The 72089-nt window shown below is 45.3% G+C and overlaps 1 protein-coding gene and 1 pseudogene across 4 annotated transcripts; both read right to left on the bottom strand.

The window, feature by feature from the left end:
• Positions 1–11597: 11597 nt before the first annotated feature.
• LOC125551555 (uncharacterized) lies at positions 11598–26566 on the bottom strand. 3 transcript variants are annotated; one of them, XR_015599379.1, is made up of 14 exons: positions 26249–26566; positions 21022–21196; positions 20660–20743; positions 19861–20102; positions 19533–19776; positions 19305–19384; positions 19097–19181; positions 17937–18068; positions 17085–17198; positions 16973–16997; positions 16800–16844; positions 12929–13013; positions 12262–12312; positions 11598–12163 (listed from the first exon to the last, which is right to left on the bottom strand). XR_015599379.1 is itself a non-coding variant. In XM_048714814.2 (13 exons), exons 2-13 carry the CDS (start codon positions 21066–21068, stop codon positions 12075–12077), a joined length of 1284 nt encoding a protein of 427 aa, XP_048570771.1. In that variant the 5' UTR covers positions 21069–21196; positions 26249–26564; the 3' UTR covers positions 11598–12074. The 3 variants fall into 3 exon arrangements, 2 of the variants coding, with proteins under 2 accessions (XP_048570771.1, XP_048570767.1); XM_048714814.2 differs by lacking the exon at positions 16973–16997 and having other exon boundaries at positions 21036–21196; positions 26249–26564; XM_048714810.2 differs by lacking the exon at positions 16973–16997 and having other exon boundaries at positions 26249–26564.
• Positions 23226–26242, bottom strand: LOC147990395 (uncharacterized; annotated as a pseudogene). The gene is made up of 3 exons (XR_015615566.1): positions 23819–26242; positions 23694–23729; positions 23226–23612 (listed from the first exon to the last, which is right to left on the bottom strand). The product of XR_015615566.1 is annotated as an uncharacterized LOC147990395 (transcript).
• Positions 26567–72089: the final 45523 nt, after the last annotated feature.

The raw sequence follows: 72089 nt of genomic DNA on the forward strand, positions 1-72089 counted from the left end.
GGCCTGATATCTTGAGGGTGGAGTTTGAAAAAATGGAGGACCTCTCTGAAGAACTTTGAGCCGGGCGGTGAGAATCCACGGTTCATATGGTCAGTAAAAACAATCACCTCACCATCTCTCAGATTGGGCTGTTCTTCTTCCGAGTCAGGGGCATGATAAGACATGACGGCTTTTGATGGCAGAAATCCTATGATGAAGAAATCTTTTAAACGTTCCTCAGTTACGTTTGAGGGGACCCAGTTACAGATGGTTGGTGTCTTTGACGACATGATGTGCAAGGAACTAAAAAGAAAAGCAACATGTCGATTCAGTTTTACGGTGAGGTTAACAGTTAAAGGATGAAGATGCAAAGCAAGTAATGACGGCTTAACTAAGGGCTAATGACATATAAGGAAAAGAAATCCGGTGCGGTAAGCCGCCATGACTACAGATTCTTTCAGAAAGAGGATCCAGCTAAGTGTTGGGACAAACAAGTTTCCCAAAATGTTTGATATTATTTCAGATCAAATGGATGTTCAAAATGAAAAAAATTCTAGACCTAAAAATACAGTCCAGATGAGTTCATTAGATCTAAATATAGCTCTTGTACCAGAAAAAGGGGTCTGCTAGTGTCAAAAGGAGGCACCAAACAACTACTACATGAACATACGTCTCTTTTGGATCAGAAAGAGGAGACAGTGGAAGAACTATGAAGAACTATGATGAACTGCGAAGAACATGCAGAAGCTTGGAAACTCTAATGAAGATCTAAGACACGAAGAAAAGAAGGCTTACGTTTGCAGGTCTACTGCGGAGGTCGCCGCGGGTTTCTCTGGATCGGTTCAGGTCGATGCAGCGGCCAGAGTCGGCGACGGAGATGAGGCGCGGCGGTGGTGAAGCTCGAGCAGTGAGCAGAGTTGCGAGAGGAAGAAGACGGAGAGAGAGAGAAGAATGAGGAAGGCCGGGGAGAGCCTATTTATAAGGGAAAAGGTGAACAGACAGGCACGAAAATCAAGGAAGAGCCGAATAAATGGTTATCCAGCTATACAGGCGCCTCGATTCTCGGGAAACATTAAAGATAAAAGATCCGTTGGAGGATGATGTCATGAAAGTTTTTTGCGTTTCCAAGAGATGACGTTGCGGCGGGTTACAAGGAAATTTCGGTAAAGATAAGAAGATGGATTTTTTACTAAGTATAGAAGATTGACAAAGAACAAAGTTCATGGTCAACCTGGGGCCTAATGTTGGGGATATTACTATCAGTTGAGACCCGCCCAGGAGGGGCCGGATCAACCCCAATGGCGGGTTACGCAAGAAGCCCAGTAAACATCCAAGATTGTAGTTTATTAAGTATTATAGAAGGCCCAAGGGCCTGAAGGCGGTTTAAGGCCTGGTATTATGAACCGCCATATGTAAGGAAAGACTTGTAAAGAAAGGCATGTAAAGGAAGTCACCGAGCCGGATACGGTTATGAGCCGACCGGGACTCTGTAGGCCACCAGGCGTCAACCCATGTATATAAGGAGACGACCCGGTGGCGGCTTAGGGCAAGAAACAACAAATCGATAACCAAGCCAGCGAGTTGAGCCTCTTGGAGATCGAAACCCTAGCAATACCAAACCCAACTAGACGTAGGCTTTTACCTTCATCGTAAGGGGCCGAACTAGTATAAAAACTCTCTCGTGTCCCTTGTCCCGATTAACCCCTTTAAGCTTCCTAGTGTGATGGCCCTACGACTAAGTCCTTGCTCTAGGACATCTGCCGTGACAATTCCACAACACGATGCTATATAGGTCCGTCGGATTTTACATCAAGATCCGTGCAAAACTTTCTTTTCAGATTTTCATTTTTCTCTCTTAAATCTCAGTCCAGTGAGACATATAGCCACGCCGTAGAATAGGTGCTCAGGCGCCATTAATGGAGACGTTGGGAGGGAGGCGCGCGGCGGGTAGCGGTCAAAGGGCTCTCCTCCCGATGAGCATGCGTAGGGGTCTGATCGCATGCCTCCCGTACTCAAATAGCTACCCCGCACGGCACCTCCTAGCCAATAAAAAAAGAGGACACGTGGCCGCATGTAATTTATAAGTCGAACGCCCACGGTTTCAATAATACTTGTGTTTCCGATTTGTAACGTGACAGCACTTGTTCCAAAATGACTTTGTTGATTGTTAATGTGTGCGCCTTCACAAATCGGACAGAAAAATTACCACAGCATGTTGGTGCCATGTCATGAGACCATGCCAAGTTTCATGATTTTCAGGCGTGTTTTGGAATTATAGGAATTAAAAAACCAAGTTTCTCAATCTTTTCGGCCGAGCAACGATGCCCAGATGTTTGAATTTCACTCACATCTCTTGCATGGGACCTAGAAATTCACCCAAGGACACACATGTGATTTTTCAAACAACTTTGGTGCACTCGAGCCTGTGCTTGTAGTTCAATTTGAATTATGCACATTAAATGCCCAAAAACTCAATTAATGTATAAAAAAAGCCAAACAAACACGGAATGATTCCAAAATTTAGCACGATACTTCTATTTGATCTAATATGGCTGTGTAAAAAAATTAAGGCGGGAGAAGGCAGTTTACGTATGTCGTTTCGCACACGGAGGTGACATGTTCCTTCTCGGAACCATGAGTCTTCTTGAGGGAAGCTCCGGTTTGCAAGAAGCTTACACCAAAGCTTGTCCCAATTCGGCCAAAAAAATTACTGCAGCATGTTTGTTCCATGTCATGACACCATGCCAAGTTTCATGATTTTCAGGCGTGTTTTGGAATTATAGTAATTAAAAAACCAAGTTTCTCAATCTTTCTGACCGAGCCACGACGCCCAGATGTTTGAATTTCACTCCCATCTCTTGCATGGAACCTAGAAATTCATCCAAGGACACACATGTGATTTTTCAAACAACTTTGGTGCATTGGAGCCTGTGCTTGTAGTTCAAATTTGAATTATGCATATTAAATGCCTAGAAACTCAATTAATGTATAAAAAGGCCAAACGAATCCGGAATAATTCCAAAATTTAGCATGGTACTTCTATTTGGTCTAATCTGACTGTGTAAAAAATTAAGGCAGGAGAAGGCAGTGTACGTATGTCGTTTCACACAAGGAGGTGACACGTTCCCTCTCGGAACCACAAGCGTTCTTGAGGGAATCTCCGGTTTGCAAGAAGCTTACACCAAAACTTGTCCCAATTCGGCCAAAGAAATTACTGCAGCATGTTGGTGCCATGTCATGACACCATACCAAGTTTCATGATTTTCAGGTGTGTTTTGAATTTACAGGAATTAAAAAAACCAAGTTTCTCAATCTTTCCGGTCGAGCCACGACGCCCAGATGTTTGAATTTCACTCCCATCTCTTGCATTGGACCTAGAAATTCACCCAAGGACACACATGTGATTTTTCAAACAATTTTGGTGCACTGGAGTGTGTGCTAGTAGTTCAAATTTAATTTATGCATATTAAATGCGCAGAAACTCAATTAATGTATAAAAAGGCCTAATGAACACAGAATAATTCCAAAATTTAGCATGATACTTCTGTCTAATCTGTTAGTGTACAAAAATTAAGGTCGAAGAAGGCAGTGTACGTATGTCGTTTCGCACATGGAGGTGACACGTTCTCTCTCAGAACCAGGAGCCTTCTTGAGGGAAGCTCCAGTTTGCAAGAAGCTTACACCAAAGCTTGTCCCAATTCGGCCAAAAAAATTACAGCAGCATGTTGGTGCCATGTCATGACACCATGCCAAGTTTCATGATTTTCAGGCGTGTTTTGGAATTACAGGAATTAAGAAATCAAGTTTCTCAATCTTTCCGGCCGACCCACGACGCCCAAATGTTTGAATTTCACTCACATCTCTTGCATGGGACCTAGAAATTCACCCAAGGACACACATGTGATTTTTCAAACAACTTTGGTGCACTGGAGCATGTGCTTGTAGTTCAAATTTGAATTATGCACATTACATGCCTAGAAATTCAATTAATGTATAAAAAAGACCAAACGAATACGGAATAATTCCAAAATTTAGCACGATACTTCTATTTGGTCTAATCTGCCGGTGTACAAATATTAAGGCGGGAGAAGGCAGTGTACGTATGTAGTTTTGCACACGGAGGTGACACGTTCCCTCTCAGAACCACGAGCCTTCTTGAGGGAAGCTCCGGTTTGCAAGAAGCTTACACCAAAACTTGTCCCAATTCGGCCAAAAACTTTACCGCAGCTTGTTGGTGCCATGTCATGACACCATGTGAAGTTTCATGATTTTCAGCCGTGTTTTGGATTTATAAGAATTAAAAAAATAAGTTTCTCAATCATTTCGGCCGAGCCATGATGCCTAGATGTTTGAATTTTATTCCCATTTTTTGCATGGGACCTATAAATTCACCCAAAGACACACATGTGATTTTTCAGCAAACTTTGGTGCGTTGGAGCATGTGCTTGTAGTTCAAATTTGAATTATGCACATTAAATGCCCAAAAACTCAATTAATGCATAAAAATGCCAAACGAACCCGAAATAATTCTAAATTTAAACACGACACTCATGTACTAGTTGCATGTTCATTGTACGTAAATGTTCTAGCAATTCAAACACCATCCTTTCCCTCCGTAACATCACTTTATCTTTCAAAACATAATGAAAAAATCAGGTATACCACAAACAGTTTACTAAAAAGAATCGTGTGGGATGCGATATAAAATATCTTGGGGCACCGTCTTGTCTGGCTTACGCAGGAAGCTTCATCATCTACAGTCCACCGCCCTTGCTTGAACCACACTTGCACGCCAGTTTCTCGCGACACCGAGCGAAATTTTTTTGCCACCGCGGAAATATCTATCTCCCCGCCCCCTCCCTCCTACCAAAAGCCACATTTCCACTGTTCCTCCTTGCTTTCCAAATTCAAACCTTCACTGTTGCTTACTGGCAACTCAGCCTCCTCGCCGGTGACCCTTCTTCTTGCAGCGCCGCCTCCTCGCCAGCTACCCTTCTTCTTGCAGCGCCGCCTCCTCGCCACCGGCCCTTCTTCTTGCAGCGCTGCCTCCTCGCTGGCGACCCTTCTTCTTGCTGCGCGGCCTCCTCACCGCCGACCCTTCTTCTTGCTGCGCAGCCTCCTCGTCGCCGCCCCTTCTTCTTGTTGCACGGCCTCGTCGATATGGTCAGGTAATCCTCACCCCACCCACACCATCCTCCTCCTTTCCCGTCCCACATGCCCCGACTGACGAAGCGACACCTTCCACCGAAATCACTGCCCCCCTCCTCCAATTAAGCGCCGCTCACAGCCATTTTACACGCAGTATAACATGGAGCTGGGTAGCATGCGACCGCACGCGCGAACGAGGTCGCTATGGCTGCCATGCGTGTCGACCGCCAGATCTTGGAGGAGCACCTCGTCTTCGAGGCCACCGTCAACACCGCCACACGGTTGTCTACTTTAAAATACAGTTCGTGATTTTTTCTCGAGGCCTTTGTTAACTGCCTTATCTTTTAGTACATGTTTCTATTCTGCAATGTTGTGCTCAGTTAACTATTTTGGTTTATTTGGTCTGCTGTCCATTTAACTGTTTGGTTCAGTTCTGCAATTTGATTTTCATTTGTTGTGGGTACAATTTTGTATTGTTATGCATGTGACACCAATCGAATTTGGTTGTACTCAATACATATTCTACTGATAGTATGGCAACTCTCAGTTAACCTGATCAAGATCTTCCTTATGTGTGTTGCAGGGAAATAATGGGAGACACTACGATTTACCATCAAGGTTTGTTCAAGCAGGGTCCTTTGGCTAATAGCACATTATTGTGCAGTTGCAGGAATCATTCTAATATTTAGGTTTCTTACAATTTAGTCTTGCACATGTAGGTCCTGCTGTGAGAGGCTTAGACTCATTGTTCGACCCATTTTGCATATGAGGAAATGAGATGTCCATGAATATCGGTCAAGTCAAGAAACTCAGAAAGATTGTTAGGATGAAGAAACTTACGACGAATAACAGCAAGATCTTTGTTTGCACAATGAAGAAGACATCAGTCAACTATAGGATGGTACTAACTCTTTTACCTTGTTTTTACCCCTTGCGCCATTTCAAAATTTACAACAGCGATTTATGCATAGCTTTGTTTTCAGTACTTTTCAAAGAAGTTCACTGATGATTACCTCTCAAACCACCTGCATGGTCAAGAGGCGAGGAAGGTATTCATTCAACATCCACGGTACAATATTGAAGTCTTGCTGAAGAGGATGAAGGTTGGGTGGGCAATTATCCATAGCCACTGGCCTAAAGTTGCAAGGACATTCAACATCACTAAAGGCTCAATATTTGCCTTCTGCTTCTATAGTTTCCCAGATGAGATTCATCGGTCTTACCATGTATGATGCTACTTTCCAAAGGTTTTTGATGTTGCATGTGAAACTTGGTGCTGTTGTGTAATGGCGTAACTGAGTGCCGAAGCTATCTGATGTAATTCGATTATGAAATCCTGGTTGCTTTTATATGGATATGAAATATCTGGCATGTTTTATAAGAAATATCAGTTTGATTAGTACATGGATTATCAATAATAGGCTAATTACCCTGCTTATTGGGGTTTTCTATTGCAAACGGTTACTCAGACAGCACTGTGGGCGACAAACTCAAACAACTCGCACGGTTTCTAGAAAGTAGGCGTGTTCGATCAACTAACAATCACACATGGCTTCCAGCAGCGAACTGTTTGCGTTAGACCACCTTGCACAAACGTTTCCACACAAAGAATTGTGTGTGATATACATACCTACGGAAATGTTTTTCTAGGATTCACCGTGGGGATGTACATACCTATGGAAATGATTTTCTGGGATTCACAGTGTGGGATGTGCGTACCTACGGAAATGATTTTCTGGGATTCACTGTGTGGGGTGTACATACCTACGAAAATGATTTTCTCGGATTACCGTGTGGGATGTACATACCTATGGAAATGATTGGGTTTCGATGCCTCGCCCGATCGCACACGGCCCCAGCATGGGTCCTAGGAGGCCTATCCCCGATGATTTCTGGGTTGTGTGGGAAGGACACCCTATCGCACACACTCACTTGGCAACGGTTCCAAATGTCGTCGCGGAAAGGGGTTAAAAACCATTTGTTTAGGACGTCGTTGTACCAGTGCATGTCAAGATACTCATCCGGGGTAGGATGCTAATGATCAATGGGAGGCACATAAGGGCTAAGAATATACTTGCTCAAATTGTATTCATTAAAGATCTCAAGCATTTCATTTCTCCAAGAATCATAAAACTCCCCATCAAGAATAGGCACTCTATGTCTAATACTCCCGAACGTAGACTCATCTATCTTCCTCCAATGGTGATTAAACCAAAGCAATGGAGACCAAAGCTCTTATACCAATTGGAAGATCGAGAAGAGGGGTCCAGGGGGGTGATTAGACGCTTAACAAGTAAAAGTGGCAGTTTTTAGATTCTTCAAGTTAAGGTTGAGTTTAGCGCATATTAATTGGCACACAATACATTTTACACAAGCATAGCAAGAGTATGGGCAGCGGAAAGAGTAAAGCATGCTAAATGCAAGAATGTAAAGGGATGGGAATTGGAGAGTGCAAACGCAATGGAGACGTTGGAATGTAGGTTTTGAACATATTTGGATAGAGAAAGTGGTTGAGGGTTTTGGAGCAATATCACTAAGCACTTAAGCAAATAGATCATAATCAAAACCTCATCCCGTTTTAATAGTATTGGCTTTCCTATGGACTCAATGTGATCTTGGATCACCAAATCTAAAATGCAGAGTCTTGAGCTTTTGCCAATCCATGTCCTTAGCATTTTGAAGGGGGTTCACATCCTCTTGTCCTTGCCATGCCACTGTTGAACTTGTCTGAAATATACTAGATAAAAATATTGGTCCAGCAAGAGATATGTTGATATTAATTACCAAAACCACCAAGGGAGCACTTGTGCTTTCACTACCCCTTCTGTCACTGGGTGAGGACACCGCAAGATTGGACCCGTTACCAAGCACCTCTCCCACTGAAAATAAATCAATCTAGTTGGCCAAACCAAAGGGATAGATCAGAGAGAAATACAAAGCTATAACAATCATGCATAATAAAGTTCAGAAAAGACTCAATTACTTTCAATGAATAATCTGGTCATAAATCCACAGTTCATCGGATCCCAACAAACAGACCGCAAAATAAGATTACATCGGATAGAACTCAAGAAGACCGAGGAGGACATTGTATTGAAGATCAAAGAGAGAGAAGAAGCCATCTAGCTACTAGCTATGGACCCGTATGTCTGTGGTAAATTACCCACGCATCATCGGAAGGCAGAAAGGATGATGTAGAAGCCCTCCGTGATTGATTCCCCCTCCGCAAAAGTACCGGAAAAGGCCTCCATATGGGATCGCGAAAGAATAGAAGCTTGTGGTGGCGTAAAAAGTGTTTTGGGTGGCTCTCTCTTGGTTCGGAAATATATGTGAATTCATAGAGGTGGAATTAGGTCAAACAAAGTTGCATGGGGCCCACGAGCTTAGGGCGTGACCTGTGAGCTCGTGGCTCTCTCGTAGCTCTTCTGGCCTCATCCTGAACCTTCTAGGGTCCCTTCTGGTCCAGAAAAAATCACCGTAAAGTTTCGTCATGTTTGGACTTTGTTTGGTATTGATTTTCTGAAAAGCTAAAAACAAGCAAAAAAACAGGAACTGACACTAGGCACTAGGTTAATAGGTTAGTCCAAAAAAATGATATGAAATAGCATATAAAGCATCCAAGATTAATAGGTTAGTCCCAAAAATTGTAGATACATTGGAGACGTACCAAGCATCCTCAAAGCCTCGAGGTCTTTATGAGCAAGCAAGTCGGATGCACCCCCACTTAGTGCATAGGAGAGCTTTCACATATTCATAGCTCTATGTGCATCCTAGTTGCATGGAGATCCCTACTCCTTGCATTGACATCGATCATAAGGTCATCTCCATTGCCTAATGGTCAGCTGCATTGACTCAAGACTTTCTTCATTTTTGACTTCTCGAAAACCCAACCATTATTATATTTTTCCCTTAAGTGTGAGGCATAGGTTTGCCCTCGGTGTTGTATAAGTAGTTGATCAGTTAAATAATACAGTCAGACGATCTTGCTATTGTACCTTGTATGCCTCTAGTTGGTGTTTTTGAAGTGATCGTTGATGCATGGTTTCTTTTGTCTTTGATCATCATTGATGTGTTCCTAACATAATTTTGACCTTCTCTCTAGACCTTTGGCAATGGGAATTTGGGCTCCACAAAAATATTTTCCTCTTTCTCGACCTCCATGCCAATGGAACTAAATGGATAGCTTGTATCACTCCCTTGCTGGTTAATTTTTGCATGCTTGCACAATGAACATGGATATCACTTTTGGGGTTTGGTTCAATGTAAGCTTTAGAATTGGTAGCGTTGTGTGTGTCAGTGTGGTAAATCTTGGCGATTCCTTTGGTTTTTTTTTTCCATAAGATTCAACCATGATACGACCAGTTCCAGTCGTACCGATGACAAGGACGACATACAAGCTGTCTTCAATGTCCGAATTCCCGCAAACTGGCACCAACCCCGTAGGAGGTTTGCTGGCGTCCGAACCTCCGCCACGTACGCGTCAAGAAACGCGGTCCCACACAAAAAACTCTCCAGTATGACCGCTCCAACCGTCCCTCCGCAAAGAGGCGCCACATTCATGTCGGTTCAGAGTGGACATGACTGGTCTACAGTATGTTGGGCATTGAGGCGCGACAGCCAAGAGCACCACCACGCCACATCTGCTCGCATGCTCTCCATTCGCGTTCAATGTCAGCTCAGAGTGACGCGACCGGACTGGGTGACGGGACGGCTTCCTACGACATTACAGTCGGTTGCTTGCATGTTCACCTACTCGGCATTGAACATGCGCGATGGCCGAGAAACCCACTCTGGGCGCCCACATTCAAACCGGCACTTCACCTAGATGGCACCCAATATATAAGCATGGTCGCGCATTGCAGAAACCGCCTTCGCTTCCATTCGTCCTCTGCTCACAACCTTCCTCCCTTCGATGCAATGACGGCGAGCGGCAACGAGATGTGCAAGTGTATCGCGTCGGCGCAGAAGCACGAAACGGCGGGCCCTTGCAAAAGGCTAGAAGGCCCGATGTGCGCGTCGCATACATGCTAGGCTGTCATTGAGTTCGCTAGAGGAGAGTTCGAAGGATGACAACCGAAAATTGGAGGAAGCGTCCAACAACGAGTTTGAGTCCACGCCGGTTGCCGGCTTCGCCATGGCGCATGTGCGGGTACACATCGGGGCCGTCGTAGCAAAGGACAGGAGCGGGAGCAGCCTACGCCGCCGGTCTCCACGTTTAGAGCTACAGGATGAGAAGCAATAGAATCTGCAACTCGTCGAGCAGCACTGACTTGTGGAGGGCCAGGTCAAGGGCGAGCGGGTACACATGTAGTAGAGAATCCAACCTTCATGGATGAGCAGTCCATGTGTAGCGCCTGCGCCATCCGCTGTGAGTGGTGGCGGCTGCACGTCATGGAGGCTGTGAGTGGTGGCGGCTGCACGTCATGGAGGCAGAGCGTGACCCCCTGTTCGAGGAGCTTGCAGCGGAGGCGATCGCAGACGGGAACGCTGCTCATGTCGACAACTCTGCATCGTTTCGCCAGGCCGCAACTACCACTAAGCCGGGCCGTCACGTCTATCGTGGACCTCACCTCGACGGGCGACGTCCATGACCACAACACTGATGAAAAGTAGGATGTGGAAGACGAAACCATCCATGGTCAGGTAATAGTAGGACGTGGGACATCAAAAAAATTGTCATACTCGCTTTTATTTAATGTAATATGTCAAATTTCTTATTAATTTGATCCAATTTAAATAAAAATTATCCAGTTTGTATGAAATTCATCCTTTTTGTTCAATTTACATTCAAAATACACGCAAATGTTTGAAGGCACGACGTTGGATGCCCAACAACCATATCCATGTCCGTGAACACGCAGACGTTTGAAATACACACGGAGTGGCCAACATCGGTCGAGACGCAACCATTATACTCTAGTTGGGCACTACTTCCTCTATCCTATAATATAAGATGTTTTTGCAAGCTAACATAGCTTGTAAAAACGTCTTATATTGTGGGAGGGAGGAAGTAGTTCCCAACTAGTCTCGTAGTATCGCAGTATCACCTACGGACCGGTAGCACCTGATATTTTTCCCGTTGGGCAAAGTCCTAAGTTGTTGTCGTTGCATGTGTAGTGTTGTAAAGCCGAAAAGTGATGTGCTGGCCGCTCGGCTCTTCCTCTCTTACAGGAAAAAAGGTACACATCTCCATGGTGTATTCTACTCCCTCCTTACGCACTTTTAAATATAAGCCCTTTTAGAGATTTCAATATATACTGTATATGGAGCAAAATGAGTTTATCTACACTTTAAAATACGTCCATATACATCAATATGTAGTTTGTATTGAAATCTCTAAAAAAAAGTCTTACATTTAGAAACGGAGGAAGTACAAGAGAAAAGAACATCGATAATTTGTTGTTGTGTTGATCCTAACGTTGGATATATATAAATCCTATAGAATGAAGAAACATCACTCTAGAAAAGAATGAAGAAACGTCACCTGGGCATTTAAAATATGGAAACTCACTTTAATCCACAGATGAAGCATTCATGTGCAAGTTCCAACAGATAATTATCCGATGCATATCAAAGTATCAGGCAGTTAGAACTGAAAAGAAAAAACAACCAGCAGCAAGCAACAATGGCTAGCCTACCACAAATACTGTCTCTTTAATTCTTCTCCTACCCAATGATGAACATACGTTGGCGGGCTACGAACTGCCGCAAGGAAGGCAATAACCTGCCAACCTGGGCAACCAAGCAGCTCAGCACCATATCTGACCAAGCCCAGCACATGCGCTGTTGCATACTGACTAATTTGTACACCTACAACAAAATGCTCACCAACGATAAGTAAAGTGCAAGACTGACTAAAATCAAGCAGATCGCTTTGGATGAAGCCACATCACTGAAGGCGAATCATGCTGGTGCGGGGACGGGGATTTCAGTGGCAGCAGGGCTGCTTATTGCATCATATGATCGGCAGACGAAACAGTGCGCATGTGTGTGTCACTTCCATTCGGTTCTGCTGATGAATCCATATCGGCTGTATCTGGGATCGTGAGGGTTCAAACAAGATAAAATGGCATAAGCAAGGGGCATTCTAGCCAGATGTTTACAAACAAGCCAACAAAAGGAAATAATACTCACCAGATGCAGATTCACTAGGCTGGCTTGTAAACGAGGAGCTTCTTCCCAGACCTGCATATGTTTATGTTTGCGTCAGCTGTTGCAAGTAAGGAATGAAACTAACAAAGTGAAGGCAGTATAACAATCTGACATAATGTGCACATGCACTGATGTAGTGCATAGTAACATATACGGTGGCAACACATGATAAATATGAAAATGTAGCTGTGCTAAAAAAACAATCCAACAGGTAATCAAAATCAACAGAAATGGTAAAGTGGACTGAAAAACAGCAATTACTACCGAGCTGAAAGGAGCAAAACTAAGCAATGAGCAGTTCCTATTTCTACCATTGAGCTAATCTGGGAAAGATAGACCCATTTTCAGCATTGATGTAAAGGGGGGTTGGCAAGTATAAACACCAAGTACAGCTATCTAAAAGCAGAGTTTTTGTTTTTCAATGAATTAGCCGGTATATGGAAGAAAAAATCACCCAATATTTGCTCGTAAACTATTTTAAGAAAAGGAAAACAAAACAGGAATCTCACCATAACATCTTCTGGGAACAAATAGCAAAATAAAGGTTAAAAGAAACTGTGTGCTTTAGGGAGGGAGGCGAGGTGTATCAGCCAGTTATAGTGAACTAAGCAAATCATCTGAAATGACTAATGATTACAAGGAAACAAACCTGCAGACTGACGCAAACCTTTCACAGCTTCGAAGTTCTTGTATGTATAGCCCACAAAGCTAAGGTCTTTAGAATTAGGAATCATCTGCAATAATGTTTCAAAAAAATGACGAAGAGCTTCGGAGTAAATAAAGAAATGATGGCATGTAGTCTGTTACAAAGGTTGAAATGATGCCTATCCATGGACATCTAAATGTGACCACTGATGAAGATGATTGAGTAACTTGAAGTGTAAAACAAAGGTTTGTAGTTTATTACAAGACAGAAATTGATCCTAGGCATGGACATTAAAAAGTGAAAGAAAAAGAACCCACCCCATCCCACATAGATAAATCATGATTGGCTAGATAGCTACAATAATCATTGCAAAGACTAAAACTCTGCCTTCATGAAAAATGTTTTGCAGTTGCAACACATTCTATGGCAAATTTTGGGGGGCACATACATCATGAAATAAGAAACCGAATAGTTTGGTGATTCTACACGGTCCGTTACTCCTAAGCAGTACTGACAACAATCCAATGGTTGCAGGATAATAAATCACTTAATTAGTAGAGCTGGAGTGGGTAGGGTGATGGATAATCTTGATACAGACATATTTTTTTGAGAAAACGCAAAAGGCTTGCATTTCTTTGTATTGAAAAGATAAGAGTTTGTTACAGCCTCCTAGAAGGAATGATTACAGGCATGAATCAGTGTACGTCCCAGGTTTGAGGGGGGATGGCACACAGGGCACGGGCTCCAGCCGTTGCCCAAAGTTTGGCTTCGTCTTTGATCCGTGCGGTCAGAGCGTTGGTCGATGGGGTTGCGCCATTGAACACGCAGTCGTTGCGATGCTTCCAGGTCATCCAAGGGATCAGCAGGGTTGCGGTGGCAAGGCCTTTTTGCATGGGTTGCGGTGTGTTTCGCCGCGCCGAGTTCCACCACTCTGATAGGGATCCCTCGGTGGAGGGCACGCTGCAAGTCAAGCGCAGCCAAGACAATATCTTGTGCCATACTTGCTTGGAGAAGGGGCATTCCAGCATTAGGTGCTGGATTGATTCAGGCGCTTGGTCGCAAAGCGGGCAGCGAGGGGGGTGCGGCAGTCCGCGACGAGCAAGGCAGTCGGCCGTCCAGCAACGTCCCAGCTGGGCAAGCCAGTGGAAGAATTTCACTCGCGGGGCGCCCAGCTCTTCCAGGTGAGCTTCCAAGCAGGGCAAGAGGTCGAGCCATGGAAGGTGGCTAGGTAGGCGGACTGGGCTGTGTAGGTACCTGCCGCGCTCCACTTCCAGAGTAGGCGATCCAGCTCGGCAGTGAGTGTGATGTGCTCGATCGCCTGCCAAGTGAGCAGGTATTGGCCGATCTCGCGGATGCCAAGGGTGCCCTGTATGTCCGATGCCCATTGGTGTGCGTGCAGTCCGTCCGCCGAGCGATGTTTGGGGATGAGGGCGTGCAGCTGTGGCGCAAGCTCCGAGATGGCACGCCCGTTGAGCCAACGGTCTTCCCAGAACAGCGCACGCTGGCCGTCGCCGAGGATCATGGTGGTGGACGCGAAGAAGAAGGCGCGCTCCGCGGCAGTGAATTGGAGGTCGAGGCCAGACCATGCCCTGTTGTCGTCCGTGCGGGCGAACCAAAGCCATCTAGTGCGCAAGGCCAAGCCCGTGTGCTCCAGGTCGTGCACCCCGAGTCCTCCAAGCCGGGTCAGGCGGCAGACGCGTTGCCAGTTGACGTGACAATTGCCGCCGTTCGCCTCGGCGCGGCCAGCCCAAAGGAATCCTCGCTGGATTTTTTCAAGGAGCTTGAGGATCTTTTTCGGCGGCGCAAGCACCAGAAGTTGGTGAATGGGGATCGCGCTCAGCACTGATTTCACAAAGGCAAGGCGTCCGGCCTTATTCATGAGGCGCGCCTTCCAGGTGGGGAGCTTGCCAGCGGTCTTGTCGACGAGGGGTTGCAGCTGTGCAGTGGTAGGGCGTCCAAGGGTGAGTGGGATCCCCAGGTAGGTGATGGGCAGCGCCGCGATAGGGCAGCCATGTCGCCATCGCATCTGATCATTGTAGCCGTGCTCTTCAGGAAGTTGACCCGGAGGCCTGACGCCCGACCAAATAGCTGCAGGATTTCTCGGACGACGAGTGTGTCGTGCGTCGTGGGGTGGCAGAAGAGTATGACATCGTCCGCGTACAGCGAGAGTCCGTGGAGCGCGCTGCGAGGGTGTAGTTACTGCAGGACTTTGAGCTCGGCCGCGCGACGGAAAAGGCGCCCCAATGTGTCGACGGCAAGCACGAAGAGCTGTGGTGACACAGGGTCGCCTTGACGGAGCCCGCAGCGGTGCCAGATCGCGGGTCCCGGCGCGCCGTTGAGGAGAACTCTAGTGCTTGCCGATGACAGGAGAATGGCAATCAAACCGAGGAAGCGATCGCTCAAGCCATACCGGCGCAAGACCTCGAATAGGAACGGCCACGACACGGAGTCAAATGCCCGTGCAAGGTCCAGCTTCAGGAGGATGCGCGGGGCGCCGAGCTGATGAAGGAGGCGCGCCGATTGCCGGACAAGTACGAAATCGTCGTGAAGGCTTCGTCCTGGTATGAAGGCGTTCTGAATGGGGCTGACAAGCTCGTTCAACTTGGGTGCTAGTCGAAGGGACAGCACCTTTGCGAAGATCTTCGCGACGAGATGGATTAGGCTAATGGGCCTGTAATCCCCCAGCCCTGCTGCGTCAGCATGCTTTGGGATCAGCGTAAGCAGCGCTTGGTTCAAGCAGCTGAACCTCTTCCTCGAAGCGCATATAGCTGCTGGAAGACGCGGACAAGGTCGTGCTTTACGATAGGCCAACAGGAGCGCAGGAACTCTGCGGTGAAGCCGTCTGGGCCAGGCGCCTTGCGCGCCGGCAGCCGCTCGACAGCTTGCCATATCTCGTCTTCGCTGAAGGGGGCGTCCAGGTCATCGGGGTTGGATAGCGCGATGAGGTCCTCGAGGTTGAGGGTGCAATCCCGGGGGTGATCGGTCCCAAGCAGGGAGTGCGCGAATGCCGCCGCGGCCAAGTCTGCTTGGTCGGTTAGAGTTGCGCCCTCAACCACCAGAGTATGGATCATGTTCTTCTGCTTGCGGTAGGTGCACCGGCGGTGGAAGGAGGTGTTCGCGTCCCCATCCTTGAGCGATGCGATGCGCGCGCTGGTGCGCCAGGGTTCGTTCGAGCGAGGCGAGGCCAAGGTAGGCGAGCTTGATCTGCCTACGTAGCCAGTCCTCATGCGGCGTCAGATGTCGCAACTCCTGGGCGGTGTCGCAGCAGCAGCTCGCGCGAGATCGCGAGCTGGTCGCGAATATTCCCCACGGAGCGCGCACTCCAGCTCGTGAGCTTGCGTGCGGTGGCTTGCATGTGTCGCATGATGCAGCGGAACGGGTCAGCGTCGTCCACGGAGTGCCATGCGCCCGCGACCACGTCCTAGAATCCCTCGAGCCTTGTCCAATAATCCTCAAAGTGGAAGCGTCGGTGCGCTGGGGGTAGGGGCGAGCAGTCGAGGAGGAGGGGGCTGTGGTCAGAGACGACCGAGGCCAGGCATTGGAGGTAGCAATCGCCGTGCTGCTCCTCCCAGTCCACGGTGCAGAGGACGCGGTCGAGGTGGACCAAGGTTGGGGGCGTCTGCTCGTTCGACCAGGTGTAGCGTCGGCCATTGAGGTATACCTCCTTGACAGCCCCAAGTTAAATTAAATACACAAAATGACAACGTTATGGAATTAAAAAGACAGAGTATGAATGTATTAATATTATCAACAATATCACGTGGTCATTATCAACAATATCATGTGGTCTAAAAGATGAGTAAAAAATGGGCATACAAGCCTGAACATGCTTTTAGAGTAGTTTTGTCGAATCTGATGGTTCATAAATTCATACCTTCCTTGAGGACCCAGAACCTGTTCTTGCTGGAGCGGGATTTACCTGCAGAGAAGAAGGAAAGTGATAAATATAATTTATGCACGACAGAAAAGCATATGGAGCTGAAAGAATGACATATTGAATATGAAACGAAATATTCTTGAAAGTTGGGAATATTTAAAGAAGCAAACCACAGGGTGGTGCTCGGGTTGTCTTCTGTAATAAGTGCCACCAGGGGGTCGCTGGTCAGTCTAGTTTAAAGGATCAAACACACAGCAAACTAAAGCAAAAGAATTTGCTCACCTCGTCAAACTTCTGAAAATTCTGTGTATCCAGTTCATCATTTACTTGAGGCTTAAACGCCGCCTCCATTTCATAAAGCTTATCCCATTCAACTCCATGAAACCAAGGATGAGCCTAAGAAAAAGAAATTTGAGTGTAACAAACATAACATATGCAAGCAATACTCGGATGGAATCATATGTATGTATGTATGTATGTATGTATGTATGTATGTATGTATGTACGTATGTAAGTACGTATGTATGTATGTATGTATGTATGTATGTATGTATGTATAGTTGTGGAAGTAGTAGGGGTGGGACACAAGGGGACGAGTTCGTCCTCTGCATCAAGGCGCCATTGCCGGCGATTAAAAGGGTGGCAGGGATTAGATAGAGAGACTCAGAGGGGTCAGGAATAGAAACTAGAAGACCTGATTGTTATTACAAACAAGGACCTGGTTTATATAGTACCCATTGAACACAAACACAACTCTGATTTGAACTCTCGTCTCACTAATTCCTGGACAGACTTGACAATCCCAATTCTTTTTTCCTTAAGAGTATTATCTGAAACCTAGTCCTGCTCATCCATGTTTCTATCTGTCCTTGTGACCACAGTTTCCGGCCATGCGGCAGGCTCTCCTTCTCTTTCTTTAACTCCCCTTTGATATTTTTTTGCCCCTAATACGAGTCCACAGGAGTACACAACTATATTTCATTTCGTGATATATAGTAATACCGATTTCAGCCAGCCAATTTAGGTACTATTTTGTATATGGATGACTAAATCTGAAAATGTTTTACCAGCATGGATTTTAAGATAACTAATGTTTGCAACTGGAGACAGCAGATAATTTTGAGAGACAAACACCTTTATTTGATCTGCTCCTCCACTGCCAATCCTGTGGTCAACATCACATAAGAACCGACAAATGAGATCCTTAGCTTCAGGAGACAACCTTGGATTTTCTGGAAATTTTAAATAGCTTCTCCAATGTACAATCTAGGAAGTAGTAGAGCAGAGTCAGTGCAGTACTTACAACAGAAAGTGGGAGCGCTTATAGAATATGGGTACTCATCTTTCTCAGGTTATTTATACCCAGAAAAAGAGACCAAAATACATAAGTTTACTGTCAATTGTATGAAATTCAAAGACAGGTAGTCCAGGATTTCAAATCATGCCAGCATAGGAGTAATTTAAAGCTAAAGACCAAAGAACTTTGCCATTTACACACTTCCACACATGGGAGAGAATCAAGGCTAGTAACATTTGGCAAACCTTGCAGAGCAAGGAACTACTTCCACAACAACAACAACAACAAAGCCTTTAGCAAGGAACTACTTCGCTAACTATATTTCATCTACCTCATTCGACTAGGGTGATCTGGACCTGAAAATTTGTATGTTCCTGCACAACAACACAAATAGCAAAAATGCGCAGCAATGTTTTCAGTAAATTTAACATGCAGCTAAAAATAAGCTCCATACTAAACTATAATAACTAAGATAATCAAATTAAACCACTACACTACAGTATGACTGTTCTAAAAAATGAATCAAAATCAGTATAACCCTCAAGCAGTAAATATATTGTTATATAATGGAAGTCAATGTGTGGTTAGACTTATAACAAATAGAATATGCCATGAAATTCTCATTCAAAAAAGGAAAAATGTATATCCATCCTTTTTGGTGGGGCTAATGATGATGTGTGTTTAAACACCCTCAGTGGAAGAAGAGAACTATATGATAATAACTCCCACTGAAAAAAAAGAGCTCTATCCCACCAGTTGGCGGGAATCCTATTATCTGCAACATATTCCAACTCACTAGATAATGTAATGATCTTGACCACAAAGACAACTCTCATAAGATATGTTACAAGTACAAGGAAAGGTTGGAATAATGCCACTGCAAAGGTTGCAATTTTACTGTAAACTTTGCAATGGCATGTCCAAATTAACATGTATACAACACGCAACTGCACGGGCTTAACGATTCAGTTATAGATAGATTATTCAGCAAACAAACCTTTCGGCATGTGGTTATTGGATCATCAGAATAGAATGGTGGATACCCAACAAGCATCTCATACATGATTGCACCCAGGGACCACCTGCATGCAAATAAAAAATAAGCAATCATACAACAGTTATTTAAAACAAGAGAAAAGTTTAATTTTTTGCCTTGAAGATCAAAACAAGGAATAAAATATGTAAATATGAAATTCTTAACCTACCAGTCACACTCAACTCCATATCCCTTTTTCAGTAAAACCTCAGGAGCAATATAATCAGGCGTACCGACAGTAGAAAATGCCTGAAATTCATTTAAAATGGAAATGTTTGGCTATACTTTTCCCTTTTGAGAAATGATGTTGAGAATTTATGCCCACGGAATAAGGAAAAAGAACAAATGGAGTTGTATGTAACTAGTTGGATGCTCGATATGGTAAGCAAGCACGCACCAATTTTCTCCTGTTCTTCTGCCAGTGCTGAAGCTGTTCATTTGGACTTCTCCACCTTCTACCATTTGCTGTATCAGGGAGAGAATAATCGATATCCATGGACTCCCTAAGGTTTTCATCAGTCATAGGTTCATCTTCATTCAAGGTTGACAATTTGGTACAGTCAATTGGCTTGCATAAGCCAAAATCTGACAACTTCATGTGTCCATTCTTATCGAGAAGGAGATTATCAGGCTTAATATCCCTGTAAGGACAATAAAACAAAAATAGATTTGAATAAACATATATAGAATATAGCATATGCAAATAAGATTCGGAAGTATGTGACCTGTGGATGTAATTATGTTTATGAATAGACTCAATGGCAAGAACTGTCTCAGCAATATAGAATCGAGCCACATTTTCAGTTAAGGTATCCTCTCTCATGAGGAGGGTCATCATGTCACCTCCGGGAAGGTACTCCATGATAAGGTAGAGATACTCAGCATCTTGGAAAGAATAGTATAGCTTCACAATGCAGTGGCTACCAACTTCAGCCAGCAAGTTTCTTTCAGATCTAACATGCTCCACCTAATAGATGTAAAGAAAATATTAGTTCCAACAAGAAGAACAGGGCAAACTAAACTTACTTAAAATTCCCATAATAATAGTTGAAAATATTCAATTCAAAGCAAAAATGAATAATCTGGGAACTAACATACAAAGCCTCTCACATTAAACAATAGTTCATGAAAACAACAGTACATCAAAAATTGTATTGAGGTAAAAAGAATTGTAGAGTAGAAAAATAACAGCTGACCATGACCGACAGTCCTACTCTACAATTTGAACCACGTGTTATCTATAACATCCGTGTCACAGTTATAAAAAAGGAATCCACGAAAGGCAGTCCTATACTCTTACTCTACAATCTCATCAAATAAATTCAGTCAGAACTTAACACACAGGTCAAGATACAAGCCATTTTGAGTTCTCTAGCATGGCATCTATCATTGTTATTTCTTACATGACGAGACTGCTTTGGTGGCTAGCATCAAAATATATCAAAACAAAAATGTTCTAACATATCCACAAATATTAAAAAGAAAAGAAAATGCAAAACAAGCAGTACAGTACTCTTAGCATACCTGACCCTTGACAACCATTTCAGACTTCTTTAGTTTTTTCATTGCATAAATATTACCAGAGGATTTATCCCGGCATAGTTGAACCTATCAGAACAACAAATCAAGTTATCACCTACAGGGGTCAGCAGCTCCAGCATGACAAACAGTTGTACTTTAAACATCAGGAATTTTAGAGCCAATAGATCTAGGAAATGCTACATGCAACCAACTGGCGCCGCCAGTATTGGCGTTTGCATACTATGTTTATTTGGCAAATGCCAACTATTTATTGAGCAGATACAATTGAATTGAAAGGGATTACAAAATATGGACTGCCTAAGTGACTCAGAAAAGCATGCTTGCAGATACTGGAAGATGCAAACCTCCCCATAAGCACCTCTTCCAATGATGGTGAGCAGCTCAAAGTCATCCACACAAATTCTATGCCTTTTAAGTCTCATGTATTCAGTCTCCTTCCTCTGCAACTCCTTTATCAATTTTATCTGCTCCTCCCTAGGAACTTGAGAAGAAGCTAGCTGTTGTTCCAAAATCAAGCGTCTGCAATTGTACAATGGATCCAAGTTTCTAGTATCAATAGAAATAAAAGCAAACGACAGTGTGTGATAAGCTTGTCACTGTAAGCAATAAAAAGGCAATGTTTCCAAATGAAGTGATGGACCCAAGGATGAATATATGCTCCCTACAAATTACGAGCGCAAAAAGATGACAAGAAAGAGAAAGATTCCATTCACATTTAATACAACATATAGTCTAGACTTTGGTAGTTGAAACCAGGATTAAGACAAATTAAAATAAATGTATTTAAACTAGAATGAGTGAGATTTCAAGAGATATTTGGAACGCGTGTCTATTGAGTTGATTGGGTCATTGCTTGTGTTCAGCAGTGTGCGGCTCTGTGAAAGCATTGATCCTTGCTTGTGGAGCTAGCTGCTGGTTTCCTTTGATTGGGTCAAGGGGATTTGCTATTCGAAATGAAGATGTAGGTATAGTTGCAGGAGGGCATGGACAGGAACAAAGTTCGCATTTTTGTCGCTTTTCCATTTGAGTATGTGACGACTCGTAATTTTTGTACTTGATTGATGTGCACAATTACATTCGAAATAGTGTGGTTTGTGATTGTTTTGGTTTTTATCTTCGAAGAGAGTGCTAGAAAGCTATGTGTTGATTTTCAGCTCAACGTTGAGAGTAGACAAATTTACATTAGTGTGTTCCTAGAGCAGGAGTTTTTTTTTTAAGTTTCACCTGGGTGGGTAATCCCGCAAGCACAAGGCTATCGAGAGGAAAGAAAGTCACGCCAGGCCATAGAGAGAGGTCGGAGAGAAAGAGTTTCGTGTTACATCCTCAACAGTGAGGTTTTGTTGACGGAAAACTTTAGCATTCCTGGCATCCCAAATTAAGGGTAGTCAGGATCACGGGCACAGTCATGGTCGCGGGCAGCCCTGCCGGTGGTGTTGTCTCCCAAATGTCTTCCAAGGGGTTTGTAGCCCGATGAATTCCTGCCTTCCGCCAGACTCTGGCTGCCGTGGGGCAGCGGACGAATAGATGTAGGCGGTCCTCTGCATGGGCCATGCACATCGGGCATGTTGCGGAAGGCAGAAGGTTTTTGTGGTGCGGGTTGAAGCTTGTGTTGAGGCGGTTGAGATGCAGAAGCCAGCCACAAACTTTGCAGGAGATATATCTAGAGATCGGCAATTTGACAGCATATGCATAAGGAAACTAAAATAGAGTGACACGGATGTCTTTAATAGGAATGTCACCATAGAATTTTAACTTTTTACTTATAACATATGCATAATACGTGGATCGCTCTCAACAAGTTTTCTTTTCCTTTTTGTGGGGACTCAACTTCCTTACTTGAAGATACAAACCCAGTCAATGAAAAGTATCAGAGATTTCCAAAATGTTGCCTAATAAACTTGGATGGAGGGAATAGCTTTTATTGGCATTGGCAGTTAATACCAGCCATTAACTTATTCTATGTGATTAAATGTCTGTTTGGACGAGGCTAAAAGGCACCAAAACAATATTCTTATTGAGCACTTCAAGTTCGCACTTAATCTAATTTCTACTGCACAAATACACAATGTTTTTCTAAACTCCCAAAAATGTGCACAATGTTTCGTCTCTTTTGTTTGTTTAGGCTTTGATCAGGCACTTGTATCTGTTTTGTTTGTGCCATCGATTGACTAAGTGTAAGTAATGCGTCAAACTCATTGTCTAATGTCAAGTTAGTCAAGTGCAAATGTGCGCTAAGTCCCACCACAATGGCCACCCACCTACATGCACACATGACAGAATCCTGGCTCCACCCACTATTGTCGAACTCCTTAAAACACATTGCTATGTCCAGTTGACAATTGTTAAAACATGCCACTAAGGGCATCTCAAGGCTTCCACAAAAAAATCCCCTACTTGTCTGTCCTTCATCCACTCTCTTTTTCTCGCTAAGTCAAATTTGATCAATGTTCAAACAATTGGAAGATAAATTGTGCATGACAAATGACAAAGAATTCAAACAAACTTCATAATCCAGATCCAACAATTCAAACAAAAGCAACCGAATGAATCAGTGCCAACCGCCATTTGCATAGCATGCAATGATTCCACTGCGCATTTGGTGAAACCACAATGCCGCATCGGCATCCAAGTCTTTAGCCTTGACATACATGACCTTGGACTCCTCACACACCGTCTGAACTGCAAGCCTCTTCTACTCAATGTCAACCTTCTTTGCTTGCATCTCCATGAACTCTTTAAACCTCTCCTCCTTCTTTTCCTCCTTGAGCTCATTGTGTTTGGCACTTGCCACCTCGTTCTTGTCCATGATATCCTCCCACTTCTCCGACATTTGGTCGCCCGATTGCACCTTGCCCTCTCGGTCCCCCTTGAACTCCACCGCTTGTTTCACCAACTTCATCCATTTGGGAGGTTGCGCCACTTTTGGCGTTTGCGGCTTTGAGTAAATTGGCAAAGTCACTCCATTTGATTTCGCCACTCGACTTGATTCAACAATGATGCATGGTGAATGGCTTACCCTCGATTTTCTTGGACAGTGGCGCCGCGAGGCCGGCTAGAAAAGCAAATGAATCACATGATGAAAAACATTGCGACATAGGGCAAATAAATCATATGATGAACTTTATGGGAAGCGAAGCTTACAAGCTCAACGATACCCATGCCACTTGGACCCATGCCACTAGGTGCTCTGTTCTTGATTTGGGCATATGCACCACAATACTTATTCCGATGATTGAAGGAGTTCTCACTCCAATCACCGATTTTCACCACACTTCATGCCATAAAAGAACTCACACACCTTCCTCAAAAAGGTCACACCCCTTTGCTCAGCACCGACAAATGGATCAACGCTATTGCCCAACCAAGCCAAGCAAAACAACTCGTCCTCCTTGGTGGTGTATACAACTCCCCTCTTCGCTTTCTTTGCTTCCATCTCCGGCGCCGGCGAGTATTATTTTTTCACCCCTCCATTCGTTTGACCATCGTTGATCATGGACATCATCACCTCTTTGGCCGTTGTCGAGCTTAGGAGGGGGAGGTCCACTGGACAGGGTTCGAGCGCCTGCAGAGAAGCTATCCTCCGGTGGTGTATGCTGTCGGATGAGCCGCAATGACTCGGTGAAGTTGTAGCCGATGTTGAGGTTGATGATGAACGGGAGACCAGAGTGGGTGGAGGTGGGGGACTGTTGTGAGTCCAGGCTATAGTGGTAGGCAGGGGCGCCGTGGGGCGACGCGTGTGCAGGCACACCCGGCACAGCAGCATAGCTTGCAAGAGGAGCTCATGCTCACACCGCCGCACCGGCCCCTTGCGCCTTCTCTCTCGTGCGGCGCTCTTGCCGCTTGATACTCTCCGGATTTGGCCGACGTGGGTGCTTGCGACGGTAGCACCTCGAAGATGTTGGACAAGGTCAAGTTCATTGGGCCAGAGAGATTCATTGCGGCGGCAAAGGCCAGTGGTGGTGGTATTGCTGCTACGGCGGTGGCCGAGGTGGTTTTGGTAGCGGCCTCGGGGTCGGGCATGGAAAGAGAGAGGGGTGTGGGATGGGGAAGGGACTGATTAGGGTTATTGGCGTGGATCCAGGATGTCAGATCTGACGTGGCAGACGTCCGGACTCCCTACTCCGCCAGGCTAGGATATTCCAGATAGTCCGGCTCAAAATGGGTGCCCGCGTTGGACGGCTAAAAGTGTATGTACTAGACAGGCCGAACATTTGCAGCCGGAATGGGTGCCTGACTTGGAGATGCCCTAAAACCCAACTTACAACATGTCTGAGCATACCAACAGGCAAACCACCCCCAAAAAGTAAAGACAGCACTAGTGAACATGGAGCAAGAAACTCAGGTCTGCACGCTGCAAACACCAATATGTCAAGACAAATTCTCCACATAAGCAATCAGACAACACAAGCCCTTGTTTTCTTCTAGCTACAATCCAAGAACCGCATTGACAAAGGATGCTCAGCTCAACGGGAGCAATGAGCAACAATTCAATCCAATTAGCAGATACTCCCTCCGTCCCATAATGTAACATGTTTTGACACTACACTAGAGTCGAAAAACGTCTTGCATTATGGGATGGAGGGAGTAACTATCAACCATCCAAAATCTCTCAGCGAATCAGCAGGCCCAACCTACACCGTAATTGGACGTCCCAAAGTTCAAAGATAGGCCGGTTCTTCTCGTGGCTGGCCATGCGGAACCGTTGCTGGAATTCAGACGCGCGCCAAGGACTCCCACACCAAACTACGTGCCCATTTTGCAACCAACAGGTCGAAACAATCAACCACATCCTCCTCACATGTGTCTTTGCGAGAACCTGTGGCTATGGATTTGGAGCGCTCGCGACGAGCCAAACCAAACTCCAGTGGCGGACGTGGAGTTGGTGGAGTGGTGCACCATGCAGGTTGCGGCTCAATGCTCACCAAGAGACCTAAAGGCGATTATCACGCTTTGCTTATGTGAACTTTGGAAGCACTGTAACACCATAGTGTTCGACGGCGCATCCCCATCCCATCAACTAGCCTTGCGGAACATTAATCATGAAGGACGAACATGGAAATCAGCGGGTCTATTAAAGGGTGACTTTGAGTTTTTCTTCGGTGGTCTGAGTAGGCAGGCTAGCCGCGAGTAATCCCATACTAATGTAACTATCTTGTGGTGGCTAGTGAGAGCCTTGTAAATCGGTTGTAAACCTTGTGGAGGGTTTCTTCACCCCTTTCTTCTGTAATACTCCCTCCTGTCTCAAAATAAGTGTCCCAGCTCACTTATTTTGGGACGGATGGAGTATATGATATGCACACTCGTGCATATTCTAGAAAAGAAAAGGCTCAAAGATGGAGTACTTCACAGTACAATCTACAGCCACAGTCTAGAACAAACTACCCTAAAAGTCGCCGAATTACCAGCTAGACATGCAGCGGAAACTACAGAGGACAAAAGTATAAACCCCCGAATCGCTGAGATATCCCCAATCCCTCGATCATCCCGACCCCCCGAGATCCAGGTACACCCGCACGCGGCCGAATAGACAAAATCGGGAGTTTCAGGACGGGGATGGGAGGCCGGCGGTACCTCTCGTTGCGCTCCCGGAGATTCTTCATGCGCTCGCGGTAGTCGTTCTCGATGATCTTCTTCGCAGCCGCGACGCGCTCCATGGTGCGGCTGGACCCCACCGCCTCCTCCGCCAGCGGCTGGCTCCGGCCACCGCGCGCCGCCGTCTCGCTCTCCATGCTAACGCGCACGCCCGCCCGCGGCCCCGCGACCCCGCGACCCGGCTCTGCTTCTCGCTGTCGCGAACTCGAAATTCTTTTAAAATTGTTTTCTCTTTGGTAGTGCTAGTAATGGTTTCTCTTGGCTTCGCCGACGCGGCTGCTTCTTGTTTGGTTAGTTTGAGGTTAGAGTTTAATAACCTGGTCTTTTTTAGTGGAGGACTACAGGCTGGAGACAGCTTTTCTTTCTTTTTTATAATAATAATAAAACAGGCTGGAGACAGTAGTGACTAGTGAGTAAATGGAGCACACCGAGCTTTATGGCAATTTTACACGATTGATTCGGAAGAAAAGGCAATTTTGCAGATACTATTCTATCTTTTCTTTTCCTGAAACACGATAGCCCGTTGTATTTTATTTTTATTAAACAAGAGGGTAAGGAAAGACATGACTGCATTAGATATTTCTGCAAGGACTTGTCAAGGGCACGTCTAGGTGTGTCCTAATTATTGCGTATCTAAGCGATTTCAACAAGTATAAAAAAGAAAAAGAAAAAAATATTTGCATACCTTGTTAAATGAAGGGATTTTTATTTATGTGCCCCTGGTTGCTTAGTTGTGCTCAGTTTTGCCCAAGACAACTAACTTTGCTTACTTTTGTCCTCCCCTTCACCATCAGCTCAGAGAAGCCCGAACGTTGCACTGTCATTTGGTCAAAGTCTTTGACCGCTCCTTCCCGACTAGTTTTTTTTGTGTGTCTCCTCCTGACTAGTTGGGCGGCCTGATATCCTAACATGTGGAGCGAAGGCAACTTACTATAGGTGGGGCCTAGGCAGGTGGACGTCTCTCTCTCCACATTTCGAACAACCCGTACCCAAGTCGTTCCCCACACAACCGCCGTTGCCGATGGAGCGACCGAAGAAAGGCTACACCGCACGTACGCCTCCCCTCCCCCCCCCCCTCGAAACCCCTACTGTTACGCCCTCGATGCGGCTATATCTCCCACGTGTCGAAGCACGACTTAGAGGCATAACCGCATTGAAAGCAATGTCACAAGTGAGGTAATCTTCACACAACCCATGTAATACATAAGGGAAAGAGATACATAGTTGGCTTACAATCGCCACTTCACACAATTACATGAATAAAGCATTACATCATCCAGATACAATCAACGTCCGACTACGGAACCAAAATAAAAGAAGACTACCCCAAATGCTACACAGATCCCCGATCGACCCCAACTGGGCTCCACTACTGATCAACTGGAAACGGAACAACATAACGAACACGATCTTCCTCGAGCTCCTCCTTGAGCTCGGTTGCGTCACCTGCATGGTATCATCGGCACCTGCAAGCTGGTTTTGGAAGTATCTGTGAGTCACGGGGACTCAGCAATCTCACACCCGCGAGATCAAGACTATTTAAGCTTATAGGTAGGGTAAAAGGTATGAGGTGGAACTGCAGCAAGCGACTAGCATATTTGGTGGCTAACATACGCAAATGAGAGCGAGAAGAGAAGGCAAAAGCACAGTCGAGAAACTATGATCAAGAAGTGATCCTAGAACAACCTACGTCACGCATAACTCCAACACCGTGTTCACTTCCCGGACTCCGCCGAGAAGAGACCATCACGGTTACACATGCGGTTGGTGCATTTTAATTAAGTTCAACTTCAGGTTTTCTACAACCGGACATTAACAAATTCCCATCTGCCCATAACCGCGGGCACGGCTTTCGAAAGTTCAATCCCTGCAGGGGTGTCTCAACTTAGCCCATCACAAGCTCTCACGGTCAACGAAGGATATTCCTTCTCCCAAGACAATCCGATCAGACTCGGCATCCCGGTTACAAGACATCCTCGACAATGGTAAAACAAGTCCAGCAAAGCCACCCGAATGTGCCGACAAATCCTAATAGGAGCTGCACATATCTCGTTCTCAGGGCACACCGGATTGTCCAAGGTTCCGGTAAGCCAGCCCAGAGTTGCCCGTGGTGGCCACCGGCAGCTGACAGGTTGGACCAACACTCAGAGGAGCACTGGCCCAAGGGTTTAAATAAAGATGACCCTTGAGTCTGCAGAACCCAAGGGAAAGAAAAGGCTAGGTGGCGAATGGTAAAACCAATGTTGGGCCTTGCTGGAGGAGTTTTATTCAAGGCGAACTGTCAAGGGGTTCCCATTATAACCCAACCGTGTAAGGAACGCAAAATCCGGGAACATAACACCGATATGACGGAAACTAGGGCGGCAAGAGTGGAACAAAATACCAGGCATAAGGTCGAGCCTTCCACCCTTTACCAAGTATATAGATGCATTAATATGAATAAGAGATATTGTGATATCCCAACAAAATATCCATGTTCCAACATGGAACAAACTCCAATCTTCACCTGCAACTAACAATGCTATAAGAGGGGCTGAGCAAAGCGGTAACATAGCCAAACAACGGTTTGCTAGGACAAGGTGGGTTAGTGGCTTGGCTTAACAATATGGGAGGCATGATAAGCAAGTGGTAGGTATCGCAGCATAGTCATAGCAAAAAGAGCGAGCAACTAGCAAGCAAAGATAGAAGTGATTTCGAGGGTATGGTCATCTTGCCTGAAATCCCGCGAGGAAGAAGAACGAGTCCATGAAGAAGACAAATGGACGTAGACGAACGGGCCCTCACAAACGCGACGTTATCGAAACCAACCTGAAGAAGCAACACCGGAAAGAAGCACACAACATAGTAAACAACCATCACATAAGCATGTCATGATGCACAACTAAGTATGATGCATGTCGAATTTAATGAAGCATGGCATGGCAAAGTGCACAAACAAAACTACAAATTAAGTGGAGCTCAATATGCAACGAGTTGCATATTGACGAAACACCACGTCAAATATTCAGTTCCTCTCGTTTAGGTACTCAACAATATTAAATGTTGGTTAACATGGCAAGAGGTGAAGCAAAAGCAAACTACACAATCTAAGCAATTTAAATGGGGCCGGAAACATCAACCAACAATTCCGGTAAAACCCCATATGCATTAGCAATTTAATGCAACAACAATTTTAAACATTTTAAATGTTGTTCTCATGATGCGGATGACATGTGCAAGCTTATGCAATTTTTATTAAAAGTTGACAAGAGCATTATGAAGCATTTGTCACCGTGGTGGAAAGGAAAGGGGTGCCACGGCAACGATAACGAAAACGGTGCCACGGCAACATATCGGTCTCCGGTAACTCCTTTGAGATGCCGGTGCAAAAGGAAGTGTGACGGGAGCATGTCGTGCAAGATGGTGGGGTGATCCCGGTAACCGGGTTCCCACGGGTTAGCGGCAGAAGAGGAGGACCGAGCAAGTGACAACTCGGGCACGGTGCAAACATAGGGTGCAACTCATACATCACACAACATGCATTCGTTCCGCGGGTCATCGTCTCGGCGGTTATACCTTCGAAGCGTGCAAACGTGATGGTTCGGGTTCGTCGAGGGAAGTAGAGGAAGTAGTGGTACTATCGGTCATCGGTGATCAACGGGACGGTAGTGGAAGTAGAGGTACACGATGTCTTGACGAAAATCACGGCGGCGGTAGTTGTGCCCATGTGGTCGTCGAACTTGATGGAACCAATGTCCTCGAGGGTAGTCGTGGGAAGTAGTCGTACTCGCGAACTTGTCGGATCCACGGCGACGGTAGTTGTTCATGGTTCGTAGGCGGACTTGACGGGTCCGAGGGATCCGGCCATCGTGGTACTTGGCGCAACACCGTGTAGTCGTACATTTGACGAGGAACGTGGCCATCCGGAGGTGTACTTGGCGAACAACGATCGTCGTGGTACTCATAGGTCCCCGAAGTTGTTCTCATAGGTTTTTGCGTTTCGTTCGGTACTCGTTCGGGCATCCGTGTGGTCTTGCCGGTGGTGTACTTGGCGAAATTCCATGGAGGCGGTCTTGGCAGGCAACGAACAGCGACACGGTGTACCGACACAGCAACGCAGGCGGGTGCTCGAGCAGGACTTGGCGTCGGTCGTCGTCCTCGCGTTCTCGCACGACAAAAGCAGGGGACGGAAGGAAAATCACGGGCAGGAGGAAGGCCATGGCAGAGACAGGCTCTGGGTGCTTGGGGCGCCGGCGGTGGCCTCGGCAAGGAGAAGGAAGGACGACGAGGTGGAGGCAAGGTCGCTGGACGAGGTCAGGGTACGGAGCAGGGCGTCGGGTGGCTCGACACGGTGCAGCTCGCGCACGAGGAAAAGCAGAGGGGCCCGACGAGGAAGGGGGCTCGCCGGCTTGGAGGCCCTGGTGGCTGGCGCCATGACGGTTGGGGCCAGCGGCCTATGCCGAGAACAACAAGGAGAAGGCCGGGAGGGGTTGTGCTTGACGGCGGCGGGCGGCGGCCTCTCTGGAGTGGGGAAGGCGACGGTACTGGCATGGCCTCGCCGGAGTTGACCTCTATGCCGGAGCTTGATGGCGGCGGAGGATGGATGCAGCAGCAGCAGGGCGTAGTGGGAGGCGATGGCAGCGCGCCTAGTAGTCGAGGAAGAGGGGAATGGCACGAAAAAGAGTGGTGGGGCGGCAGCCGGCAATAGCTCCGGTGGCCGGCCGGTGTGACGTAGCTGGAGGTGCCAGGCGTGTGCTGGGAGGCAATGGGAGAACGAGAGGGAGATGGGTTACGGGCGAGAGGAGGGGTCGAGCGCGGTGCCTCCTCTCCTGGCGACGCGAGGGAGGGATCGAGAGGGAGAGGTGCGCGAGGGATCGGGCTAAGGTAGCGCTAGGGTTAGGAGGATTAGGTCGGCCAAAAGGCTAGCCCAGTTGGGAGGGCGCCGGCTGGGCTAGGGGAGGTTTGGCCGGAAGTGGATGGGCCCTAGAGAGGCCTGGGTCTCTCTTCTCCCTTAAGCCTTTTTAAAAAACCTTTTAGAAATCAGAAAACCGCAAAGAAAGAAAGGAGAGAAAAGAAAGGATTAGAGGAAGGATTTGGGCATGCGGAATATTTTTCCGGACTCGCAAAAATATGCTCGTTCCGAGAAAATAGAAAAGGCCATGATAGAAAGATTTAAATTCAAACTCATTTGATTTAAATTCAAATGATTTGAATAGGAAGTGGGTGATAGGAGGTCCAAAAATGTTCGGATACTTGGTGGAGCTCCGGAAAATAGAGAAAAGATATATAGCAAAGATAGAGGCCAAGAGTTGTGATAACTAAAGCATTGGGATTTTTGCAAGTGTGTTATGGTGGATTTCAAATTAAAGAAATATTTAATATAGCTCCCTACTATCGGGAGGATATGTTATAAAGAGAAGTCACCCTTCCCTCGAATTAAATGGATCAAAGATCCATGCCATTTATTTAGTTGAGTTAAGAAAAGAAATGACATGATGGCATGATGGCATGATGCAATGCACATGATGCAATGAAGAAAGAAACGAACCAAACAAAACACACGACGGAACCCGGAAACCCTGGAAAGCATCTGAAGCTCCGGACTTGGGGCGTCACACCTACCCACCACCATCTCCCTATCTAGCATGCAATCGACATGAACCCTCGCCCACGGTGCACTGTCCATCGTGTTCCGTGCCCCAGGCTTGTACTGGCTCAAGGGGATCTGGAGGGTGGACTTGCGACAGCGGATTAAGCTTCATAGGCTTGGGAAATGTCGAGGGACACCAGCCTCCGTCCCATCGACCGTGGGGAGGATTGGGGTGAACTAGGAACAGCAGAGAACTCGTGGATTCCAGCTAGATAAGCCTCAGACCCCTTGAAATGTGTTATCTAACTCGATAATGTGCCTAGTATTAATTTGACCAATGGACGCGTGAATTGTTGCTTGCTTGACTAAATTATTGTCTGCCTAATTGTAGAATTGATCAAGCGCTTGCCTTTTGGCTCACGGTTATAATGGAAATTAGTATCGTGCGGGGTACAAAAACGCATCATTTGTCTGGATTTTGTTATCCAAAAGTGGTAGAAACAATTATTTGGTTTAAAGATTTATGCAAATCCCTCTGTTTTGATTATCCCTGGAGCCAAGCCGATGTTGTTGAACTAAAATATTTCGATAGTAGTGAGCAAAAAATTGTGCCACTAACTTGCGACAAGCATGTAGAAAATCTTTTTGCTTTAATGCTCTCAGTTGTTTCGGTAAAATTCAAATCGACGTGCTTCAGCCTCCAAAAGAATGGGAAAAGGAAAGGGTGTGACACCTGATAACTCTGCTAATAGTGAGTGGTCCTGCACTCCTCATAGGTCAGGACCAGCTAAACCTACTAGCAATGAAAGTCGGACAAGTGCTGCAGTGGATGTAGAAGATGATGCACAGCCTGATGAGCCAGTGCCTCAAAATGATGACGAGGATGAGAGGATGTACCATGTATTGGTTGATCAATTCAGCGAACAAGCAATGCAGGACGGATACCCAGAGGAGCCAGTTGGCCCTGCTAGATTTGATGACACTGATATGAAGAGAAGGAGGATAACGCTGACATGTTGGTTCCAGATGAATATGCTGGTGAGGACATGCCAATGATTGAGTGGGACGGGAATGATCCTAGGCTTACTCAAGGACTGATACTTGAATCGATGATGGACTGTTGGAATGCACTGACTGCATATTGCATTCTCACTCAAAATGATTTTTTGATTGACAAGAGTGAACCCAGAAGGTTGACGGTTCACTGTCCATATGAGAGGTATTGGTAGAGGTTGCATGCCTCCTGTATGCGTACAAGTAAATATATTTAGGTATTTAATTTTGTGCACAACATTAGTTTGACTGATGCTTGATCCCTTCTATTTGATACACTTGTTTCATTAATTTTCAGGTCAAACTGAACCCACATACGCACACTTACCCACCTAGAGGGGGGAGATCCAAACAACAAAATTAACAAAAACTAGGCGGGTGGCGGATGCAATCATGGATTGGCTTAGAGAGACACCAACACTTGGTCCTACAACACTATACAAGTTGTTGTTTGAGAAGTATAAGATGAGCATACCGTACATGAGGATTTTTTTATGCAAAGGAAATGGATCTTGACAGAATTAATGGTCCATGAGATGATGGTTTTGCTTTGTTATACACCTACAAAGCTGAAGTGGAGATGGCAAGTCCAGGCAGTGTTGTAGAGCTTGACAAGCATATTGTACAATACAAAATCAGGGGGAAGACATTTGAGAAGGAGTGTTTCAGGAGGGCTTTTGTTTGTTTCAAGGCTTGCTGAAAGGGGTTTCTGGATGGTTGCGGGCCTTATTTGGTTGTGGATGCAACAACTTTGAATGGAAGATTTAGGGGACAACTAGTAGATGCTTGTGCAGTTGATGCACACAACTGGCTTTTCCCATTGGTATATGGTTGAAGGAAATATGCCCTAAAGTCAATAATAAAGTTGATATTTTATATTGCCTTATTCATGATAAATGTTTATTATTCATGCTAGAATTGTATTGATCGGAAACCTTAATACATGTGTGAATACATAGACAAATACTATGTCCCTAGTGAGACTCTACTTGACTAGCTCGTTGGTCAAAGGTGGTTAAGGTTTCCTAACCATGGACATGAGTTGTCATTTGATAACGGGATCATATCATTAGGAGAATGATGTGATCGACAAGACCCATCCGTTAGCTTAGCATAATGATCGTTCAGTTTTATTGCTATTGCTTTCTTCATGTCAAATACATATTCCTTCGACTATGAGATTATGCAACTCCCAGACACCGGAGGAATACCTTGTGTGCTATCAAACGTCACAACATAACTGGGTGATTATAAAGATGCTCTACAGGTATCTCCAAAGGTGTTTGTTGGGTTGGCATAGATCGAGATTAGGATTTGTCACTCCGAGTATCGAAGAGGTATCTTTGGGCCCTCTCGGTAATGCACATCATAAGAAGCCTTGCAGGCAAAGTGACTAATGAGTTAGTTACAAGATGAGGTATTACGGAATGAGTAAAGTGACTTGCCGGTAACGAGATTGAACTAGGTATGGAGATACCGATGATCGAATCTCGGGCAAGTAACATACCGATGACAAAGGGAATTACATATGTTGTCATAACGGTTCGACCGATAAAGATATTCGTAGAATATGTAGGAGCCAATATGAGCATCCAGGTTCCGCTATTGGTTATTGACCGGAGATTTGTCTCGGTCATATCTAAATAGTTCTTGAACTCGTAGGGTCCGCATGCTTAATGTTCGATGACGATTTAGTATTATATGAGTTATGTGATTTGGTGACCAGATGTTGTTCGGAGTCCCGGATGAGATCAAGGACATGACGGAGTCTCGAAATGGTCAAGAGGTAAAGATTGATATATATGATGATAGTATTCGGACACCGGAAGTGTTTCGGAGTGAATCGGGTATTTATCGGAGTACCGGGGGGTTACCGGAACCCCCGGGGGAAGATATAGGCCATATGGGCCATAGGAGGGGAGCACACCAGCCCACAAGGGGTGCCCCCCCCAAGGAAGGAGGCCTAGTGGGGAAGGGATAGAGGGGGTTCACCCCCCCTTTCCTTCTCTCCTTCGCCTTCCCTTTTCCCCTCCAGAAATATGGAAAAGGGGGAGGCCGAATTGGGAGGAATCCCAAGTAGGATTCCTCCTACTTGGGGTGCCCCCTTGCTGCTCCCCACCCCTCCCACCTATATATACGTGGGGAGGGGCGCCTAGAACACACAGCAACAATCGTTAGCCGTGTGCGGCGCCCCCCCTCCACAGTTTACAGCCCCGGTCATAGTTTTGCGGTGCTTAGGTGAAGCCCTGCGAGAATCACTTCACCATCACCGTCACCACACCATCGTGCTGGCGGAAATCATCTACTTCCTCGACACCTTGCTAGATCAAGAAGGCGAGGGACGTCATCGAGCTGAACATGTGAAGAACTCGGAGGTGTCGTACGTTCGGTGCTTGATCGGTCGGAGCTAGAAGAAGTTTGACTACATCAACCACTTTGTCAAATGCTTCTACTTTCGGTCTACGAGGGTACATGGACACACTCTCCCCCTCTCATTGCTATGCATCTCCTAGATAGCGAAGGAAATATTCCCTAGAGGCAATAATAAAGTTGTTATTTATATTTCCTTATATCATGAAAAATGTTTATTATTCATGCTAGAATTGTATTAACCGGAAACTTAGTACATGTGTGAATACATAGACAATCAGAGTGTCCCTAGTATGCCTCTACTTGACTAGCTCGTTAATCAAAGATGATTAAGTTTCCTGACCATAGACATGTGTTGTCATTTGATGAACGGGATCACATCATTAGAGAATGATGTGATGAACAAGACCCATCCGTTAGCTTAGCATTATGATCGTTTAGTTTTACTGCTATTGCTTTCTTCATGACTTATACATATTCCTCTGACTATGAGATTATGCAACTCCCGAATACCAGAGGAACACCTTGTGTTCTATCAAACGTCACAATGTAACTGGGTGATTATAAAGATGCTCTACAGGTGTCTCCGAAGGTGTTTGTTGAGTTGGCATAGATCGAGATTAGGATTGGTTACTCTGAGTATCGGAGAGGTATCTCTGGGCCCTCTCAGTAATGCACATCACTATAAGCCTTGCAAGCAATGTGACTAATGAGTTAGTTGCGGGATGATGCATTATGGAACGAGTAAAGAGACTTGCTAGTAACGAGATTGAACTAGGTATGATGATACCACAATCGAATCTCGGGCAAGTAACATACCAATGAAGGAAATAATGTATGTTGTTATGCGGTTTGACCGATAAAGATCTTCATAGAATATGTAGGAGCCAATATGAGCATCCAGGTTCCGCTATTGGTTATTGACCGGAGATGTGTCTCAGTCATGTATACATAGTTCTCAAACCCGTAGGGTCCGCACGCTTAATGTTTGATGATGATTTGTAGTATGAGTTATGTGTTTTGATGACCGTAGTTTGTTCCGAGTCCCGGATGAGATCACAGACATGACGAGGAGTCTCGAAATGGTCGAGAGGTAAAGATTGATATATTGGATGAAGGTATTCGGACACCGGAAAGGTTTCGGGACATTTCGGCTATTTATCTGGGAACCGAGGGGTTATCGGAACCCCCCGGGGAAGTTATGGGCCTTAATGGGCCATAAGGGAGTAGGAGAGGGCAGCCCGCATGGTGGCGCCCCCCCGAAGGGCAGTCTGAATTGGACTAGGGGGAGGGGCGCGACCCCCTCTTTCCTTTCCCTCTCCCTCTCCTTCCCTCCTTCCCCCTCTTGGAATAGGAAAGGGAATCCAACTAGGATTGGGAATCCTAGTTGGACTCCCCCCTTGGCGCGCCCTCCTTGGTCGCCGCCCTCCTCCTCCCGCTCCTTTATATACGTGGCCAAGGGGCACCCCAAAGGCACATCAATTGTTTCTTAGCCGTGTGCGGTGCCCGCCTCACAGTTTACCACCTCGGTCATATTGTCGTAGTGCTTAGGCGAAGCCCTGCGCGGATCACATCATTAACACCGTCACCACACCTTCGTGCTGATGAAACTCTCCCTCGACCCTCTACTAGATCAAGAGCTCGAGGGATGTCATCATGATGAACGTGTGCTGAACACAGAGGTGCCGTACGTTCGGTACTTGGATCGGTTGGATCGCGAAGACGTTCGACTACATCAACTGCGTTACATAACGCTCCTGCTTTCGGTCTACGAGGGTATGTGGACACACTCTCTCGTCTTGTTGCTATGCTTCTCCTAGATAGATCTTGTGTGGTCGTAGGAATTTTTTTTAATTACTACGTTCCCCAACAGTGGCATCAGAGCCAGGTCTATGCGTAGACGATATATGCACGAGTAGAACACAAAGAGTTGTGGGTGATAATAGTCATACTGCTTAACACCAATGTCTTACTTTGATTCGGCGGTATTGTTCGAGCGGCCCGGACCGACATTACATGACCACGTTCATGAGACTGGTTCTACCGACGTGCTTTGCACACAGGTGGCTGGCGGGTGTCTTTTTCTCCAACTTTAGTTGAACCGAGTTTGACTACGGCTGCTACTTGTTGAAGGTTAAAATAGCACACTTGACGAAAATTCGTTGTGGTTTTGTTGCGTAGGTAAGAATGGTTCTTGCTAGAAGCCCATAGCAGCCACGTAAAACTTGCAACAACAAAGTAGAGGACGTCTAACTTGTTTTTGCAGGGCATGTTGTGATGTGATATGGTCAAGACGTGATGAGATATAAATTGTTGTATGAGATGATCATGTTTTGTAAAAGTTATCGGCAACTGGCAGGAGCCTTATGGTTGTCGCTTTATTGTATGAAATGCAATCGCCATGTAATTGCTTTACTTTATCACTAAGTGGTAACGGTAGTCGTAGAAGCAATAGTTGGCGAGACGACAACGATGCTACGATGGAGATCAAGGTGTCAAGCCGGTGACGATGGAGATCATGACGGTGCTTTGGAGATGGAGATCAAAGGCACAAGATGATGATGGCCATATCATGTCACATATTTTGATTGCATGTGATGTTTATCCTTTATGAATCTTATTTTGCTTAGTACGGCGGTAGCGTTATAAGATGATCCCTCACTAAATTTCAAGGTATAAGTGTTCTCCCTGAGTATGCACCGTTGCTACAGTTCGTCGTGCCGAGACACCACGTGATGATCGGGTGTGATAAGCTCTACTTTCACATACAAGGGGTGCATGCTAGTTTTGCATGTCCAGAATACCCGGGTTAAACTTGGCGAGCCTAGAATATGTAGATATGGCCTTGGAACACTGAGACCGAAATGTCGAACGTGAATCATATAGTAGATATGATCAACATAGTGATGTTCACCATTGAAAACTACTCCATCTCACATGATGATCAGACATGGTTTAGTTGATATGGATCACATGATCATTTAGATGACTAGAGGGATGTCCATCTAAGTGGTATTTCTTTAGTGATATGATTAATTGAACTTTAATTTATCATGAACTTAGTACCTGATAGTTTTTTCATATCTATGTTGTTGTAGATCAATGGCCCATGCTACCGTTCCCTTGAATTTTAATGCATTCCTAAAGAAATCTAAGTTGAAAGATGATGGTAGCAACTACACCGACTGGGTCCTTAACTTGAGGATTATCCTCATTGCTGCACAGAAGAATTACGTCCTGGAAGCACCGCTAGGTGCAAGACGCAGGAGCAACTCCAGATGTTATGAACGTCTGGCAAAGCAAATCTGATGACTACTCGATAGTTCAGTGTGCCATGCTTTATGGCTTAGAATTGGGACTTTAAAGACGTTTTGAACGACATGGACCATATGAGATGTTCTAGGAGTTGAAGTTAATATTTCAAGAAAATGTCCGAGTTGAGAGATATGAAGTCTCCAACAAGTTCTACGGCTGCAAAATGGAGGAGAATAGTTCTGTTAGTGGACACATACTCAGAATGTCTGGGTACCATAACCACTTGACTTAGTTGGGAGTTAATCTTCCTGATGATAGTGTCATTGACAGAGTTCTTCAATCACTGCCACCAAGCTATAAAGGCTTCGTGATGAACTATAATATGCAAGGGATGGAAAAGACAATTCCCGAGCTCTTCGCGATGCTAAAGGCTGCGGAGGTAGAAATCAAGAAGGAGCATCAAGTGTTGATGGTTAACAAGACCACTAGTTTTAAGAAAAATGGCAAAGGGAAGAAGGGGAACTTCAAGAAGAATAGCAAGCAAGTTGCTACTCCCAGGAAGAAGCCCAAGTTTGGACCTAAGCCTAAAACTGAGTGCTTCTACTACAAAGGGACTGGTCACTGGAAGCGGAACTGCCCCAAGTATTTGGCGGATAAGAAGGATGGCAAAGTGAAAGGTATATTTGATATATATGTTATTGATGTGTACCTTACTAATGCTCATAGTTGTGCCTGGGTATTTGATACTGGTTCTATTGCTCACATTTGCAACTCAAAACAGGGGCTACGGATTAAACGAAGATTTGGCTAAGGATGAGGTGACGATGCACGTGGGAAATGGTTCCAAAGTGGATGTGATCGCCGTCGGCACGCTACCTATACATCTATCGTCGGGATTAGTTTTGGACCTAAATAATTTTTATTTGGTGCCAGCGTTGAGCATGAACATTATATCTGTATCTTGTTCGATGCGAGACGATTATTCATTTAAATTAGAGAATAATGGTTGTTCTATTTATATGAGTAATATCTTTTATGGTCATGCACCCTTGATGAGTGGTCTATTTTTGTTGAATCTTGATTGTAGTGATACACATATTCATAATATTGAAGCCAAAAGATGCAAAGTTAATAATGATAGTGCAACTTATTTGTGGCACTGCCGTTTTGGTCATATTGGTGTAAAGCGCATGAAGAAACTCCATGCTGATGGGTTTTTGGAATCACTTGATGCTTGCGAACCATGCCTCATGGGCAAGATGTCTAAGACTCAGTTCTCCGAGACAATGGAACGAGCAACTGACTTGTTGGAAATAATACATACTGATGTATGCGGTCCAATGAGTGTTGAGGCTCGTAGCGGGTATCGTTATTTTCTGACCTTCACAGATGATTTGAGCAGATATGGGCATATCTACTTAATGAAACATAAGTCTGAAAGATTTGAAAAGTTCAAAGAATTTCAGAGTGAAGTGGAAAATCATCGTAACAAGAAAATAAAGTTTCTACGATCTCATCATGGAGGTGAATATTTGAGTTATGAGTTTGTTCTTCATTTGAAACAATGTGGAATAGTTTCACAACTCACGCCACCTGGAACACCACAGCGTAATGGTGTGTCCGAATGTCGTAACCGTACTTTATTAGATATGGTGTGATCTATGATGTCTCATACTGATTTACCGCTATCATTTTGGGGTTATGCTTTAGAGACAACTGCATTCATGTTAAATAGGGCACCATCTAAATCCGTTGAGACGACACCATATGGACTGTGGTTTAGCAAGAAACCTAAGATGTCGTTTCTTAAAGTTTGGGGCTGCGATGCTTATGTGAAAAAGCTTCAACCTGATAAGCTCGAACCCAAATCAGAGAAATGTGTCTTCATAGGATACCCGAAAGAGACTGTTGGGTACACCTTCTATCACAGATCTGAAGGCAAGATATTCGTTGCTATGAATGGATCCTTTCTAGAGAAGGAGTTTCTCTCGAAAGAAGTGAGTGGGAGGAAAGTAGAACTTGATGAGGTAATTGTACCTTATCCCAAATCGGAAAACAGTTCCAGTGATCCCTACACCAATTAGTGAGGAAGCTAATGATGATGATCATGAAACTTCAGATCAAGTTACTACCGAACCTTGTAGGTCAACCAGAGTACAATCCACACCAGAGTGGTACGGTAATCCTGTTCTGGAGGTCATGTTACTTGACCATGACGAACCTACGGACTATGAGGAATGAGCCCAGATTCTGCGAAATGGCCTGAGGCCATGAAATCTGAGATGGTATCCATGTATGAGAACAAAGTGTGGACTTTGGTTGACTTGCCCGGTGATCGTCAAGCCATAGATAATAAATAGATCTTCAGGAAGAAGGCTGACGTTGACGGTAATATTACTGTCTACAAATCTCGACTTGTTGTGAAAGGTTTTCGACAAGTTCAAGGAGTTGACTATGATGTGACCTTCTCACCCGTAGCGATGCTTAGTCTGTCCGAATCATGTTAGCAATTGCTGCATTTTATGATTATGAAATTTAGCAAATGGATGTCAAAACTGCATTTCTTAATGGATACCTTAAAGAAGAGTTGTATATGATGCAACCAGAAGGTTTTGTCGATCCTAAATGTGCTAACAAAGTGTGCAAGCTCTAGTGATCCATTTATGGACTGGTGCAAGCCTCTCGGAGTTGGAATATACGCTTTGATAGTGTGATCAAAGCATATGGTTTTATATAGACTTTTGGAGAAGCATGTATTTATAAGAAAGTGAGTGGGAGCTCTGTAGCGTTTCTAATATTATATGTGGATGGCATATTGTTGATTGGAAATAATACAGAATTCCTGGATAGCATAAAAGGATACTTGAATAAGGATTTTTCAATGAAAGACCTCGGTGAAGCTGCTTATACATTGGGCATCAAGATCTATAGAGATAGATCAAGACACTTAATTGGACTTTCACAAAGCACATACCTTGATATAGTTTTGAAGAAGTTCAAAATAGATCAGTCAAAGAAAGGGTTCTTGCCTGTGTTACAAGGTGTGAAGTTGAGTCAGACTCAATGGCTGACCACTGCAGAAGATAGAGAGAAAATGAAAGTCATTCCCTATGCCTCAGTCATAGGTTCTATCATGTATGCAATGTTGTGTACCATACCTGATGTGTGCCTTGCTATAAGTTTAGTAGGTAGGTACCAAAGTAATCCAGGAGTGGATCACTGGACAGGGTCAAGAACATCCTAAAATACCTGAAAAGAACTAAGGATATGTTTCTCGTTTATGGAAGTGACAAAGAGCTTATCGTAAATGGTTATGTCGATGCAAACCGGATACGGATGACTCTAAGTCACTGATCCGGATGACACTGATCCGGATGACTCTAAGTCACAAACCGGATACGTACTTATATTGAATGGTGGAGCTATAAGTTGGTGCAGTTTCAAGCAGAGCGTCGTGGCGGGATCTACGTGTGAAGCAGAGTACATAGCTGCTTCAGAAGCAGCAAATGAAGGAGTCTGGATGAAGGAGTTCATATCCGATCTAGGTGTAATACCTAGTGCATCGGGTCCAATGAAAATCTTTTGTGACAATATTGGAGCAATTGCCTTGGCAAAGGAATCCAGATTTCACAAGAGAACCAAACACATCAAGAGACGCTTCAATTCCATCCGCGATCAAGTCAAGGAGGGAGACATAGAGATTTGCAAGATACATACGGATATGAATGTTGCAGACCCGTTGACTAAGCCTCTCTCACGATCAAAACATGATCAGCACCAAGACTCCATGAGCGTTAGAATCATTACTATGTAATCTAGATTATTGACTCTAATGCAAGTGGGAGACCGAAGGAAATATGCCCTGGAGGCAATAATAAAGTTGCTATTTATATTTCCTTATATCATGATAAATGTTTATTATTTATGCTAGATTTGTATTAACCGAAAACTTAGTACATGTGTGAATACATAGACAATCAGAGTGTCCCTAGTATGCCTCTACTTGACTAGCTCGTTAACCAAAGATGGTTAAGTTTCCTGACCATAGACATGTGTTGTCATTTGATGAACGGGATCACATCATTAGAGAATGATGTGATGAACAAGACCCATCCGTTAGCTTAGCATTATGATCATTTAGTTTATTGCTATTGCTTTCTTCATGACTTATACATATTCCTCTGAATACCGGAGGAACACCTTGTGTGCTATCAAACGTCACAACGTAACTGGGTGATTATAAAGATGCTCTATAGGTGTCTCTGAAGGTGTTTGTTGAGTTGTCATATATCGAGATTAGGATTTGTCACTCCGAGTATCAGAGAGGTATCTCTGGGCCCTCTCGGTAATGCATATCACTATAAGCCTTGCAAGCAATGTGACTAATGAGTTAGTTGCGGGATGATGCATTACGAAACGAGTAAAGAGACTTGCCGGTAACGAGATTGAACTAGGTATGATGATACCGACGATCGAATATCGGGCAAGTAACATACTGATGACAAAGGGAATAACATATGTTGTTATGCGGCTTGACCGATAACGATCTTCGTAGAATATGTAGGAGCCAATATGAGTGATACGTCTCCATTGTATCTACTTTTCCAAACACTTTTGACCTTGTTTTGGATTCTAACTTGCATTATTTGAATGGAACTAACCCGGACTAACGCTGTTTTCAGTAGAATTGCCATGGTGTTATTTTTGTGTAGAAATAAAAGTTCTCGGAATGACCTGAAACTTCACAGAGAATATTTTTGGAATTAATAAAAATTACTGGTGAAGGAATCAACACCAGGGGGCTCACACCCTGTGCACGAGGGTGGAGGGCGCGCTCCCTGACTCGTGGGCCCCCTGAGGCTCCACCGACGTTAACTCCAACTCTGTATATTCACGTTCGGGGAGAAAAAAATTAGAGAGAAGTATTCATCGCATTTTACGATACGGAGCCGCCGCCAAGCCCTAATCTCTCTCGGGAGGGCTGATCTGGAGTCCGTTCAGGGCTCCAGAGAGGGGAATCAGTCGCCATCGTCATCATCAACCTTCCTCCATCACCAATTTCATGATGCTCACCGTCGTGTGTGAGTAATTCCATCATAGGCTTGTTGCACAGTGATGGGTTGGATGAGATTTATCATGTAATCGAGTTAGTTTTGTTAGGGTTTGATCCCTAGTATCCATTATGTTCTGAGATTGATGTTGCTATGACTTTGCTATGCTTAATGCTTGTCACTAGGGCCCGAGTGCCATGATTTCAAATATGAACCTATTATGTTTTCATGAATATATGTGAGTTCTTGATCCTATTTTGCAAGTCAGTAGTCACCTACTATGTGTTATGATCTGGTAACCCCGAAGTGACAATAAGCGGGACCACTCCCGGTGATAACTATAGTTTGAGGAGTTCATGTATTCACTAAGTGTTAATGCTTTGTTCCAGTACTCTATTAGAAGGAGGCATTAATATCCCTTAGTTTCCAATAGGACCCCGCTGCCACGGGAGGGTAGGACAAAGATGTCATGCAAGTTCTTTTCCATAAGCACGTATGACTATATTCGGAATATATGCCTACATTACATTGATGAACTGGAGCTAGTTCTGTGTCACCCTATGTTATGACTGTTGCATGAGGAATCGCATCCGACATAATTATCCATCACTGATCCATTGCCTACGAGCTTTTCACATATTGATCTTTGCTTAGTTACTTTTTCGTTGCCACTGTTACAATCACTACAAAACCAATACTGTTACTTTTGCCACCGTTACCGTTAGTTCCATATTATTTTGCTACTAAATACTTTGCTGCAGATATTAAGTCTTTCAGGTGCGGTTGAATTGACAACTCAACTGTTAATACTTGAGAATATTCTTTGGCTCCCCTTGTGTCGAATCAATAAATTTGGGTTGAATACTCTACCCTCGAAAACTGTTGTGATCCCCTACACTTGTGGGTTATCAATGAGCATCCAAGTTCCGCTATTGGCTATTGACCGGAGATGTCTCGGTCATGTCTACATAGTTCTCGAACCCGTAGGGTCCGCATGCTTAACGTTCTATGACGATTTGTATTATGAGTTATGTGTTTTGATGACCGAAGTTTGTTCGGAGTCCCGGATGAGATCGCAGACATGATGAGGAGTCTCGAAATGGTCGAGAGGTGAAGATTGATATATTGGACGAAGGTATTCGGACACCGGAAAGGTTTCGGGACGTTTTGGATATTTATCGAGGAACCGAGGGGTTATCGGAACCCCCCGGGGAAGTTATGGGCCTTAATGGGACATAAGGGAGTAGGATAGGGCAGCCCACAGGGTGGCCCCCCCATGGGCAGTTCGAATTGGACTAGGGGGAGGGGCGCGACCCCCTCTTTCCTTTCCCTCTCCCTCTCCTTCCCTCCTCCCCCCTCTTGGAATAGGAAAGGGAATCCAACTAGGATTGTGAATCCTAGTTGGACTCCCCCCTTGGCCGCCGGCCTCCTCCTCTCCCTCCTTTATATACGTGGCCATGGGGCACCCCAAAGGCACATCAATTGTTTCTTAGCTGTGTGTGGTGCCCCCCTCCACAGTTTACCACCTCGGTCATATTGTCGTAGTGCTTAGGCGAAGCCCTGCGCGGATCACATCATCAACACCGTCACGTCGTCGTGCTGACGAAACTCTCCCTTGACCCTCTATTGGATCAAGAGCACGAGGGACGTCATCGTGTTGAACGTGTTCTAAACACGGAGGTGCCGTATGTTCGGTACTTGGGTCGGTTGGATGGCGAAGACATTCGAGTACATCAACCGCGTTACATAACACTTCCGCTTTCGGTCTACGAGGGTACATGGACACACTCTCCTGTCTCATTGCTATGCTTCTCCTAGATAGATCTTGCGTGATCGTAGGAATTTTTTTGAATTACTACGTTCCCCAACAAATAGATCTTGTGCGAGCGTAGGAATTTTTTTTGAAATTACATGCTACGTTTCCCAACAGTGGCATCCGAGCCAGGTCTATGCGTAGATGATATGCACGAGTAGAACACAAAGAGTTGTGGACGGTGATCATCATACTGCTTACCACCAATGTCTTATTTTGATTCGGCGGTATTGTTGGATTAAGCGGCTCTGTTGGGAATATGACTACCAGGTATGACCCGCCCAGGAGGGGCCGGGTCAATCCTAATGGCGGGTTACTAAAAGAAGCTCAGTGAATATACAAGGCGATGGTTTAGTATAAGACTTGTAGTAGGCCCAAGCCTAGAGGCGGCTTGAGGCCCGTGATTGTAAACCGCCATGTGTAAGAAAGACTTGTAAAGAAAGGAATGTAAAGGAAGTCACCGAGCCGGACACGTTATATGAGCCGGCCGGGACTCTGTAGGCCGCCAGGCGTCAACCCGTGTATATAAGGGGACGACCCGGTGGCGGCTTAGGGTAAGAAACAACAGATCAAGAAGCCAAGCTAGCGTATTTCGCTCCTTGGTCATCGAAGCCTAGCAATACCACGTCAACTGGACTTGGCTTTACCTTCACCGCAAGGGGCCGAACCAGTATAAACCTCTCGTGTCCTTTGTCCCGATTAACCCCTTTAAGCTTCCTAGTTGCGATGGCTGCACGACTAAGTTCTTTCACTAGGACATCTGCCGTGACAATTCCACGACAGTTGGCGCCCGCTGTGGGGCCAGCGCACGGTGGATTTGAGTTCTTAAAGGGCAACTTCGAAGGGCTCAAGGGATACGCTGTGGTACGGATGACCAAGAGTCGTCGCGGAAAGCTCTACATCGACGATGAAGGCTGGGGCCCTGATGCCGGATCAATCGAGTACGAGTATTGGGTCCCCTTCGGCGGAATCCACGTCTTCATCAGCTGGATCGGCAAGCCAGGCCCTGAGCCGGACATCTGCACCGACCTCATCGAGACGGCTTAGCGAGAGAGATCCGCACGGGCTCAACCCACCATGAGGTGTGCCTTCGTGGGTTGCATCCATGGAGGGGAATTTTCTGAAGGATCGGTGGACGGTGGTGATATAGCCGTTTGCTCTGACGGTGAGTTGCCCACAGGCGAGACAGATTCTTTGTATCAGTTACAAGATGGCAGGCTTGGGGGCTATTCCGATGGCAGTAGTATTCCGGACCCCTCTGAGCCGCCGAATCGAGCTGGAGTCTTTATGGCTGGCACCCAACCTGGTCAGAATTCTACGGCTGCGGCAGCGATAACCACCGGGTCAGTAGCGGCCGGGTCAGGAGACCCCGCGCGCCCACTGGCTCAGGTACTAATGGACCTCATGGATAGGATGACGGCCCTGTTGACTGCTGTGGTTGAGCGGGCGGATAAGGCTCAACATGACGCGGAGGTAGCACGGCTACGCGAAGAGGTAGCACATGCCAAGGAAAATTTAGCGGCGGAAGATGTCAGGATGGCCGCCGAACGAGCGGCTTTGGATGCACACGCTCAGCAGCTTCAAGCAGAGACTTTTCGGCTGCGATGGATCTGAACGCGTCAAACGAGGTCATGAGGAGAAGGCACCGGAAGGCTCAATCATGTCTTCCTCTGACTTACGATCCTAGGAACCTTTTTCACACACCCGGAGCTGGTCCCAGTAACCCGCCAGAGGCAAACCGGGTCATAACACCCGGGACCGGAGCGCCGGTTCAACCACGGGCCATGGAGCCCCCTCATGTGAATACCGCTCCGCCTCATTACACGCCAATACCACCGGGTCACTTTTCTAACCCTTTGGAGAATCTTATTGCTGTGTCGGCTCGTCTAGCGGCTCTCCCGATGGAAGGTGACTCTCCGACAGCGATCGAAACACGACGGGTCAGAGAACTTCTTCGTACGGCTCTGGCACAACAGGACGCATATTCTTAAAGTCGAGATAGAATCCATTCAACCCCTCGCCCAAACCGGAGCCCAAGCTATAGCAGGCATATGGACTCAGCGGCCATGTCAAGCAACGCCCAGCACCGTAACCAACCACGCAGGCATGACCCGGCCCCGGGCGGAGCCTTTAACTTGGTGGATCAGGAAGGATCTGTCAAGAGGCTGAACGGGCGGTTCAACAGGCGGCTGAGCAGGCGGCTCACCAGCTTTTCCAGTTTATCCAGCGACCTCTGTTGAAGCAGGGGTTGCCACAAGGATAGGAGGAGTCCCTTGTCTTGTGTCGGCTCTGTGTAATGAGCGTTTACCAAAGGACTTTAAGGGGCCTCGTAAGGTGCCCAATTACACAGCCGACCTGCAGCCCGGAGCATGGATTGAAAGTTACGAGATGGCCATGGAGTTATTAGAGGTCAGTGACGCAGCAATGGCCAAATACTTCACCATGATGTTGGATGGAACAGCTCGTACTTGGTTAAAGGGGTTGCCGCCCAACTCCATCGGCTCATGGGCGGAGTTAAAGGCCCGGTTCATTCAGAACTTTAAAGATACATGTAAACAACCCATGTCGATCGTGGACTTGACTAACTGCAAGCAAGAGGAAGGCGAGTCCACGACCCATTGGGTGCGCCGGGTCAAGGAAATAATACATTCATCTGATAAGATGGACGCCGGCTCCGCGGTCTTAATGTTGGAGAAAAAATGCCGTTTTGAACCTCTGAAACAGAAACTGGGGTGGCTCAAGCATGACTGTAATGACATGGGCCAGCTGATGGCGGCTCTCGTCAAGTACGCCGATTCTGACAGTACTAAGGATCCTGCATCGGATGAAGAGAAAACATGGAAGGGGAAGAAGAACAGTAATGGAAAAGGTCACCAGCACAACCCGACGAATCAAGGAGGTAATAAACGTAAGGCTGGCAGTAGTCTAGAGTTTGTGGCTAACACCAGCGCACAGGGCAACAATCAACGACGCAAGGGGAGGCCACCCCCTCGGTCTGGCGGAGTCAGGTCCCACCCTTGAGCAGCTGCTAAACGAACCTTGTCCAAGACACGGCACCCGGGAGAAGCCAGCTACCCATATGTGGAAAGACTGTACGATCATGAAGGCTTTTAAGAATTCTAACATATTCGATGGTAACCATGGACCTGGCGGCGGCTCAGGTGGTGGCGGCTTTCATGGCCCGGGCGCCGGCTCAAGCGGTGGCGGTTTTCATGGTCAGGGCCATCAAGGTAGTCAAGGCGGCTATAATCAGCAATCCGGCCAAGGCAGTCAGCAGTAGCAGCAGTCCGGGTATCAGAGTAACCCAAAGCAGCTGAACGGTGGGCAGTATCACGTGTTCACCACCAGTTTGTACAAGAGGGACCAGAAACTTCATAAGAGGGCTGTAAATGTTGTTGAGCCGGCGGTTCCACGTTATTTGAGATGGTCTGAGCAGCCTATTGTATGGAGTAGGGAAGATCATCCTCCCCGGGTCGATAATCCGGGTCATCTGGCTTTGGTGGTGGCACCTCAGGTTGGTGGATATAAGTTCACTAAAGTACTCATGGACGGAGGCAGTAGCATCAACATCCTATATTATGAGACGTTCTGTCGCATGGGGTTGACTGATAAAAGTCTTAAAACATCCAATATTGTTTTTCATGGAGTTGTGCCTGGTAAGTCGGCATACCCAGTTGGTAAGATTGAGCTGGAAGTAGCCTTTGGGGATGAGTATGATTCTAGGGCTGAGAAGTTAACTTTTGAAGTGGTTAAAATCAAAAGCCCGTATCACGCTCTGTTTGGACGGCCGACTTATGCTAAGTTCATGGCACGGTCGTGTTATGTTTATCTGCAACTCAAGATGCCGGGTTATAAGGGCACCATCACAGTGCATGGAAGCCGAAATATATCCCTGGAATGTGAGGAAGGCGATGCTGCTTACGCCGAGTCTGTTTGTGCAACAGAGGAATTGAAGTTTTATAAGGATAATGTTGACCCAGCGGATATGCCATCTTTGAAGAAACCAACTACGGAGCATGAGCCGACGTTGAAATTTAAGTCAGCTGATGATACTAAGATGATTGATTTTGTGCCTGGCGACTCATCCAAATAGTTCATTATCAGTGCCAATTTGGATCCAAAATAGGAAAGCGCGCTCATCGAGTTCATCCGTGAGAACTGGGACATCTTTGCATGGAAACCTTCTGACATGCCAGGTGTACCCGAACTCGCTGAGCACACTCTCAACATTGATCCAAAGTTTAAGCTGGTCCGACAGTTTCTTCGGCGGTTTTATGAGGAAAGGCGTAAGGCTATTGGGGAAGAGGTAGCCCGGCTCTTGGCGGCTGGGTTTATTGTTGGAAGTTTTTCACCCAGAGTGGTTGGCTAACCCGGTACTTGTACTCAAAAAGAACGGCACCTGGCGTATGTGTGTGGATTACACAGATTTAAACAAGGCTTGTCCAGCTGATCCTTTTGCTCTCCCTCGTATTGATCAAATCATTGATGCTACGGCGGGATGTGAGCGTTTGAGTTTTTTGGATGCTTATTCTGGTTATCATCAGATCAAGATGGCAGTTAAGGACCAGGAGAAGACATCTTTCATCACTCCGTTTGGAGCCTGCTGCTATGTGTCTATGCCTTTTGGGCTTAAGAGCGCCCAGGCGACTTATCAGCGATGTGTGCAGAACTGTCTTCATGACTAGATCGGGCGTAATGTTCATGCTTATGTGGATGATATAGTGGTGAAATCCAGAGAGAAGGAAACCTTGGTAGCTGATCTGAAGGAAACCTTATAACCTCCGGGTCTACAAGATGATGCTTAACCTGGCCAAATGTGTTTTTGGAGTCCCAGTTGGCAAGCTCTTGGGTTTTTTGGTGTCCAACAGAGGCATTGAGGCTAACCCGGAGAAAATTAAAGCAATCACATCTTTGGCTAAACCGGTGTGCATCAATGACGTTCAGCGGCTGGCGGGTCGTGTTGTAGCTTTGATCCGGTTTATAAGCCGGCTGGGTGAGAAGGCTATGCCATTGTATCAAATGATGAAAAAGGTAGATGACTTTGTCTGGAGTGACGCTGCTAACTCTGACTTTGAAGATCTGAAGAGACAGCTTGCTGAGCCACCGGTTCTTGATGCTCCTGTTGGGAAAGAACCATTGTTGTTATATGTGGCTGCTAACTCATGTGCTGTCAGTGTGGCTATTATGGTGGAGCGCAAGGAAATTGGCAAGGAACATCCGGTCCAGCGGCCGGTTTACTACATCAGTGAGGTGCTCATTGAATCTAAGCAAAGGTATCCACATTGGCAGAAGCTTGTTTATGGGGTGTTCATGGCAAGCCGGAAGCTCAAGCATTACTTTCAGGGTCACCCTATCACTGTGGTTAGCTCTGCTTCGTTAGGAGATATTATTCAAAATAGAGAAGCCACAGGACGAGTCACCAAGTGGGCCATTGAACTTGGGTCTCATGGTTTAAAGTATGTGCCACGTACTGCAATCAAATCTCAAGCGCTGGTCGATTTCATTAACGATTGGACGGAGTTGTAGACACCTGAAGAAAAGCTAGACAACACATATTGGACGATTCATTTTGATGGGTCCAGACAGTTGGAAGGCTCGGGGGCTGGAGTTGTTTTAACTTCTCCTCGAGGTGACAAGTTTTGTTATGTGTTGCGATTGATGTTTCCTTGTACTAAAAACGCAGCAGAATATGAGGCCTTGCTCCATGGTCTTGAATGGCTAAATAGATGAGTTTAAGCCGGGTACGGTGCCTTGGCGACTCAGATTTGGTGGCTCAGCAGGTGTCAGGCAAGTGGGATTCCAAGGACCCTCTCATGGCGGCTTATCGTCGAGAGGTGGACGCTGTGGCTGGACACTTCAAGGGGTATCAGGTGGAACACATTGATCGCAGAAAGAACGAAGCGGAGGATGCCTTAAGCCGGTTGGGATCTCAGCGTAAGCCGGTGCCACCTAACACCTTTTTAGATGTTTTACATAACCCTTCTGTCAAGTTGCCTACAGAGGAAGACTTGGCCGTTCCTGACCCGGAGGCACAGTTGGTGGCGGCTCTTCATGTCATTCCAGATTGGACAGTGCCATATTTGGCTTACATGACCCGGGGCGAGTTGCCAGAGGATGGGACCTTGGCGAGACAGATAACCTGGCGGTCTAAGTCGATGACAATTTCCAATGGTGAGTTATATCATCGCAGTGTTATTGGAGCATTTCAACGATGTGTCTCCCCCGAAGAAGGTCAAGAGATTCTTCGTGAGATCCATGAAGGAGATTGTGGCCATCATGCCGGATCAAAGTCTCTTGTGGCTAAAGCTCTTCGTCATGGCTTTTACTGGCTAACAGCTCATGCTGATGCGGAGTATCTGGTCAGTAGGTGTGATGGATGTCAAAAGTTCGCACGATGAGCACACGTACCGGCTCAAGAATTGCGGATGATTCCAATCACTTGGCCGTTTGCGGTTTGGGGGCTTGATATGGTTGGACCTTTCAAAAGATCCAAGGATAAAAAGACACATCTTTTGGCGGCAGTTGACAAATTCACAAAATGGGTTGAGACAGAGCCGGTGAGCAAGTGTGATGCATCCACGGTGATTCAGTTCATGAAAAAGGTGATCTTTCGCTTTGGTTTTCCACACAGCATTATAACTGACAATGGCACTAATCTGTCCAAAGGTGCTATGGAGGAGTTTTGTCAACGTGAGCATATCCGGCTTGATGTTTCGTCAGTAGCTCACCCCCAATCCAATGGTCAAGCTGAGAGAGCAAATCAGGAAATCCTAAAAGGTCTCAAGCCCCGGCTTATGGTTCCTTTACAACGGACGCCGGGTTGTTGGGTAGAGGAATTACCCTCGGTGCTGTGGAGTATCAATACCACTCCTAACAGGTCTACATGTTATACACCTTTCTTCATGGTTTACGGAGCATAAGCAGTTCTGCCTAGTGACATCCGTCATAACTCGCCTCGCATGGCGGCTTACGTTGAAGTTGATAATGAACAAGCCCAACAGGATGCACTTGACTTATTAGGTGAGGAGAGAGATTTGGTAGCGGCTCGATCAACAATTTATCAACAGGACCTGCACCATTATCACAGCCGCCGGGTTAAGTCCAGAACCTTTCAAGAAGGTGACCTAGTGCTCCGGCTCATCCAGGATCTGTCTGATGCACACAAGCTATCCCCACCTTGGGAAGGACCCTTTGTGGTCAGCAAGAACTTAAACAACGGGTTAGATGACCTCATTGACGTTCGAGAGCACAAAGACTCACGTAAGTCGGAGGAGGAGACCCGCCGGCCATGGAACATTGCTCAGCTTCGGCCATGCTATACTTAAGCCACCGGCTCTCATCATGTACATACTTTGACATTGTATATAGTATGATAAGTAATAAAGCAGGACCTATGTCCTTTTCCCCTTCAATGATCATATATCTTTATTATTATCATTATTTAAAACGACCATTAGGGGGCTGATCATATCTGAATCTAGTTTAACCCTTTTGGTCCAGCTCATGATCATATTCAAATCTAGCCGTAAACCTCATGGTCACTTGGGGGCTTCCTGTTCAAACATAGGTCGTATTCGAACCAAAGAGAACATAGCTGTCGTAACCCTCTTGATCGGCGCAAAGCGAAACTCACTAGGAGGCTTCCTGATCGTATCCGAATCATAGCTTCACCCCTTTTGGGTCCGACTTGGATCATATTCGAATCAGGGTCGTTAAAAACCTCTCAAGGTCATTTGGGGGCTTCCTGTCCAAACATAGGTCGTATTTGAATCAAAGAGAACATAGCTGTCGGTACCCTCTTGATCGGCGCAATGCCAAAGCCACTGGGGGCTATATGATCGTATTCGAATCTTAGCTTAACCCCTTTGGTCCGGTTTACTGATCGTATTCGAATCAGAAGCCTCCGGTTTTTATTTAAATGTTTGATTTACATTCTCTGAAGCCTAGTGTTTTGTCTTACTGTTTTTTATCGTCTCAAATCTAACTATCAGTATGGTTTCAAATTAAACCAACTCGGTTATTTGACAATGAGTCGCCAAGGCATAACAGTCATCAGACATATGGAAGTATCGACTTCTAAAAATATTGGGTTATCAACCTCATCATCCGGGTCATGTAAACCGGCAGTCCAGATTCAAAGAACACATGTATGACAGTGTTATTCATGAACAGACTTCTCTGTGTTTTTTCGTTAATCCAAGGTTTTTTCAGCCTTGTTTATCTTACATCTGGTTCTGTTTTTTCCACTATGATAATTTCATAGTCATATATCGGGTGTTTTGACCCGTCCGGTGCTAAACCGCCAGGACAATTTTTTCATCTTTTACAGGAACAGATTCAAACACTGCAGATGAGACCATGGATATAATGCATATATTGACATCATGGGCAAAAGGTCATATGCAGCATTCTATGCACGATGGCATAGGAAAAACATGCAGTTTTCAAACTAACCTATTACAAGGCATTGAGAGCCCAAAAGGTTAGACTGTTTTCTCTCTTAAGCAGGTCTTAAGCTAAAAGCTGGATTATTCAGATGGTTATGACTCCTCCCTGGCCGGCTCACCTCCTTCCACTGGTTGGAAGCTGGGATTGGACCAGTCAAAGCCGTTCAGAGCAATGAACTCAGCCTCATCGTCAATTAGGCCGGCCGGGTCAATTTTCGGGGCAAAAGTGTGTTGACGAACCGGCGGGATAAGATCCGTCACTTTATGAGAGGGAGTCGCCATCTTCTTATTCTCCATATCAAAACCCAACTGATATTTGTCGATGTTGGTCTCCTCACCAAGAATGGTAGCCTGAGGACGAACTCCCCTCACACAAGCAATAAAGTCATCTTGCTCAAACGGAGTCCCGTCTTCCTTCATGGTAGGGTACCCTTTAGCCATGTCCACCAGGTCTAAATCCGGCACCCAGGCTTCGGAGCGGCTTAGGGCAGTCAGGGCTCTGGCTCTGGCATAGGATCGTTTGACCTCTTGAAATCTGGAGGGTAAGATTGATAACTTCTTCAAAACATCACTCAAACGGTTGGGTCCTTGGTTGGCAGGGGAGATAGTAGCAAGTGCCCGTTGAGCCCCAGTGTACAGTTGCTCCACCAAGCTATAAACCACCTTCAGTTTTATCACACTGCTTTGACTCAGATTGTTACTCCGTGGACCTGTGAGTATTTTCACAAAGGTTAAGAAGGCGGTTTCTATTCCTAGTAAAATAGAGTATAAGTGACTAATGCAAATGACTCACCAAAGATGGCGGAGACCATTTGAGACACACGATTTTTTAAGCCGGTGAGCTCCGTGGTAACCTCCTCAAGAGCCGCCTCTGCTGCCTCGGCACGTTGTACCAGCAAGGTCTTCTCATCGGCCCGGGATTTCTTCTTCTCAGTCAAACTGGTCTTCAATTTTTCAGCTTCAGAGAGACTCAATTGGAGTTTGGAGTTAGCAGTCTTTATCTCTGCCTCTTGATCCGCCAGCCGGGTCTTTGCATCCGTCAATTGAGAGCCCACTTCAGTTAGGGCGGTCTACAAACATGCACAGGTGTGTCGAGATTTAACTAAAGGTTATAATGATTGAAGTCCCAAGTGTTTTGCAACGCAATACCACTTGGCACTTGGGGGCTAATGTCTGCCAAATCAATTTTTATGCAAAATGACTCTTCTATGCTTCAAGTCCCAAGTGTTTTACAAAGTAACAACGCTTGGCACTTGGGGGCTAATGCATGACATTCAGAAAGTTTTTAAGTTGAGCCGGATCACACTACTTATTTGGACTGATTTAAGACAGTTATGAAGTTAAGTACTAGCTCATTTATGATAAATTGAGCCGGCCCTTGGGGACTACATGTGAAGTTTATACTAATATGTTGGACTTAGGAAAAATCTAAAGACAAGGTATCAACCTATATCATAAGTCTACAGATCATTCAGGTTCATCATAATCTGAAGACTTGGGGGCTGGCAGAGTATATATAAACCAGAGAACATACCTCATATTTCAGTTGCAATTGCTTGACCATCTCAATTTCCGAGTCACGGCTGGAATGCACATGACTGAGATAGCTGGACAGCACGTCACTAACGTTCAGGTGAGCGTAGTGAGAGACATCAAACCGTACTTTCTGCCTTTCCAAGGCCTCCTGTTTGGCAGAGTGCCTGGCCAGCACAGTTGGATTACCCGGCTCAACGAATCTACTGCCAGTGATCAGAACATCATGGTCAGGAGACGCTAGCGGGTTAGCTGAACCAGACGATCTGATGGTGGATGGATCGACAATGGTTTCGTTAGTTGACGGCTCAGGAGGGTCCAATTGAGCATGGACAGCCGAGTCTTCTGGCGCTTCAGATTGAGTGGGAGGAGTTGATGTTGCCGGTTCAGGTGCAGGATTTTTTCGGTCTTTTGCCGGTTTAATCACCTTGGTTTCTTGGACTTAGCTTGACCACTAAGAAAGATTTTTATCAGACAGTTAGTATAATGATGCAGTTTTAAAGATGTAGAGGAAAGATGATTTTCCTTACCCAGGGACAGTCTTGAAAGCCGGACATTGAGTTTGGGACGAGTCGCCAGAAGAGCGAGAGACTTCCTGCAAAGGTAAAACAAAGTTAAGAAAATAAGAAAATAGATTCATGGATAAAAGCAAAGGACAAAGGTGAAAGAAACCTCATTCTGGCGTTTTCGAGGAGTTTTTTGTAAGTCGGAAGGTGGTTCATCATCATCATTAGTCCGGGCCTGACGGCGGCTCTCGTGTTGCTGCTTTTTCAAAAGAAAATGAGGGTCCAAATAAGCCAAAGGGTGCGAAAACCTTACTTTCCGGGTTACTAGTCGAAGTTTCTGTCTTGGCAAAGGGGCTGAGTCGGAGGAAATAGTTACCTCTTCTTCCACGGCCTGGCTGGCCCCCGTGTCGTCTTGGCAATAGTCAGTGTCAATAAGATAGTTGAAAATTTGGCCAAGGGAGTCAAGGGCTACCTCCGACTCAGAAACATCATCCAGCTGGAATATGTCAGATGCAGTCTTCTTCTTCTTGGGTTTCCGGGTCGTTCTCCTGGCGGCTATGGCAGCAGCTCTAGCCTTCGTGGCAGCTTCATGATCATACTTGGCCTTCCAGAAATCAGATTTGGCCTATAAGCAAATAAACGGGTTAAAAAGTCATGCAAGTATTTAAACTACTAAGGAAAACACAAAAAAGAGAAGGAGGTCAAGAAGTTACCTCTGGTGCCGGGTTAAGCTTGCAGAAGGGGTTTAATCCAACCTTACTGCAGTCCTCATATTTGCCGTTCACGAGGATGGTAGACATTGCAACAATGTCTTCTTTAGTTAATTGTACAGAGCTATAACGCAGAGAGTCATCTGGGCCTCCGGCATATTTATACATCAACTTGGATCGGCAGCTTAGAGGGATGACCCGCCACGAGATCCAGCATCGGATTAGGTCAACTCCGGTTAAGCCATTTCCCAATAAAGCTTGAATCCTTTTGATAGATGGGATAAGCTTCTTACGTTCATCAGTAGTAAGTTTGTCAGGGAGTACAAACTTGGAATCAAGACGCTCTGCACGATAACCCGGCAGTGGTTTTTCATCAGCTGGTGATGTATCTTGGCAGTAGAAACAGGTTTGGTTCCAGTCTTTGGGATGGCTTGGTAAGACCACTAAAGGAAAAACGGCACCCTGTCGGTGTTGAATTGAAATTCCGCCAAGTTCCAAGTTGAGGCCATTGGTGCACTCATTCTGGCGGTTCAAGTAAAAGTACTCTCTGAAGAGATCCACAATCGGTTCTTCTTGAAGATACCTCACAAAGAACTTGAAAATTGCAGATATTGGATATAGAGTTGGGCCCAATATCTTGTGGATGAAGCTTGAAAAAATGCAGAACGTCTCGGAAGAATTTTGAGCTGGGTGGTGAGAAGCCCCGGTTCATGTGATCAATGAAAATGATAACTTCACCGTCTTTGGGCTGAGGCCGTTCTTCGTCCGGGTCAGGAGCATGATAAGACATAACGTTTTTCTATGGCAAAAATCCAATGGTGACAAATTCTTTCAAGGTATCCTCAGTAACTGTGGAAGGCACCCAGTTGCAGACAGTTGGCGCTTTTGGCGACATGATGGAGAAAGGGCAAGCTGAAAAGAAAGTAATTTGCCGGTTCAATTTATTGTTGAGTTACAGGTTCATGATTATAGTACAGACGAGTAATGGCGGCTTAAGTAAGGGCTAATGACATGTAAAGGAAAAATGAGCCGGAGTCATAAGCCGCCATGACTAAAAGGTATTCGAAGGTTGCCATAATCAAAATTGGCTAAGTATTGAGACAAACAAGTTTCCCAAGCTGTGGCTATTATACTGGATCAAAATGGTTCAGAAAAGAAAAATAAAGTTAGACCTAAAAACGAGCATAGAGGAGTTCGTCAGTTATAAAGAGGCATTTATACAAGAGAAGGGGATCTGCTAGCGTCTAAGATGGATGAGAAACAGCTACCGCATAAGTTCTGCACTACTTTTAGATCAAAAGAGGGTGCGGTAGAGAAGTTGCAACGAATCTGTGACGAACAGCGAAGAACACAAGAAAGAGAACTCGCGAACCCTAATGCAGATTTAAGGGGTGAAAAGGGCAAGAGCTTATGGATGTGCAGCTACTGCGGAGGATCGCCGCTGTTCTCTGGACGAACTCAGGGTGATGCAGCGGCCAACGTAGAGGAAGACGGTGAGTGCTGCGGCGACGGCGAAGCTCGAGAGGCAGAGTGGTGGCGATGGGAGGAAGAAGAAAGAGAAAGGACTGGCTGAGCCTATTTATAAGGGGATAAGTGAACAGGCAGACACGAAAATCGAGGAAGACCAAAGTAATGATTATCCAGCTAAATGGACGCCTCGATTTTCGGAAAACATTTAAGATAAGGATCTGTTGAAGATGACGTCGTGGCGTTTTTCCAAATTTTCTGAAGATGACGTCATGGCGGGTTATAGAGCTTTTACAAACAACAGAAGATGGATTTCGACTGAGTGTTGGAGGTTGACAAGAACAAATTTCAAATCAACATGGGCCTAATGTTGGGAATATGACTACTAGGTATGACCCGCCCAGGAGGGGCCGGGTCAATCCTAATGGCGGGTTACTAAAAGAAGCTCAGTGAATATACAAGGCGATGGTTTAGTATAAGACTTGTAGTAGGCCCAAGCCCAGAGGCAGCTTGAGGCCCGTGATTGTAAACCGCCATGTGTAATAAAGACTTGTAAAGAAAGGAATGTAAAGGAAGTCACCGAGCCGGACACGTTATATGAGCCGGCCGGGACTCTGTAGGCCGCCAGGCATCAACCCGTGTATATAAGGGGACGACCTGGTGGCGGCTTAGGGTAAGAAACAACAGATCAAGAAGCCAAGCTAGCGTATTGCGCTCCTTGGTCATCGAAGCCTAGCAATACCACGTCAACTGGACTTGGCTTTACCTTCACCGCAAGGGGCCGAACCAGTATAAACCTCTCGTGTCCTTTGTCCCGATTAACCCCTTTAAGCTTCCTAGTTGCGATGGCTCCACGACTAAGTCCTTTCACTAGGAAATCTACCGTGACAATTCCACGACAGGCTCGGACCAACCTTACATGACCACGTTCATGAGACTGGTTCCACCGACAGACATGCAACTAGTTTTGCATAAAGGTGGATGGCGGGTGTCTGTTTCTCCTACTTTCATTGAATCAAATTTGACTGCGGCTGGTCCTTGTTGAAGGTTAAAACTGCAAACTTGATAAATCACCATTGTGGTTTTGATGCGTAGGTAAGAATAGTTCTTGCTAGAAGCCCGTAGTAGCCACGTACAACTTGCAACAACAAAGTGGAGGACGTCTAGCTTGTTTTTGCAGGGCATGTTGTGATGTGATATGGTCAATACATGATGTGATAAATGTTATTGTATGAGATGATCATGTTTTGTAAGATATCTGACAACTGGTAGGAGCCTTATGGTTGTCTCTTTATTGTATGAAATGCAAACGCCATGTAATTGCTTTACTTTATCACTATGCGTTAGCGATAGTTGTAGAAGCAATAGTTGGCGAGACGACCACGATGCTATGATGGAGATCAAGGTGTCGATCTGGTGATGATGGAGATCATGGCGATGCTTTGGAGATGGAGATCAAAAGCACAAGATGATGGTGGCCATATCATGTCACATATTTTGATTCCATGTGATGTTTATCTTTTATACATCTTATTTTGCTTAGTCTGGCGGTAGCATTATAGGATGATCCCTTAACTAAAATTTCAAGGTATACGTGTTCTCCCCGAGTATGCACTGTTGTGACAGTTCGTCGTGTTGAGACACCACGTGATGATCGGGTGTGATAGACTCTACGTTCACATACAACGGGTGCAAAACAGTTTTGCACATGCGGAATACTCGTGTTAAACTTGACGAGTCTGGAATGTACGGACATGGCCTCGAAACACTGGAGACCGAAAGGTCGAACGTGAATCATATAGTAGATATGATCAACATTGAGATGTTAACCATTGATGACTACTCCATCTCACATGATGATCGGACATGTTTAGTTGATTTGGATCATGTATCATTTAGATGACTTGAGGGATGTCTATCTAAGTGGGAGTTCTTAAGTAATATGATTAATTAAACTAAATTTATCATGAACTTAGTCCTGATAGTATTTGCAAATCTATGATGTAGATAAATAGCTCGCAATGTAGCTCCCATTATTTTTGATATGTTCCTAGAGAAAATAAGTTGAAAGATGATAGTAGCAATGATGCGGACTAGGTCCGTGATCTGAGGATTATCCTCATTGCTGCACAAAAGAATTATGTCCTTGATGCACCGCTAGGTGACATACCTATTGTAGGAGCAAATGCAGACGTTATGAATGTTTGGCAAAGCTCGATATGATGACTATTTGATAGTTTAGTGCGTCATGCTTTACGGCTTAGAATCGGGAATTCAAAAACGTTTTGAACGCCACGGAGCATATGAGATGTTCCAGAGCTGAAAATTGGTATTTCAGACGCATGCCTGTGTCGAGAGGTATGAGACCTCTGACAAGTACTTTGCCTACAGAATGGAGGAGAATAGCTTAGCCAGTAAGCATGTGCTCAGAATGTCTAAGTACTATAATCGCTTGAATCAAGTGGGAGTTAATCTTCTAGATAAGATTGACAGAGTTCTCTAGCCACTATCACCAAGCTACTAGAACTTCGTGATGAACTATAATATGCAAGGGATGACAAAAACGATTCCCAAGCTCTTCGCAATGTTGAAATCGGCGAAGGTAGAAATCAAGAAAGAGCATCAAGTGTTGATGCTTGACAAGACCACTAGTTTCAAGTAAAAGGGCAAAGGAAAGAAAGGGAACTTCAAGAAGAATGGCATGCAAGTTGCCACTCCCATGAAGAAGCCCAAAGCTAGACACAAGCCTGAAACTGAGTGCTTCTACTGCAAAGGAAATGGTCACTGGAAGAGGAACTGCCCCAAATACTTGGCGGATAAGAAGGATGGCAAAGTTAACAAAGGTATATATGATATACATGTTATTGATGTGTAATTCACTAGTGTTCATTGATGTCTACTACACAACTTGTTCTTGTAGACTCGTGTTGGGCCTCCAAGCGCAGAGTTTTGAAGGACAGTAGCAAAGTTCCCTCAAGTGGATGACCTATGGTTTATCAATCCGTGGGAGGCGTAGGATGAAGATGGTTTCTCTCAAACAACCCTACAGCCAAATAATAAAAAGTCTCTTGTGTCCCCAACACACCAAATACAATGGTAAATTGTATAGGTGCACTAGTTCGGCGAAGAGATGGTGATACAAGTGTAGTAATGATAGTAGATATTGATTTTTGTAATAGGAACAATAAAAAACAGCAAGGTAGCAAGTAACAAAAGTGAGCACAAACGGTATTGCAATGCTTGAAAATGAGGCCTAGGGTCCATACTTTCGCTAGTGCAATCTCTCAACAATGCTAATATAATTGGATCATATAACCATCCCTCAACGTGCGATGAAGAATCACTCCAAATTTCCTATCTAGAGGAGAACATAAGAAGAAATTGTTTGTAGGGTACGAAACCACGTCGAAGCTATTCTTTCCGATCGATCTATCCAAGAGTTCATACTAAAATAACACCAAATAATTTCAGATTCATAATACTCAATCCGACACAAGGAACCTCAAAGAGTTCCCCGAGATTTCTATCAAAGAAACAAAGACAAGAACGTGCATCAACCCCTATGCATAGATTACCCCAATGTCACCTCGGGAATCCGCGAGTTGAGTGCCAAAACATATATCAAGTGAATCAATACGATACCCCATTGTCACCACAAGTATTCATATGCAAGACATATATCAAGTGCTCTCAAATCCATAAAAGTATTCAATCTGATAAAACAAAATCTCAAAGGGAAAACTCAATTCACAACAAGACAGGGAGGGGAAAACACCATATGATCCGACTATATTAACAAAGCCCGCGATACATCAAGATCGTGACATCCCAAGAACACGGTGCTACTCTGGCCCACTGGATGCCTTCTGGTCCATAAAAAATCCACAAAAAATTTCACGGTGTTTGGACTCTGTTTGATATTGATTTCCCGTGATGTAAAAAACAAGCAAAAAACATCAACTTGCACTGGGCACTGGGTCAATATGTTAGTCCCAAAAAAATGATATAAAGTTGCTATAAAATGATTGTAAAACATCCAAGAATGATAATAAACAGCATGAATACTTCATAAATTATAGATACGTCGGAGACATACCATTCATAGCAACCCCTGGGTATTTGATACCGGTTCAGTTGCTGAGATTAGTAACTCTGTAACATCCCAAATTTTCAATTTGGAATGTTATACATAGGATATCATATTTTATCGCATTTCATTTTGCGATCCTCGAAGTTCTAAGAAACTTTAGGACCCACGGAGAGAGTTGGGGATTTCATTGTTTCATATTTGAATTTTCTCAAATATCGAAAACAAGGATCATTTTAGTTTTAATTATTTCTATCTCCAAATATATTTCATATTAAAATATATGAGAGGAGAGAATATGACTTCTCCAAAATAATTGGAATATTGGAGGAAAAATGTTAAAATCAAATAAATTATTTTATTTGGATTTTATCGCTATTTTATTTGAATTAGAAGAAATGCATGTTTAGGCCAAGAAAATGTTCACTTTGTTCTAAATATTCTATTTAGATGGTGAAAATTTGTTTTGGTATTTTTAGATTTTTATTTTATTTTCTAGGATTTTTCCGGCTAAATTTGATTTTTTTAAAAAAAGTCAAACCGACCTAATGGGCCGTGGCAGACCCGGACTCTCCTGCCCCGCAGCCCACTCCCGCCCGTAGCCCACCTCGCCACCAAACCCTAGCCACCGCCCCGCCCGCGCCGCCGCCGCCAACTGCCGCCTGCCGCCGCCGCTGCGCCGCCTTGCTGCTAACCGCCGCCGCTGGAGTTGCCGTGGTTTTTTCGGTTTTTAGGTAAACTCTAGATCTAGATCTAGATCCGTTTTTTTAGTTTTTCCTCGGTTTAATTTATTAGATCGGTTTCGTCGGTTTGTTTATTTAGCGGATGTTCATCCGTACATTCGTTTTAACGAACGTTCTTTGTCGGTTAGGTTCAGACAGCGAACGTTCGTTCGTTAGTCTTTTCCTTTTATTTTATTTTCCGCGAGGGACCTATTTGCGATTATTTTTATCGCAGATTAGCCCCTGATCTTCAAACATCGCCGTTTCTTAACCGTTTGTCTGAATCCAGTGAAACCAACGCCAAAATCTTCGTCTCGAAACCCTCTTTCTGTTTAATCAACTTGAACAAGGTTTTGACAATCTTAAAATTTGGTTTCAAGTAGATTTGTTTTCAAAGTTCTTTTGACCGTAGTTTCCGTTCCGTAGCTCCGATTTGATTGTTTCTTTTTGCAGATCGAGTCTCTTCAGTTGAGTTTTCAGATTTGATCTTCTTATTCGAAGTTTTCCCCTTGCATCTATGCATGAGTGCTTATGTATGCTATTGTTTGTTTGTGCTAGAATTCCCGGAGTGCGCAACGTGCTACTACGAGTCACTAGGTCTTGTGGATCATCAGCAAGGCAAGTAACACTTTGATCATATCCCTTTTACCCAGTTTTTATGCATTAGTTTCAACCCTCAAACATTGCATGAGTAGGATCTCTTAACTTGTGGGTTTGGGAAGTAGATGATGACGTAGAACCTATTACCCTTTTAATATCAACCCTGGGAGTTACTTCTACATTATGCTACTTATTGCCATGCTATGCTCGTAGACGTGGATTGGGTTTGAGAGTATCCATGACAGACGTGAGCTTATTAATTAATGGTTTACTTAAGGTGGCTACTTACACTAGTAGAAAACAGGGCTATGGTCCAGGCCGGCTCAGCCCATTAGTCCCGGTTCAGTGTAGAACCGGGACTAATGTGGGCATTGGTCCCGGTTCGTGAGCCCAGGGGGCCGGCCGTACCACGTGGGCCATTGGTCCCGGTTCATCTGGACCTTTTGGTCCCGGTTGGTGGGACGAACCGGGACCAATGGGCCTCGCTCCTGGCCCACCACCATTGGTCCCGGTTGGTGGCCTGAACCGGGACCAAAGGCTCCCCTTTAGTCCCGGTTCTTGCCACAAACCGGGACCAATGAGGTGCCTATATATACCCTCGCCCGCGAGCAGAGCACTCCAGTGCTCTGTTTTTCTCTGGCCGGCGAGGGGAGGGGTTTGTGGTGCTCTAGCTCACCTCCTATGCACATGAGGTGTTCGATGGAATGCCCGAGCCACACTACTTAAACTTTCTCCTCTCGAAGCTCGACCTCCAAGCTCCATTTTCCTCGAGATTTGTCTAGATTTAGCGGTCCGTCACGCCCCGTCCCCGTCTTCACCACCGTCGATCACCCGCGCTGATCTCATCACCGACACCACCGTGGTGAGCCTCTTGTTCTTATCTTCTTTCTGAAAGGAAAAATATTCTTACTTGTCTGTTTAGATAGATACTTGTATCATTTTCTTACATTTATTATTGCATCTTATATAGTGCGATGGTTTTGGTATCCGCCCCCGTCGGCCCTCGTCCTGTCTATGATTCGGATTTGGTATGTATATTATATTCATAACTATTGGTTCATTTATTGTTTATGAAAATTATGCCGACCAACGTGACATAGATTTTATTTATCTAGGATGTATGTGAATCGGAAATGCCAACCGACCCTATTGTCGAGAGGTTAAATTTAGTTGAAGAAGAAAACAATTTGTTGAAGGAAAAAATAAAAAAAATTGAGGAGGAGAAGATGATATTGGAGTTGCATGTTGCGGATGTCGTCGATGATCACAAGATCAAGATGGATGCAATGCGCTTGAAGATTAGAAAGATTAGAAAATATGCCATTCATACCGAGGCTTGGTATCATTATGCCGTTGGATCAATTGTTACCTTGGTTGCGATTATGATCGCATTTGTTTTCGCATTGAAATGTTTTACATAGTTTCAATGTATGGTTTAATTAATTAGATGCTCTGGAGAGCTATATGTTGTTAGATGAGAACTATGTATGCACTTTGGTTTTAATGTGATGATGAACTTCTATTAATTTGGACACTTAATTATATATAATGCACACAGATGAACCGGCAATGGATGTACGGTGACAGACACACCCGCGAGTACATTAAGGGCGTGCATGAGTTTCTCGATGCGGCTGAGGCAAACAAGCAGAATGGTTTTATGTGTTGTCCATGCACTGAATGTGGGAATACGAGGTCTTACTCTAACCGGAAAATCCTTCACTCCCACCTGCTTTACAAGGGTTTCATGCCACACTATAATGTTTGGACGAGGCACGGAGAAATAGGGGTTATGATGGAAGACGGCAAAGAAGAAGAGTACGATGACAACTATGTGCCCCCTGAATACGGTGATGCTGCAACGGGGGGAGCTGGTGAAGATCAAGAGGAACCAGACGATGTGCCCAATGATGCTGCCACGGGTGAAGCTGCTGAAGATAAAGAGGAACCAGACGATGTGCCCGATGATGATGATCTCCGCCGGGTCATTGTCGATGCAAGGACGCAATGCATTAGTCAAAAGGAGAAGCTGAAGTTCGATCGCATGTTAGAGGATCACAAAAAAGGGTTATACCCCAATTGCGAAGATGGCAACACAAAGCTCGGTACCGTACTGGAATTGCTGCAGTGGAAGGCAGAGAATGCTGTGGCTGACAAAGGATTTGAGAAGCTACTGAAAATATTGAAGAAGAAGCTTCCAAACGATAACGAATTGCCCGACAGTACATACGCAGCAAAGAAGGTCGTATGCCCTCTAGGATTGGAGGTGGAGAAGATACATGCATGCCCTAATGACTGCATCCTCTACCGCGGTGCCTACAAGGATCTGAACGAATGCCCAGTATGCGGTGCGTTGCAGTATAAGATCAGACGAGATGACCCTGGTGATGTTGACGGCGAGCCCCTCAGGAAGAGGGTTCCTGCGAAGGTGATGTGGTATGCTCCTATAATACCACAGTTGAAACGTCTGTTCAGAAACGAAGAGCATGCCAAGTTGATGCGATGGCACAGTGAGAACCGAAAGAAAGATGGGAAGTTGAGAGCACCCGCTGACGGGTCGCAGTGGAGAAAAATCGAGAGAAAGTACTGGGATGAGTTTGCAAAGGACCCAAGGAATGTATGGTTTGCTTTAAGCGCGGATGGCATTAATCCTTTCGGGGAGCAGAGCAGCAATCACAGCACCTGGCCCGTGACTCTATGTATGTATAACCTTCCTCCTTGGATGTGCATGAAGCGGAAGTTCATTATGATGCCAGTTCTCATCCAAGGCCCTAAGCAACCCGTCAACGAAATTGATGTGTACCTAAGGCCATTAGTTGAAGAACTTTTACAGCTGTGGAATGGAAACGGTGTACGTACGTGGGATGAGCACAGACAGGAGGAATTTAACCTTAAGGCATTGCTGTTCGTGACCATCAACGATTGGCCCGCTCTCAGTAACCTTTCAGGACAGACAAACAAAGGATACCACGCATGCACGCACTGTTTAGATGACACTGAAAGTATATACCTGGACAAATGCAGGAAAAATGTGTACCTGGGCCATCGTCGATTTCTTCCGACCAACCATCAATGTCGAAAGAAAGGCAAGCATTTCAAAGGCGAGGCAGATCACCGGAAGAAGCCCGCCATGCGCACCGGTGATCACGTGCTTGCTATGGTCAATGATTTACACTACGTAATCTTTGGAAAGGGTCCCGGTGGAGTAGCTGTTCCGAATGACGCTGAGGGACACGCACCCATGTGGAAGAAGAAATCTATATTTTGGGACCTACCCTACTGGAAAGACCTAGAGGTCCGCTCCTCAATCGACGTGATGCACGTGACGAAGAACCTTTGCGTGAACCTGCTAGGCTTCTTGGGCGTGTATGGGAAGACAAAAGATACACCTAAGGCACGAGAGGACCTGCAACGTTTGCACAAAAGAGACGGCATGCCTCCGAAGCAGTATAAAGGTCCTGCCAGCTACGCTCTTACGAAAGAAGAGAAAGAAATCTTCTCTGAATGCCTGCTCAGTATGAAGGTCACGACTGGCTTCTCGTCGAATATAAAGGGAATAATAAATATGCCAGAGAAAAAGTTTCAGAACCTAAAGTCTCATGACTGCCACGTGATTATGACGCAACTGCTTCCGGTTGCATTGAGGGGGCTTCTACCGGAAAACGTCCGATTAGCCATTGTGAAGCTATGTGCATTCCTCAATGCAATCTCTCAGAAGGTGATCGATCCAGAAATCGTACCAAGGCTAAGGAGTGATGTGGCGCAATGTCTTGTCAGTTTCGAGCTGGTGTTCCCACCATCCTTCTTCAATATCATGACGCACGTCCTAGTTCATCTAGTCGACGAGATTGTCATCCTGGGGCCCGTATTTCTACACAATATGTTCCCCTTTGAGAGGTTCATGGGAGTCCTAAAGAAATATGTCTGTAACCGCGCTAGGCCAGAAGGAAGCATCTCCATGGGCCATCAAACAGAGGATGTTATCGGGTTTTGTGTTGACTTCATTCCTGGCCTTAACAAGATAGGTCTCCCTAAATCGCGGTATGAGGGGACACTGACTGGAAAAGGCACTCTTGGAAGAGACTCAATAATATGCAGGGACGGATATTCTTGGTCTCAAGCACACTACACAGTTCTGCAGAACTCTACCTTGGTGACCCCGTATGTCGATGAACACAAGAACAGTCTGCGCTCCAAACACCCGGAGCAGTGCGACGACTGGATTACATGTGAACACATCACGACTTTCAGCAGTTGGTTGGAAACACGTCTCAGAGGTGACAACACTGTTTGTGATGAGTTGTACTTGTTGTCCAGGGGACCATCTTTGACTATATTGACTTACAAAGGATACGAGATAAATGGGAATACATTTTACACAATCGCCCAAGATCAAAAGAGCACCAACCAAAACAGCGGTGTCCGCTTTGATGCAGCAACCGAGAGCAGAAAGGACACATATTATGGTTACATAGTGGACATATGGGAACTTGACTACGGACCTGATTTTAAGGTCCCTTTGTTTAAGTGCAAATGGGTCAATCTGTTAGGCGGCGGGGTACAGGTAGACCCACAGTACGGAATGACAACAGTGGATCTGAAAAATCTTGGGTACACTGACGAACCATTCGTCCTAGCCAATGATGTGGCACAGGTTATCTATGTGAAGGACATGTCTACCAAACCGAGAAAAAGAAAAGATAAGGAAGCGAATACATCATACGATGAGCCAAAGCGCCACATAGTTCTTTCAGGAAAAAGGGACATCCTGGGAGTGGACGGCAAGACAGACATGTCTGAAGATTATGAAAAGTTTCATGAAATTCCTCCCTTCAATGTCAAGGCTGACCCAAGCATCCTGATAAACAATGAAGATTATCCATGGTTACGGCGCAATAAGCAAATGACACAAGCAAAGAAAAAGTGAAGACTTTCTCCCGCAATAAGCAAATGCTATGTGGGTGAAATTATGATACCATCCCAACTTTCAACTTGTTCAGAGTTCATTTGAAATGCTTTCATGTCTTATGGTTCGAAACTTTGATACTTCGAAAGTGATTGTCCATTTTGTACACGAAGTGCATCAAGTTTTTGTCGTAACCCTCTCTACTTTTTGGAACATGCTATGTGGGTGAAATGATGATACCATGCCAACTTTCAACCTTTTCAGAGTTCATTTTGAAATGCTTTCCAATTTCAGAGTCATTTAGCTCAAAGAACGAATTAATAGCAAACAGAATGAACTACAAAACTTTTATGAAAATAAAAACAATCAATTAAAATATTATGTTATGATCAACTAAATAAAACTATAATATTCTTCAATAGCAAAAAGAATATAATTTGTGTGACCTAAAATCAAACTATAAGTATTTAATTGTAAGTATAAATAAAAAATAAATAGCAAAGAAGAAAAAAATTCTAATTTTATAGTAAATTTATTCATAAACTAGTGATTCACACAAATTTTTAAAAATTCAAATTTAAACTATTTAAAATTTAAAACTAATGGCACTAACAGAAAGTTTATAATTTTTGTGACCTAAAAGCAAAAAGAAATCACTAAAAAACTGTAAGTATTTAGTTGTAAGTAGAAATAAAAAATAAATAGAAAAAAATTCTAATTTTATAGTAAAGTTATTCATAAACTAGTGATTCACATAAATTTTTAAAAATTCAAATTTAAACTATTTAAAATTTAAAACTAATGGCACTAACAGAAAGTTTATAATTTTTGTGACCTAAAAGCAAAAAGAAATCACTAAAAAAACTGTAATTATTTAGTTTTAAGTAGAAACAAAAAAATAAAAAACCAAAAAAATGTAGAAATAGAAAAGAAAAAACCAAAAAAAATGCCACCTACTGGGCCCCCACGGCCTGAATACGACTAGAAACCCTACATGGGCCAGGATTCAGGCCCGCAGAGGCCCAGTAGGCCCACAGACAGTAGCAGTTTAGGCCCGAAAGCCTGCATTTGAGAGGAGCTCGAAAGGGGAGGCAGAGCAGCGCTTATAAACCAGTATCGGCGCCCTTCAGCTAGCGATGTGGGACTAAACTTCTGGGCGCGGGGCGCACAAGGGCATTGGTCCCGGTTGGTGGCACCAACCGGGACTAAAGGGGGCATTGGTCACGGTTGGTGCCACCAACCGGGACCAAAGGTCGCCGCTTCCCGCCCTTTGGCCTGCCGAAAATTGACCTTTGGTCTCGGTTCGTGGCACCAACCGGGACTAATGCCCACCTTTGGTCGCGGTTGCTGCCACGAACCGGGACTAAAGCCTGTTCTATATAAGGAAGCACTTAGCATTTTTTTCATTCTCATCCTGCAGTTGCCCCGACGCCGCCTGCCCCCATCGTCGCCGTCGCCCGCGCCCATCGTCGCCGTCGCCCGCCCGCGCGCCGCCCCGGCCCGCCCCCGTCGCCGTCGCCCTCGTCCCTACGCCGCCCCGCACCGCCCTCGCCCCTGCCCCGACGCCGCCCGCCCCCATCGTCGCCGTCGCCCGCGCCGCGTGCCGCCCCGGCCCGCCCCGCCCCGCCCCCGTCGCCGTCGCCCACGTCGCCCGCGCCGCGTGCCGCCCCGACGCCGCCCGCCCCCATCGTCGCCGTCGCCCACGCCCATCGTCGCCGTCGCCCGCGCCGCGCGCCGCCCCGCCGTCGCCCGCCCGCCCCCATCGTCGCCGTCGCCGTCGCCCGCCCGCCCCCATCATTGCCGTGGCCGTCGCCCGCGTCGCCGTCGCCGTCGTCCTCTGGTCCGGCCGCTGCGCCCTAGCTAGCATATTTTTTTTGTTATATGCTTTTTTTTCTGTTATATGCTTTTTTTTCTGTTATATGCTTTTTTTTCTGTTATATGCTTTTTTTCATGTATATATGCAAAAAATATTAAATATGAAAGAATATAGGATTTTTTTCATATGATTTTTTTCATAGATTTTTTTCTGTTCATATGCAAAAAATAGTAAATATGAAGGAGAAGAAAGAATATAGGATTTTTTACTGTTCATAGATTTTTTTGGTGATATTAATTATTGTAAATATGAAAATGTTTGTATATTCATATGAACAAATGAATTAGAAGAGGGAGAAGAAGAGGGGGTCGAGAGGGGGTCTAGGGTCGCCGAGGGGGGAGAGGAAGACGGGGAGAAATAAATAAGAAGAAGAAAAAAGAAGAAAAAGAAGTGGAGAATAAGAAAGGAATAGAGGAGAAGAAGAGAAAAATAGAATATATATTCTATTTTCTCTTTTCTCCTCTATTCCTTTCTTCTTCTCCTATTTTTCTTCTTCTTTTTTTTCTTCGACACGTGGGGGGGGGGGTCGAGAACGCCGGACATTCATGAGAGAGGCGAGGAAGAAGGGGAAGAAGAAGAGAGGAAGAAGAGGAAGTCTTCTCCTCTATTCTTTCTTCTCTTCTTTTTTCTTCTTCTTCTTCCTCTTTATTTTATCGGGAACGAGGGTCGTCGAGAGGGTCGCCGAGCGGTAGAGGAGAAACCCTAAATAGAAAGTATCGTCGGTGTGAGATACATGTACCGTCGGTGTCGGACACTACATCCACATCCCACAAGTGGCGCGGGCTTCGACCCCCACATCACTTGTGGGACGTGGATGTAGTGTCCGACACCGAAGGCCACATGTATCTCACACCCACGATACTTGCTAGCTATTTAGGGTTTCCTCTACCGAAAAGAAGAGGAGAAATAAATAAGAAGAAGAAAAAAGAAGAAAAAGAAGAGGAGAAGAAGAAAGGAATAGTGGAGAAGAAGAGAAAATAGAATATTCTATTTTCTCTTCTTCTCCACTATTCCTTTCTTCTTCTCCTCTTCTTTTTCTTCTTTTCTTCTTCTTCTTCTTCTTCTTCTTCTTCTTCTTCTTCTTATTAGCCGGAAGTAAAGAGAGGTTTCCTAGTGTCAAAGTATTGAAGAAATCCATGCCTTCATCATTAGCCGGAAGTAACCAGGGCATGTTGGTACGAAGTTCTGCAAAGTTATTCTGGAATGGAGTCCCGGATAGAATAATCCGCTTTTTGGTACGAATTCAGCAAAGGCCTTCCAAATAGCGATATTCGGAAGGCTCTTGCTGAACTTTGTACCAAAAAGCGAATTATCCTATCTGGGACTCCGTTCCAGAACAACTTTGAAGAGCTTCGTACCATCATGCACATGTTACTTTCGCCTAATGATGAAGACATGGTTTTGTTGAATCCTTTGACACTAGGCAACCTCCCGACCCCTCAGCGATCCTCTCGAACATGAGAGGAAGAAGAGGGTCGTCTAGGGGTCGAGGGTTCCAGGGTCGTCGAGGGTTCGAGGGGTCGAGGATCGCCGAGGGGTCGAGAGAGGTTTCCTAGTGTCAAAGTATTGAAGAAATCCATGCCTTCATCATTAGCCGGAAGTAACCAGGGCATGTTGGTACGAAGTTCTGCAAAGTTGTTTTGGAATGGAGTCCCGGATAGAATAATCCGCCTTTTGGTACCAATTCAGCAAAGGCCTTCCAAATAGCGATATTCGGAAGGCTCTTGCTGAACTTTGTACCAAAAGGCGGATTATCCTATCTGGGAGTCCGTTCCAGAACAACTTTGAAGAGCTTCGTACCATCATGTACATGTTACTTTCGCCTAATGATGAACACATGGTTTTGTTGAATCCT

This window comes from Triticum urartu, chromosome 1A, assembly GCF_056163025.1.
Source record: "Triticum urartu cultivar PI428250 chromosome 1A, HENAU_Tu73, whole genome shotgun sequence".
NCBI lineage: Eukaryota > Viridiplantae > Streptophyta > Magnoliopsida > Poales > Poaceae > Triticum > Triticum urartu.

What these genes read in the sequence shown, in the direction of transcription:
- LOC125551555 (XM_048714810.2), bottom strand. Translation starts at nt 26,406, where the DNA reads ATGGAGAGCGAGACGGCGGCGCGCGGTGGCCGGAGCCAGCCGCTGGCG. An exon ending in CTCCGGGAGCGCAACGAGAG is followed by an intron (nt 21,197 to 26,248) that starts GTACCGCCGGCC and finishes GTACAATTGCAG; the next exon opens with ACGCTTGATTTTGGAACAAC. An exon ending in TATGGAGTTGAGTGTGACTG is followed by an intron (nt 19,182 to 19,304) that starts GTAGGTTAAGAA and finishes ATTTGCATGCAG; the next exon opens with GTGGTCCCTGGGTGCAATCA.